The sequence below is a fragment of the Oncorhynchus gorbuscha genome, linkage group LG18 (genome assembly GCF_021184085.1).
Source record: "Oncorhynchus gorbuscha isolate QuinsamMale2020 ecotype Even-year linkage group LG18, OgorEven_v1.0, whole genome shotgun sequence".
Lineage (NCBI taxonomy): Eukaryota > Metazoa > Chordata > Actinopteri > Salmoniformes > Salmonidae > Oncorhynchus > Oncorhynchus gorbuscha.
In genome coordinates this window covers 40,989,104-41,050,125 of record NC_060190.1, presented here as the reverse complement: position 1 = coordinate 41,050,125, position 61,022 = coordinate 40,989,104, and the positions used below count along the sequence as shown (strand labels likewise).

At 43.1% G+C, this 61,022-nt stretch overlaps 1 protein-coding gene across 2 annotated transcripts; it reads left to right on the top strand.

Moving 5' to 3' along the window:
* The first annotated feature begins 1,114 nt into the window (after positions 1-1,114).
* Positions 1,115-50,200, top strand: LOC124003363 (lysyl oxidase homolog 2A-like). Of its 2 annotated transcripts, XM_046311543.1 has the most exons (14): positions 1,115-1,249; positions 5,773-6,112; positions 7,459-7,634; positions 32,962-33,170; positions 34,350-34,566; positions 35,200-35,383; positions 36,113-36,264; positions 38,097-38,264; positions 44,676-44,841; positions 45,059-45,299; positions 45,596-45,711; positions 45,818-45,954; positions 47,439-47,550; positions 49,151-50,200. In XM_046311543.1, exons 2-14 carry the CDS (start codon positions 5,818-5,820, stop codon positions 49,222-49,224), a joined length of 2,247 nt encoding a protein of 748 aa, XP_046167499.1. In that variant the 5' UTR covers positions 1,115-1,249; positions 5,773-5,817; the 3' UTR covers positions 49,225-50,200. The 2 variants fall into 2 exon arrangements, with proteins under 2 accessions (XP_046167499.1, XP_046167500.1); XM_046311544.1 differs by lacking the exons at positions 1,115-1,249; positions 5,773-6,112; positions 7,459-7,634 and adding an exon at positions 21,992-22,160.
* The last annotated feature ends 10,822 nt before the right edge of the window (positions 50,201-61,022 follow it).

The window sequence follows — 61,022 nt, the reverse complement described above, 5'->3', positions numbered from 1 at the left end:
TATCTATATATATATTTTTTTTATGATAATTAATAACTGAAGTAAATATCCTAAATATTGTACCCTTTAAACACCAACCTAATATGCAGGATGACTCCACTTAGATTGCTTGAGAAAATATTTTTCATAGTATTTTATCTATTTTTTTATTAAAAGAAATTCACAGAGCAGGTGTGAAGGCTCCAGCCAACGTGTGTATTGGGTATGATCACACTCCTGCAGGGGCCTACTCTCTGTCGGCCACTTGATGGGGGAATAGCACGACAATATCAACTTCAGGATAGAGTAGGCTCACTCTATGGTCCTGTTTGAATACCATTTGAATATTTTCCTTCCTTGAGGAAATCACAGATCTGGCATGGAAAAATGGTGAAAGCACTGTGGAATACATGATATCACCTGATATTGACACACACACACACACACACACACACACACACACACACACACACACACACACACACACACACACACACACACACACACACACACACACACACACACACACACACACACACACACACACACACACACACACACACACACACACACACACACACACACACACACAGGATCATTGACAGATCAGGCTGAAATTATATATTTTAAAGAGTCAGACACCTGAGAAACTCAACAGAGTTGGCTAGACAGCCAATCTATCTCAAGCATCGGTCTTTATGTTAAAAACTTCCAACACACTTCCCAGATCTACATCCAGGGGTTGTCACTTCAGGAGCTTATTGTTCACAAGATATTGTTTACACTTCTGGAATTGTCTTTGTTTAGCTGTTGGAAAGTATTCTAATTTTAGGCTAATTGAGGTGAGAGAATGTGTTTGCAGCTTATGTAGTAGCCTGTGATGTAGGGCAGTCTTTTATATTGTCTGGTGCGATGTAAAGTCTATTTTATGGGAATCGTTTTAGCAAGCCTTTATGGAAATATAACCTATTTGTTTTGGTGGAAATGTTGTTTTCTTCCCTTAGCAACTGGCAGAACTTCATACTAGTGCTACAACAAGCCAAATTCAGTTGTTTCATAACCGTTCTGTGGACAAGGGGGCGGGAAGGATGCCGAAGACGTCATGACTGCAGGAGTCCACTTCCATAGATATTAAGGGAGGAGAACGTTTCGAGGAACGACCGGAGTGAAGGCTTGACGACATCACTGCTGCAGCCTAGACATTGAGAAGCCCAATTCGATTGAAACGCTGCTCTTTTTTGGCGCGAGGTCATCTTCGGAATTTCTTCAAGTAAGTGGGTCTTTTCTATGCACATTATAGGTGTTCCAGATGCAGAGCATTTTAATTAAATAACGGGAAAATCTTGAAGTTACCCCGGTACTTTTAAAAAACACGTTTTTTCTAAAAACAGCAGTTCATGATATAACAAAAAAAGTGTAAACTGTAGCCATTTATTTCCCTCTATGGTTTATTCGCCTTAGCATTGTTACTTTTTTTGTGTCAGCAATTAGACATTGTTCTTAAGTGGGGCTAGTTACCCCCTAGTACGCTAATAGCTATCCAAGTCAACTTTAGGAAACTGTCTACCCTTGCCATAACTTGCTTTATGTGGTTGAGCAGGGGGACTTGCCATCTGGCATTTCAGGCAAATGCCAGAAGGGCTGGTATACTTTTAGTCTAGTGGTTGGGCCTGTCTACTTTGTTTTTTTCTTCTTATTGAAAGCAACCAACAAATGTAAACGCCTGGAGTTTGCTAAACGATATTGGCAGTTGGGTTGAACTGAGTGCTATGGTCAGATGAGACGAAAATAGATATGATTTTTTATTTCACCTTTATTTAACCAGGTAGGCCAGTTGAGAACAAGTTCTCATTTACAACTGCGACCTGGCCAAGATAAAGAAAAGTTGTGCAAAAAAAAAAACAGAGTTACACATAAACAAGTCAATAACACAATAGACAAATCTATGTACAGTGTGTGCAAATGTAGAAGAGTAGGGACGTAAGGCAATAAATAGAGGTGAAATAATTACAATTTAGCATTAACACTGGAGTGATAGATGTGCAAGTAGAGATACTGAGGTGCAAAAGAGCAAGAGGTTAAATAACAATATGGGGATGAGGTAGTTGGGTGTTGAGTGATCGGTAAGCTGCTCTGACAGCTGATGCTTAAAGTTAGAGAGGGAGAAATCAGACTCAAGCTTCAGTGATTTTTGCAATTCGTTCCAGTCATTGGCAGAAGAGAACTGGAAGGAAGGCGGCCAAAGGATGTGTTGGATTTGGGGATGACCAGTGAAATATACCTGCTGGAGCGTGTGCTACGGGTGGGTGTTGCTATGGTGACCAGTGAGCTGATATAAGGCGGGGCTTTACCTAGCAAAGACTTATAGATGATCTGGAGCCAGATTCTAGATAAGGTAATAGGATTAGAGATGCTTAATGTGAATCTGGAAGGAGAGTTTACAGTCTAAACAGACATCTAGGTATTTGTAGATGTCCACATATTCTATGTCAGAAACGTAGTGATGCTAGTCAGTGTTCAAAGAAGGGCCAGATGTATACAGAATGGTGTCGTCTGCGTAGAGGTGGATCAGAGAATCACCAGCAGCAAGAGCTGCCCGAGAATTGAACCCTGTTGCACCCCCATAGAGACTGCCAGAGTTCCGGACAACAGGCCCTCCGATTTGACACACTGAGCTCTATCTGAGAAGTAGTTGGTGATCCAGGCGAGGCAGTCTTTTGAGAAACCAAGGCTATTGAGTCTGCCGATAAGAATGCAGTGATTGACATAGACGAAAGCCTTGGCCAGGTCGATGAAGATCTCTTTGGCCACGCAAACCAGCGTTGGGTTTGGTGTCAAAAGAATGATGGATGTGCAGAAAATAACCTTATACCTACTGTAAAATGTGGTGATAGTTCTTTGATGTTATGGGGCTGTTTTGTTTCCACTGATACTAGGGCCGTTGTTAAGGTCAACTGCATCATAAACTCAACCAAGTACCAGGACATTTTAGTTTTAAAAAACTGCTTGCCTCTGCCCAGAGGCTGAAACTGTCTACCTGCAAGACAATGACCGCAAACACACATCAAAATCCATAAAGAAATGGTTTATTGACCACAAATTCTACATTTTGCATTGGCCATCTCAGTCTCTGGACTTGAACCCCTTTGAAAAGCTGTGGTTTGAATTGAAGAGGGCAGTCCATAACCGCAGACGAAGGATATCAAGGATCTGGAGAGATTTTGTATGGAGGAATCGTCTAAGATCCCTTTCAATGTGTTGTCCAATCATTAAACATTATAGAAAGGGGAGAGTGCAAAACGTGTTGAAAACAGGGGTACCAATAATTTTTGACCTGTTAAATAAAATCTATTTCTCTGAGCAATTGTATCAGTATAAAATAATTTGGCTGCTCTGCCATGGAAACTCATTTCATGAAGCTCCTGACGTTGCTTCCAGAGGTAGTTTGGAATTAGTTATTGAGCGTTGCAACAGAGGACAGACCATTTTTATGCATTACGTGCTTCAGCACTCAGCGGTCCTGTTCGGTGAGCTTGTGTGGCCTACCAATTTAACTGTTGAGCTGTTGTTGCTCCTAGACGTTTCCACTTCACAATAACAGCACTTACATTTGACCGGGGCAGCCCTAGCAGGGCAGAAATGTGACGATCTGATGTCACATCCCATGACAGTGCCTCATTGAAAGTCACTGAGCTCTTCAGTAAGGACATTCTCCTGCCAATGTTTGTCTATGGAGATTGCATGGCTGTGTGCTTGATTGTATACACCTGTCAGCAACGGGTATGGCTGAAATAGCTGAATCCACTAATTTAAAGGGGTGTCCACATACTTTTGTATTTTATAAATGCCCATCCATGTGGTAGGCCCACCATTTGTGAAACTGGCCTTTTCATTGGCTTTATTAATCCTGATTCCTGTGACTAATCAATGTAGCTATTTAAGCCCTGAATATCAGCTACCCAACTTTATCAGCAGTTATTGTGAGCCTATTTGCAATGTGTTTACACAGTGGGAAATGCAGAAGTATTTTATTTTTCTCTATGATCAGCTGGTCAAAAATGGACCTATACAAACTTGAAACCACTGATCATGACAATGGTGTGAAACTCCTGGACAACAGTTGTGATTGTCCATTCCATATTGTCCCTTTTACTTTGACCCGTCCTGCTTTTAGGATATGTTGTTTGTTAATGTGACAGTGCATTTTTTATTTGATTGGGCGCCATTTAGGTTAGGCTATTTGTGTCCATCTCATTTCATTGTCGTACATTTTACCTCCAGCCCGTAGACTACAGAAAAGGCCACATACTCGTTCTACCATATCCTATATCTGCTACGTGATTTATGTTAGAATATTTTTTTTATGGAACGTTGGTGGAGAACCCCAGCGGCGAGCTGGGAATGGGCAAGCTAAATATCTTGCGCCCCTGCCTTTGACAAAGTGGCCACTGTTTATCACAGGGCGGCATTAGAGCTCACCTAAAAAGCCCATATCCCACTGGTTGAGAGAAATTGTCATTTTTTTGGGGCATAATTATGTGATGTTTAATGTGTTGTTGTTGGAGGTGCGTCTTGGTCAGTTTAACTCAGAAAATGCCACCTCCTCAATCTGCCGTCAGAGACAGCCACCTAATCCTGCCTAATGAGCGGGCCGGTCTGCGTTATATATAATATTAAGGGAAAACAAAGATATTTAAGAGTATTTGATTAATTAAGGCTGATCATTTTGACCATTGCCCCCCCAAGTTTGCTACCTCAGCAGTTTGTTTGTCTTTACCATGACGTTGATAAGGTTAGTTGCCCCTAGGCTGGTGCTTATGTGCAGGGCTGTTTCCCCCCCCCCACTTTCATGGCCTGGCTGAAAAGAAAAGAGAGGTAAAGCAAACATTTCCGTTATCTGGTTCCACAGCCCTGGGGGTAGTAGGATCTCCGGCCCAGGCAGAGATGAAAACATAGGAGCATACAAAACACAACCACATGTGAAACGCATTAGGCCCCCTAAGTTGAGTCCCTGTCTGGGGCATGCCGTTCCCTTCAGCCCAGCAACAGGAGAAAAGCCTGCACTGCTGACAACCCTACACATACCTCTGTCAGTAAATGGTGAAGCAAAGCAGTAACATTGCCATGACATAGGAGCAGCAGTACATTTGTTTTCTCTAAAATGTATTATGGTGTATTGTGGACTTTGAACTGAATGGGGAAATCTTCCCATCCATCCACCCACCCACCGATCTATCTATCAATCAATCCAACATTGCTCACTGAGAGAGATTTGTTTTGCTCCCACCATCCCCAATCCTCCAACATTGCTCAATCTACCGTGGCCTGGAATTGTGGTTAATTCTAGATTGTTGGAGAAGGCTGTGAGGTTGAATGTCTGCCAAATAGTCCATCTCTAATGATTTGATGCTGACGACTGCGTATGATGCTCAAAACACAAGAAGACTTATTTCTGTCCGATAAAATGCAAAACGCATGCTGAGTGCTTGACTCAAACCACTCACCACCCAAACTGTAGCGGTCCTGTCAGTTTTCTGTTGGTATAAAGTAGATGTTCAATCATTTTTGAAATCCCTCAATTGTTAAAAACTGCAAAAAATAATAATTTCTGCAACCCATAGCATATTACAATGGTCTTCAACTGGCGGCCTGTGGTCCAAATCTGGTCCACGAGTTGATTTGATGTGGCCCGCAAAAGTTGCCTAAATTAAGTTGAATACCCATGACATAATACTTATTATTGCTTATTGCAGTCATTCATTGGTCACTCTGATCTGTGTCTCCCTCCTCCAGGTGGCCTCCAGTACAGTGTGGTGAGTTACCTGCCCATTCCTAGCAATGCCGCCTCCTTGCTCTCTCCTGTGCCGCCTGGCCACGCTTCTCTGTGTGTGGGCACTTTGCCAGGCCCAGTTGGATACCAAACTACCCCCTGGCACCCCCATCATCCAGCTGCGTCTGGCAGGGGACAAACACAAGCACTACGAGGGCCGGGTTGAAGTCTACTATAATGGAGAGTGGGGCACGGTGTGCGACGATGACTTCTCCATCCATGCAGCCAACGTCGTGTGCAGGGAGCTGGGCTATGTGGAGGCTGTATCCTGGTCTCCTTCTTCCAAGTATGGCAAGGGAGAAGGTAAGGAACGCAGGGAGAAGAGATGGTTCAGTAACGTGTTGGAATTTGAAATCCACTCTGACCATTAAGACTTTACTTAAAGGGATAGTTCAGAGAAATTCTATATTTTGAAACAAATACATGTTTTTGTCATTTTTTGTCATTTAGAAGACACTCTTATCCAGAGCGACTTACAGGAGCAATTAGGGTTAAGTGCCTTGCTCAAGGGCACATGTTATTTTTCACCTAATTGGCTTGGGGATTCAAACCAGCGACCTTTCGGTTACTGGTCCAACGCTTTTAACCTGTTCTAATACAACTGGAAGAGACATAGGTGAGATACAGTATGTCCCTCTTTGCAGGAACTATGGGAACACGAGTCATTAACAAGGGGCGTCTGTGTTAATAACATTAACCATCTAGTTTTTATAGAGAGCAGCCAGAGCTTCATACAGCTCCATACACACTGTTTAATTAACAACCTTCAATCAGAATTATGGAGTTGGGAAAGTAATTAGACATATGACAGTACTAGAGATCTTCAAGACAAGGGGGTTGATGAGATTATGTCTATGCGTCTGGCTTAGTGTGTTTCCAGTTGTCAGTCATTTTCCCCACGTAGGGTTTGATTGGTGTGATAGACTGATAGACTGTAATTAGTAAAACATAGCTTTTTGAGTGATTAGGGTCCAAGACAGGGGAAACGTGTTGCATCAGTCCCAGGATTTCCATAGGACAAATCACATTCTGTTCTGAGCTGCTGAGATAGAAGTCATATAATGTCTGTGGTGTCTCGTTCACTGCATGTGCCCAGATGATTTCTTGATCTTGAAATATGTAGACTGAAGAGTTGTTCGCTTGGAATGCTAGATTTTTTTTCTCCACAAGTAAAATAGAAAAAAGGTGTGGATATCCACGAGCATAGGCCCAACATCCCAGCAGCAATTCTGCAACATTTAAAATCTCAAAAGGCTGAGTTAATATGCCCTATCAGAATCTGAAGAGAACAGTAGACCATTTAGATTCGTCTAAAGTGCCATAAACATTTGTTTTGACAAGTGATGGCAACTGGAATTCTGTAACACGTATTTCTTGCATTATATGGTCAAATGTGGTCAATCTAACCTAAGCAATAGGTGAGTTGTCATGAACTCAGTAAGCCTAGTCCTTGACTTAAAGTAATGTTCAATAGAGAATATACTGTACATTGAAAGTTGATAACTAGACAGGCCCAAATTGTTACCCAAAGATGTCGTCTGTTGAAGCCTAAAATGGAAATAGGGTGTTGAGAATGAAGAATGGAGAGGGTCCCCTTACCTTCATGTGTGGTCATCAGAGAATATGTCTCTGTCCCCCGTTGTTCGTAGGTCGGATCTGGTTGGACAACGTCCACTGTTCGGGACTAGAGAGAACCCTGGCCCAGTGTGAGTCCAATGGCTTCGGAGTTTCCGACTGCAAACACTCTGAGGACGTGGGAGTGGTGTGTAGCCAGAGACGAATCGCCGGCTTCAAATTCATCAGTACCCTCACCAACAATGTGGAAGTAAGCCTTAAAACATACAGACACACGTGTGAGCACATAGAAATGTGCACACACACACATGGAAATGCACACAAGTATGTACGCATGGCCGCGCACACACGCCATCTACATGATTGCATCTTTGCTTTGATTGGATGCTGTTAACTTCCTGATGCACCCATCCCGTTAGCGGGATTATTTTCGTCAACATCCGCTGAATTACAGAGCGCCAAATTCGAATAAATTACTAAAAATATTTAATTTTCATGAAATCACAAGTGCAATATAGCAATACACAGCTTAGCTTGTTGTTAATCCACCGGCGTGTCAGATTTCAATACAGCTTTTCGGCGAAAGCATACCAAGCGTTTATGTAAGGACATCTCTCTCAGCAGACAAAACATTACAAACAGCTAGCAGCTAAGTAGATTGGTCACGAAAGTCAGAAAAGCAATAAAATGAATCACTTACCTTTGATGATCTTTGGATGTTTCCACTCACGAGATTCCCAGTTACACAATAAATGTTCCTTTTGTTCCATAAAGATGATTTTTTATATCCAAAATACCTCCATTTGGTTGGTGCGTTATGTTCAGAAATCCACAGGCTCGAGCGGTCACGACGGGGCAGACGAAAATTCCAACTAGTATCCGTAAAGTTCATAGAAACATGTCAAATGTTTTTATAATCAATCCTCAGGTTGTTTTTACAATATATAATCAATAATATTTCAACCGGACGATAGCTTCTTCAATAGGAGAGAGAGAGAAAATGTCTGCTTCACTCTGTTGGCGCATGCAAAACGCTGCTGGCACCCAGCCATCCACTGACGCGACGTGATCTTTCTCGCTCATTTTTCAGAATAAAAGCCTGAAACCATGTCTAAAGACTGTTTACACCATGTGGAAGCCATAGGAAACAGAATCTGGTTGATATCCCTTTAAATGGAGGGAAGGCATGCAATGGAACAGAGAGCTTTCAGGAAAAACAGCACTTCCTAGTTGGATTTTCCTCAGGTTTTCGCCTGCAATAACAGTTCTGTTATACTCACAGACAATATTTTGACAGTTTTGGAAACTTTAGAGTGTTTTCTATCCTAATCTGACAATTATATGCATATTCTAGATTCTGGGCCTGAGAAATAGGCAGTTTGATTTGGGTAAGTTTTTCATCCAAACATCAAAATACTGCCCCCTACACTCAACAAGTTAAGGTGCTTGTGCAGCAATTTCACAGCAATGCAGGACAGATGAGAATATGTGTTTGAAGTTTCAATAATAAACAGATTAATACTTACTTGATATCAGAGATCTAGTGTGGAAATGTCTTACAGTTAGCTCGGTTGCGGGAACCGTATTGCGGTCACGAGTCATGACCGCAGTCGAATTCCATGTGACCTTGGAGTCAAGGTAATCTCCTTTTATGCGCTCTGGACATGCGTTGGTAGTACCCAACTTGCTAACGACCGTCTGGTCGCTAATGGCCTGGTACCAAGGGCTCTATTGTCCCTCTAACCACTCTGACATAAATTCAATTGAAAATCACATCATACACATCATTCTTTAAAAATCACCTCACTGTGATGATCAATTTGAAGAAAGAAGTAAAAAAAACAGGTTGGAACTGAGTGGAAAACATAGTTGTTGTGGATGTTGTTTCAAAGCGCTTTCTAAGGTGATGATTAATTCAAAACACCTATACAGCATATTAGCACTCCCCCCCCAAAAAATGAATTCAAATAATGATTGTGACGTTATACAACACGTAGTCTAATAGCCAACCGCATATTACACACAGCAGAAGAAAATTGAGGGCCAACAGTTTAATGAAATATGTTTAGTTGTGAAAACATGTTACTATCGATGTTCCTGAACAGATTTCACTTGTCATCACAAATTAAGCACTGGGTAGTTGCAGGAACAGGGTTGGAGAGCCCATGGCATTCGATTGCATACGGATAACATGTTTTCCCCCCTGCCCCTGTTCCTGCCCATTTGATAATAGGCCATTCTAAATCGAAACTCATTTTATATTTTTAGTAAAGATAAGATTAAATTAAGTATTGTCTGATGAGTGAAATATGATCTCTTGATGAGAGAACAGGGTGTGCAACATTTGCTACTTTCACAAATCATCAATAGCCTTATAGTTGCAACATGCAGCCCATATATGTTTTGATTTCTAAGACATTCTAAGGTTTGTATAATTCACTACTAAAGTTTCAAAATGACTCTGAATCTAGCATAAAGGTCCTGTTTCAAATAATAATTTTTACGCTCAGCATAGCCACTTCATATGCACACTCGTTCCGGAATGGGGAAAAAATCCTTTCTATTTTATTCAGCTAGGTGCAATTATATTCTTCGTACTATAAAGGTATACAATATAACATAATGGCAAGGGACTTATAAGCATACCTTGTCTGCTAAATGAAGATGGCGCCAACAGACATGGCAGCTCTGCTTCTAGCTGCTAAAAGCTCCTAAGCAACTTTGCAGTATTTAATTTTTTTGTGTGTGTTATTTCTTACATTATTAGCCCAGAACATTTTTTGTGTTATTACATACAGCCGGAAATAACTTTTGGATAGCAGAGTGGTGGTAACTCATCAGCATTACGACCAGGAATACGACTTTCCCAAATTGGATCCTTTGTTCATACCCCCCCAGGGTAATTGAACTTAGTCAATCACCACCTTCCGGAGACACCTGAAACCCCACCTCTTTAAGGAATACCTAGGATAGGATAAAGTAATCCTTCTCACCCCCCCTCCCCCCCTTAAAATATTTAGATGCACTATTGTAAAGTGGTTGTTCCACTGGATGTCATAAGGTGAATGCACCAATTTGTAAGTCGCTCTGGATAAGAGCGTCTGCTAAATGACTTAAATGTAAATGTTAAATGTAATCCCAGAAGCTGCTCCAAGCCGCCGTTAGTGGAGAAGAGGTATTCAGAGTGGACTTCTAGTCCGACTCAGGAGGAGCACACACCATCCACCACTTCCTAGTATATTACTTGCTAATGTTCAGTCTCTAGCCAATAAAGTAGACGAGCCCAAGGCGAGGATCTCCTTCCAGAGAGACATCAGGAACTGTAACACTGTGTTTCACGGAATCATGGCTTTCTCCGGATATACTGTCCCTATCCATACAGCCAGCTGGGTTCCCAGTACATCACGCAAAGAGGAATAAAGAACTCTCAGGGAAGAAGAATGGCTACTCATGGTGTGATTGTGATAACGTACAGAAACTCAAGTCCTTTTGTTCACCCGACCTAGAATACCTCACAATTAAATGCAGACCGTATCACCTCCCAAGATAATTATTTTCGGTTATAGTCATAGCCGTGTATATTCTCCATCAAGCCGATACAATGACGCCCCTCATGGAACTACACTGGACTTTGTGCAAACTGGAAACCATGTATCCTGAAGCTGCATTTATTGTAGCTGGGGATTTTAACCTGTTGCGTCGAGCAATCCCGTATCCGGGAGTGTAATTATAGCCTCAAGCTCATTACCATAACGAAACGTTAACTATTCATGAAAATAGCAAATGAAATGAAATAAATATATTGGCTCACAAGCTTAGCCTTTTGTTAACAACACTGTCATCTCAGATTTTCAAAATATGCTTTTCAGCCTACACAAGCATTTGTGTAAATGTATTGATAGCGAGCATAGCATTAAGCCTAGTATTCAGCAGGCAACATTTTCACAAAAACAAGAAAAGCATTCAAATAAAATTATTTACCTTTGAAGAACTTTGGATGTTTTCAATGAGGAGATTCTCAGTTAGATAGCAAATGTTCAGTTTTTCCAAAAAGATTATTTGTGTAGGAGAAATCGCTCCATTTTGTTCATCAAGTTTGTCTAAGAAAAAAAACTGAAAATTCAGTCATTACAACGCCGAACTTTTTTCCAAATTAACTCCATAATATCGACAGAAACATGGCAAACGTTGTTTAGAATCAATCCTCAAGGTGTTTTTCACATATCTATTCGATGATAAGTCATTCGTGGCAGTTTGGTTTCTCCTCTGAAGCAAATGGTAAAATACACGCAGCTGGAGATTGCGCAATAATTGCAACGGAGGACACCAAGCGGGGCTCCTGGTAAATGTAGTCTCTTATGGTCAATCTTCCAATGATATGCCTACAAATACGTCACAATGCTGCAGACACCTTGGGGAAACGACAAAAAGTGTAGGCTCATTCCTTGCGCATACACAGCCATATAAGGAGACATTGGAACAAAGTGCATTCAAAATCTGGGCATTTCCTGTTTGAAATTTCATCTTGGTTTCGCCTGTAAGCATCAGTTCTGTGGCACTCACAGATAATATCTTTGCAGATTTGGAAACGTGTTTTCTTTCCAAAGCTGTCAATTTTATACATAGTCGAGCATCTTTTCGTGACAAAATATCTTGTTTAAAACGGGAACGTTTTTTTTATCCAAAAATTAAAAGAGCGCCCCTAATATCGAAGAAGTTAACAAAGCAAATTTCAGGAAAATGCGACCGAAGTTCTGTCAACATGTAGTACTCGCACTGCTAAAAAACTCGACCATTGCTACTCCAACTTCCGGAATGCCTACATGGACCTCCCTCGCCCGCCCTTCGGCAAATCAGATAATGACTCCTTTTGCTCATCCCATCCTATAGGCAGAAACTCAAACAGGAAGTACCTGTGCTAAGGTCTATTCAACTCTGGTCTGACCAATCAGAATCTATGCTTCAGGATAGTTTTTGATCACATAGACTGGGATATGTTCCAGGTAGACTCGGATTTATTTATTTATTTTATTTTATTTAACCTTTATTTAACCAGGAATAGCTCATTGAGATAAAATAACATTGATGTATACACAGACACAGTGACTGAGTTTATCAGGAAGTGTTTAGGGGATGTTGTTCCCACTGTGATTATTAAAACCTACACAAATCAGAAACTGTGGATAAATGGCAGTATCCGCTCAAAACTGAAAGCACGAACCACTGCATTTAACCATGGCAAGGTGACTGGGAATATGTTTGAATAGAAACAGTGTAGTTATTACCTCCGTAAGGCAATCAAACAGGCAAAACGTCAGTACAGAGACAAAGTAGAGTTGCAATTCAATGGCTTGGACACAGGGTATGTTGCAGGGTCTACAGACAATCACAGATTACAAAGTGAAAACCAGCCACGTTGCGGACACCAACGTCTTGCTTCCGGACAAGCTAAACACCTTCAACGCCCGCATTGAGGATAACACAGTGCCACCGACTGTGGGCTCTCGTTCTCCGTGGCTGAAGTGAGTAAGACATCTAAACGTGTTAACCCTCGCAAGGCTGCCGGCCCAGACGGCATCCCTAGCCGCGTCCTCAGAGCATGCGCAGACCAGCTGGCTGGAGTGTTTACGGACAGATTCAATCTCTTCCTTTCTCAGTCTGCTGTCCCCACTTGTTTCAAGATGTCTACCATTGTTCCTGTACCCAAGAAAGCAAATGTAACTGAACTAAATGACTCTCGTCCTGTAGCACTCACATCTGTCATCGTGAAGTGCTAAGAGAGGCTAGTTAAGGATCATATCACCTCTACCTTAACTGACACCCTAGACCTAATTCAATTTGCATACCGCCCCAATAGATCCACAGACGATGCAATCACCATCGCACTGCACACTGCCCTATCCCGTCTGGACAAGAGGAATACCTATGTAAGAATGCTATTCATTGACTATAGCTCAGCCTTCAACACCATAGTACCCTCCAAGCTCATTATTAAGCTCAAGGCCCTGGGTCTATGGTTCCGTATTTCACTGAAAGAATAAACGTTTTGTTTTCGAAATGATAGTTTCCAGATTTGACCATATTAATGACCTAAGGCTCATATTTCTATGTGTTATTATGTTTTAATTAAGTCTATGATTTGATATTTGATAGAGCAGTCTGACTGAGCGGTGGTAGGCAGCATCAGGCTCGTAAGCATTCATACAAACAGCACTTTTGTGCGTTTGCCAGCAGCTCTTCCCTGTGCTTCAAGCATTGAGCTGTTTATGACTTCCAAGCCTATCAACTCCCGAGATTAGGCTGGTGTAACCAATGTGAAATGGCTTGCTAGTTAGCGGGGTGCGCGCTAATAGCGTTTCAATCGGTGACGTAACTCGCTCTGAGACCTTGAAGTAGTTGTTCCCCTTGCGCTGCAAGGGCTGCTGCTTTTGTGGAGCGATGGGTAACGATGCTTCGAGGGTGGCTGTTGTCGATGTGTTCCTGGTTCGAGCCCAGGTAGGGGTGAGGAGAGGGACGGAAGCTATACTGTTACACTGGCAATACTAAAGTGCCAATAAGAACATCCAATAGTCAAAGGTATATGAAATACAAATGGTATAGAGAGAAATATTAATATAATAACTACAACCTAAACCTAAGGAACCACCAGCTTTCATATGTTCTCATGTTCTGAGCAAGGAACATAAACATTAGCTTTTTTACATGGCACATATTGCACATTTACTTTCTTCTCCAAAACTTTGTTTTTGCAGTATTTAAACCAAATTGAATATGTTTCATTATTTATTTGAGGCTAAATTGATTTTATTAATGTATTATATTAAGTTAAAATAAGTGTTCATTCAGTATTGTTGTAATTGTCATTATTACAAATAAATAAATACATGTTAAAAATCGGCCAATTAATCGGTATTGGCTTTCATTTACATTACATTTACATTTAAGTCATTTAGCAGACGCTCTTATCCAGAGCGACTTACCTTTCTTGGCCCTCCAATAATCGGTATCGATGTTGAAAAATGATAACCGGTCGACCTCTAATCCAGACGATGGTGCGGTCTGCCCAACGCATCATCGGGGGCACACTGCCTAACCTCCAGGACACCTACAGCACCCGATGTCACTGGAAGGCCAAAAAGATCATCAAGGACATCAACCACACAAACCACGGCCTTTTCATCCCGCTACCATCCAGAAGGCGAGATCAGTACAGCAGCAAACTGCTTTTTATACTGTTCAACATACCTTGTGTCAATTGAAGCTTATCCTCAATACTGACAAAACTAAACTAATAATGTTTTCTAAAGCAAGAAATAGACCTCTTTCACCTATTACTACCTGTCAGGGCAAGGAGATTGAGGTTGTAACCTCATATAAATATATTGGAATTTTAATTGATGACGACCTCTCTTTTAAATTGCATATTCAACAACGTACAAAAAAATTGAAGCTGAAATTAGGATTTTATTTTAGGAATAAGGCCTGCTTTTCTTTTGAAGCCAGAAGGAGGCTAGTATCAGCTACATTTATACCTTTACTAGACTATGGGGATATTTTATATATGAATGCTTCCGCTCAGTGTTTGAGATCAATTGACACTCTTTACCATGGAGCATTGAGATGTATTTTAAACTGCAAAACTTTTACGCACCACTGCACTTTGTATACCAGGGATGGCGGGCCTTCTCTAGTCACTCGTAGGCTCAGGGACTGGTATACTTTTATTTACAAAGACATTTTGGGTTTACTACCTTTTTATTTGGGCATTTTTATTGTTCAGAAATGTGGTGGGTACTCTCTTCGTTCGCTGGACTTTATCCTGCTAACTGTTCCAAATGTCCGAACTGAATTTGGTAAAAGGGCTTTTATGTACTCTGCGCCATCGTCTTGGAACTCCTTACACAATACTTTTAAACTGGAAGAACTTGTCCCAATTGGTACTGATTCCCTGACCTGTCAATGTTTTAAATTTTCTGTTTTTGATTTTGTTATACTCTTGTGAATTCTATGGTTTTTACTAGATTACTTGTAGTTTTTCATGTTGTTTGTCTGTAATTTTTGGAATGACTTGGTGCTGCCTATCTTGGCCAGGACGCTCTTGAAAAAGAGATTTTAAATCTCAATGAGCCCTTCCTGGTTAAATAAAGGTTAAATAAATAAATAAAGTACAGGTGCATCAAAGCTGGGACCGAGAGACTGAAAAACAGCTTCTATCTCAAGGCCATCAGACTGTTAAATAGCCATCACTACCCGGCTACCATTACCGTGAGACCGGCAGTAATTTCCATGACAATAACCAGCTGACAAAATGTCATGACCGCCACAGCCCTACTTACAGTAAACCATCGTTAAACCTAGTTTCCATGATATCACATTCCAGACAGACAAGCAGAAGGGGTTCCCTTAAAACAGGGTTTCCCAACTGGTGGCCCGCGCACCGAATTAGGCGGCAGGTGGTTTTATTTGGCCCCCCATGTTTTCTGAGCAAAACAATTAAATATATATGTATTTTTCATTTTCATTTTTTTCATTGTTGGACATAAAACACTAAACACCAGGAAATCAGATTCCAAGTGATTTTAATTAAATAATTCAAGTATTCCCATGCATAATAAAGAGATGTGATCATATACAAGATTTTAAATGATTATGTTTTAGTCAAACATATCTGTTGGGCTTCTTGCAGTTAATTTGCAGTCTACAAATGATTTGTAATTATGTTCTGGCCCCCCGACCATCCACGCAAGAAAAAAACGGCCTGTGGCTGAATCTAGTCCATGATCCCTGCCTTAAAAGGTCTGGACTGTGATTGTAAAGATGAATAAATCAAATTTCAATCAAATGTATTTATTTAGCCCTTTTTACATCAGCCGATGTCACAAAGTGCTGTACAGAAACCCAGCCTAAAACCCCAAACAGCAAGCAAGCAATGCAGATGTAGAAGCACGGTGGCTTGGGAAAAAAACCTAGAAAGGCTAGAATCTAGGAAGAAACCTAGAGAGGAACCAGGCTATGTGGGGTGGCCAGTCCTCTTCTGGCTGTGCAGGGTGGAGATTATAACAGAACATGGCCAAGATGTTCAAACGTTCATCGATGACCAGCAGGGTCAGATAATAATAATTACTGTGGTTGTAGAGGGTGAAACAGGTCAGCGCCTCAGGAGTAAATGTCAGTTGGCTTTTCATAGCCGATCATTCAGAGTTAGAGACAGCAGGTGCGGTAGAGAGAGAGAGTCAAAAACAGCAGGTCTGGGACAAGGTAGCACGTCCGGTGAACAGGTCAGGGTTCCATAGCCTAAGGCAGAACAATTGAAACTGGAGCAGCAGCATGATGCGGTGGACTGGGGACAGCAAGGAGTCATCAGGCCAGGTAGTCCTGAGGCATAGTCCTGAGGCATAGTCCCAGGGCTCAACAGGTCCTCCGAGAGGAGAAAGAGATAGAGGGAGCAGACTTAAATTCACACAATACACCGGATAAGACAGGAGAAATACTCCAGATATATAGACTGACCCTAGCCCCCCGACACATAAACTATTGCAGCATAAATACTGGAGGCTGAGACAGGAGGGGTCGGGAGACACTGTGGCCCTGTCCGACGATACCCCAGGACAGGGCCAACCAGGCAGGATATGACCTCACCCACTTTGCCAAAGCACAGCCCCCACACCACTAGAGGGATATCTTCAACCACCAACCTACTACCCTGAGACAAGGCCGAGTATAGCCCACAAAGGTCTCCCCCACGTCACGAACCCAAGGGGGGTGCCAACCCAGACAGGAAGATCATGAGTTCCTGCAGGGGAAGTTCAGTTCACTTAACACCAACAGAGACACATTTCGTTGGTAATGTTTGTTCATTGAGAGGGTCTGTGTGACTTCAATCAGCATGTCCACAACACTAAAGCTCGAGTTTAGTTTAACTCAAGTTTGACTGTATCTGTATTGATTTTGGCAGTTCGCTGGGAGTTGAAAACAGCCTTAGCTAAGTTTAGGGATCACACTAAGTTTTGACTTGGAATCCCCTGAACTCATAGAGAAGCAGGTTTTGCAGTGGGATGGAAACGTGACATCATAGAATGTCAACAGACGTGACCCAGGTGGGCCACGTGTTAAATCTTCCACTAGTGCTCTCACATTTGCCTACAACAGGAAACCAGAGACATTCTAGCCCACTGAGTTATGGTTGGTCTGTGGCCTGATGACTTTACCACAATACACCCTTCTTTCTGGCGTAACCACAGTAACGACCTCCGCTCTGGCATCTGGGATGCTAACCAGGTGACTCACAGAGAACCAGACTCTGACTGGTGTGGAGGAGATAACCACCGTGTGGATAACACAGACACACACACACACACACACACACACACACACACACACACACACACATACGCACACACAGGGGAAAAACCATCCCATCCCGTCACTTTAATGAAAGCATCTCTGTGCCAGACGGAAAGTATGCGTGGGATTTATATACCTAAAGGGAGGAAGGAGCGAGGAATAGCATGAGTATGGTCATTTATGTGAGCCTAGCTCATCCAGTAGTGTTTGTGTTTGAATTGAAGTAAGAGTTTAAAGCCATCTAAAGCTGAAAGGCCAGTCTGTGGTTTATCTTTTTAACAGTTAATAGTTGAGAGCAGCAGGATAGTCAAATGCCACAAACTGCGCTAGACGAGAGAATTGGCCGTGTTGCCCGGTTTAACATTTCAGTGGATTCTCCCTCAGTGTCTGTGTTTTCACTAGGCTTCATGAGATAACAAAGCTCTGGAGGACGTCTCAGATCCCTGTGTATCTTTCTCATTAATTGACCAACTCCGTGAGAAAGGATGAGGAAGCTGGGGCCAAGCTTCCTGCCATCCAGGACCTCTATACCAGGCGGTGTCAGAGGAAGGCCCTAAAAATGGTCAAAGACTTCAGCCACCCTAGTCATAGATTGTTTTCTCTGTAACGGAGCACCAAGTCGAGGTCCAAAAGGCTTCTTAACAGCTTCTACCCCCCAAGCCATAAGACTCCTGAACAGCTAATCAAAAGGCTACCCAGACCCCTCTTTTACGCCGCCGCTACTCTCTATTTATAATCTATGCATAAGCACTTTAACTCTACCTACATGTACATATTACCTCAAGTGCCTCGGCACATTGACTCTGTGCCGGTACCCCCTGTATATGGCCTCGCTTGTTATTTTACTGCTGCTGTTTAATTATTTGTTACTTTTATTTTGTAATTTTTTTTACTTAACACTTATTTTTTTTATTAACTTCTTAAAGCGTTGTTGGTTAAGGGTTTGTAAGCAAGCATTTCACTGTAAGGTCTACCTACACCTGTATTCGGCGCATGTGACAAATACAATTTGATTTGATTTGAAAATGGAGAGTGGAGGACGAGAGGCCGTGATAGAGGACACGTGGTCATGACATTTACTCCTTTCAAGGCTTAAATAAAGCCTTCATACACCTTTTTGTAAGGCCTATAAAGATGCTTCAGGAATCTTTCATAAGCTTCAGCTTGGAATCGAAATGGGCAAACGCTAGTTCAATAGATGAATCCCCATCATCAAACTTTACCCTGTCCTTTTAATACCTAGATGCCTGCTTTACAAGGATATGGCACTCCCGCTGTTAATTTGTGCCCTATTTATGTTTACCTCTCTATGGGTGTTATTACAGCTACAACTGTCCCCACCCTGTCAATATTTCCCTGGACTGACCAGTCTTTCAACTAGCAGGGGAGTGGAATGGGAGTGGAATGGGAAAAGGTGTCACTTCGACCCTTCACCAGGCCTGACCTTGCGTCAGAAACGGGCACAAGCAGCTCCTGTGACTGACTGTCTTCCATTCATTCATGGGATGAAGTGGTATTCTATTCAGGGTTTCCGACCAGGTCACGCCCTGACCTGACTGTGTCAATATGTCTTTATTTAGCCTAGTTAGACCCAACCAGGCAAACCCGTGTTACATGCTAATTCAGTTATTCATATTTTATCAGAGATATTCCTATCTTGTAATGCTCTAGCCTGTCCTGAAGTTCAAAGCAAAACCAAAAAAGCACTATTTAGAAAGGTCTATGAGTGTTATGGAGGTTCTCTGCTCATCAAAGGCTTGTTTGTTGTGTGTTTGCGTATGTGTTTGTGTGTGTGTCTATGTATGCATGTATCTGTGTGTACTTTACACTAGTTGGCTGTCAGGAAAAGAACAAGACCACACAGATCTGGCAATTAAATTAAGCCTTTACCACAAATGATAGGTTGTCCATATTGAAGACATGAGTACTGCAGGTGACTAAAAGTTGTCTTTCCGTCATTTCAAATAAATCAATGCTCTTTCGGTGTAAAGACACTGAATTATTGTAATCTTCTGATAATCGTTTCACAGACTGGCTGACATATTTTTGGGGTTAATTAAGCAAAACTTAAATGTCATGGTATAGTAGCTTATGACCATTTCGTCCATCTCACTTCACACTGGGACTTTCAGGTGTCTCCTAGCATTTAGTCCTTATAAATCATCTCAGTTGTTCAGTTCTGCTCCAGGCAGATTCTCCTTGTATGTGTTAGTTCTATCCAAGCAGAGCATCCGAGACCATCACAATGCTTTGCTTTGACCCCGGTCATTTAGCTATTTCCTGTCAGTGACGTTAGCCTTTCTTTGGTGCCGCCTCATGTTGACCTTTTTTGGTCAGTGTCAGCCGTGTTTTGAGAATGGTACTAGATGGATGACTCAGCTCCGCTGTGCTATGTCGCTAATGAGAATCGTCTTGTGTTTACGCTAGTGTTGCATATCTTAGGAGGAGTCGTGTGATATTTGGTCTCTGCTTTGTATAATGTAGGTCTGTTTGTCCTCTGTTTGGTTCCTCCAAGAAGCCAAAGAATGAACTGAATGAAGTCATCTAATGGGGGGTTCTCTCTTCAGACCCAAACATTAGGAAGTGGGCAGGAAGCGTTGTTTATCATTAGCTAACTAACGCCATGATTCAACAAGGACAGCTGCCCACGCAATAGTTCACATGCACGTGGGGATAATGGCTTGCTAAACGTGGAACCAATCGCCAAGGTGGCCGAGGGAGTTGGGTCTCAGACGGTTAGCTGGGAGGTGCATCTCGATGTGGAGAGATATTCCATGGGTCTTATTATACGCGATATGGGCAATGTATCGTATGATGCTACAAAGCAAAATCGTCAGTGTTCATATCCTGGTGTAAGCAGTTTTGGTGTTGATGTGGTGTTACTATGAACGAACTGAACGCCAGCTGGTGTTGCTTTTTAAGATGTTAAAAAATACTGTTCTTCCATCAGGGTGTCAAATTGGCCAGTGTTACCTAGTGTAGATTTTTCAGCTGAATATTTCTAGTGTCAATTCCGCTGTTACATTAACTCTGTAAGTGTTAAATGACCACTTATTGGTGTAAAAGAACCACAGTGTTGGTGTTAATAACCAGTTTTAAACCAAAACCATGCCCATCATTATCATATTTCCCAGCATGCTCTATTGCAGTTAGATCTTTTGTATTGTTTGTTTCAATATCTATGTTTTTGCATGTACATGGATTGGTTAATTCATTTCATGCTAATCAAATATAAATATAAATACATTCTTCTCAGCTCATCAAGTCTGTTATATGGATTTATTGCACCCTTTACTGAAATGGTTGTTTGAGTTCAGATGCTTAAGGTAATCTCATGTCTTAGTCTTTCCAACCTGGCAGTCATTCTGAATGCAGGTTGCGGGTGGATGCAAATTCCAAATGTTGGATATCCCCACTCTGGCTGGATTCCAATATGAATTGCACATCACTTTGCAAGCCAGCATAATGTGACTTGCAAGCCTGGTGTTGGAAAGTATCAATGTTCAAAGGACAACACTTTGAAAAGTGTAAATTCAACACGTTCTGGTGATTCTCACATAAACACTTCAAAAGTACCCACAGTGTTCAATTTACAGATATAATTTTGCTGTGTAAGTATATGTTTATCACCTTGTTTTCTTGCTGTTTTTTAAATGAGCCTGCCAACAGTATCTACATCGGATTTGATTACGCTTCATGATCGTGTATGATGAATTTTCAGCAATGATCTTTTCAGAGACACACCAACACCCATGCAACATTAACTATTTGGAAGACTATGGTGTGTCCAAGCCTTAAGGGGGTTGTTTCCTGGAGCCAGATTAAGCCTAGTCCCAGACAACAACAAAAAATTCTCAATGGAGAATCTCAATTAAAAGTGCTTTTTAATCCAGGACTAGGCTTAATCTGTGTTTGGGAAATCGTCCCTAAGAGTGTAAAGTCTTTGCCGGTTTTGATGAGCTCTCTTCCGAGTCATTGCAAGTATTGACTGAGAGGTCTTCCCCCAAGTACTTCTGAGTTATCACAACACATGATGTGAAGTTCTTCCATTAAAAAGAGCGAAGCAGCAGCTGCTAACACTCTCCAGATGTCGATTACGATTTTGTCTGTTGCTCCCGGCCAAACACACTGTCAACAGACCTTTGAGGTCCATATACAGCTACGAGGAGGGGGGGGGTAAAGGTTGCATTTTTCAACCGGACAAACAAAGGTGTTTCCAAAATTCTGTGTGACACGGTGGAGTTGGAGAGTTTGAGACAGGCTTCAGAGGGGCCTCGTGAGCGAATGGGAGAAAGGAATGTTGCGTATTTGGCTGAAGAACAAGGAACGTGTATTAGACGGTTGTTTCCCTGGATGGCAATCGGAACAGAATGTCCTCACTTACTGCCTTCCCTAACGTCTCATGTTCGACAGCTGTACCAAATCATTTAAGGTTTAGTATGTCCTCCAAATGACGATGCGCAGCTAGCAGGCAACGGTGTTGTTTCCCATGTGTTCATCCATGCTTGGCATGTTGCACGCATAAACAACCCTGGCCTTATGTTCTGTTTTTATCATAGGAAAAATTGTAAATGCGATGAGGAAACAACAGGCTGTGGAAGTCATTGTGAAGGTTTTCAGCCTCGGTTTATTTACACTACAGGACTGCCTAGGCCTAAGGGGTAGAGGCTAGGGGTCAAACTGCTGCTAGCTCTGAAGATTCTGTTGCTAACAAGACTCCCCTTGTTAGTTAGATTCCTCCAGGTATTAGCTCAAGGTGTGTGTGTGTGTGTGTGTGTGTGTGTGTGTGTGTGTGTGTGTGTGTGTGTGTGTGTGTGTGTGTGTGTGTGTGTGTGTGTGTGTGTGTGTGTGTGTGTGTGTGTGTGTGTGTGTGTGTGTGTGTGTGTGTGTGTGTGTGTGTACAACATATAAATAATGATGATAAGACTAATAATATATTTGATAACCGATTTCATATACAGTAGGGTCTGAAAATATTGTCACCCTTAAAAATATGAGCAAAAATGACTGTATAAAATAAATAATTCCAATAATGAGCTATATTGTATGCTCAAAAAAATGGGAAAGGATATTATTTTATACTAATACAATGCTCAGAGAAAGAGATTTTGTTTAAAAAGTCATGAAAAAAAATCTCAAACGGTAGATTATTAACTCTCGTGTTTTCAATACCTTTAAAAACCTTGAGAGGATAACGGCGCAGCCTTTTTCTAAAATGTTTTATGAGTTGGAGAACACATTGGGAGGGATCTTAGAGCATTCCTCCATACAGAATCTCTCCAGATCCTTGATGTCCTTCATCTGCGCTTATGGACTGCCCTCATCAATTCAAACCACAGCTTTTCAAAGGGGTTCAAGTCCGGAGACTGAGATGGACATGGCAAAATATAGATTTTGTCATCAATTAACCATTTATTTGTGGATTTTGATGTGTGCTTGGGGTTGCTGGAAGATCCGCTTGCGGCCAAGTCTCAGCCTCTAGGCAGAGGCGATCAGGTTTTTAGTTAAAATGTCCTGGTACTGGGTAAAGTTCATGATGCCGTTGACCGTAACAAGTGCCCCAGGGTAAGTGGAAGCGAAATAGCCCCATAACATCAAAGATCCACCACCAAATTCACCCTGGTCTCATAGACTCCACATAAGATAGTACATATAAATCTGGGACACTCAAATTAGTTAGATATGTTACATTTGTATCCCGTATGGCACAGCGGTCTAAGGCACTGCATCTCAGTGCTAGAGGCGTTACTACAGACCCTGGTTCGATTCCAGGCTGTATCACAACCCGGCTGTGATTGGGAGTCCCATAGGGCGGCGTAGACCATCATTGTAAATAAGAATTTGTTTTTAACTGACTTGCCTTGTTACATAAAGGTTAAATAAATAAATAATAATAAAAATGTGGTATGCTTACATAAGACAGAATGTTACTTGTGCTTGGATGAATAGATGGGTGGGTGTATAACGTAAACATCTAACAACTCAAAGGTCGTGTTTTCGAATCTCATCATGGACAACTTTAGCATTTTAGCTAATAAGCAACTCTGCAAGTACTTACTACTTTTTAGCTACTTTGCAAGTACTCAGTATGTTAGCTAACCCTTCCCCTAACCTTAACCATAACCCTTTAACCTAACTCCTAACCCTAACCTTAACCCCTAGCCTAGCTAAAGTTAGCCACCTATCTAACATTAGCGTTAGTGACCTAGCTAACGTTAGCCACCAGGCTATCATACGAGATGGATGATGGACATCCACAACTGAATACACACCATACGAAAGATAACATATCATACTAAATTGAGTATCACGGATTTACGTACAGAATCATACAAAATGCTCTGAGACGAGGATGCCATATTTTTACAGTAGGTACGGGGTTCTTTTCTGCTTATGCATTCTCATTTCGACACCAGACCCACCACTGGTGTGCGTGGCCAACGAGTTCTATTTTCATGTCATCTGACCAAAGCACCGGTTCAAATCCAAGTGCCAATGCATTTTAGCAAACTCCAGGCATTTACATTAAGTTGACGGGAAAGGGTGAGTTCTTTAGCCACATACACCAGTGATGGGTTTGGCATCGAAATGAGAATGCATGAGCAGAAAAGAACCTCATACCTTCTGTAAAATATGGTGGTATATGTTTTACGTTATCGGGCTATTTTGCTTCCTTCCACATGTCCTGGGGCCCCACAAAACAATCTTTTGGTCTTTGTTTTATTAGTCCATTGTTGATATTGTGTTGCATGTCAGCATTCAAGTTTTCAAGATATACAGTTGAAGTCAGAAGTTTTACATACACGTTAGCCAAATACATTTAAACTCAGTTTTTCCACAATTCTTGACATTTAATCCTAGTAAAAATTCCATGTCTAAGGTCAGTTAGGATCACCACTTTATTTTAAGAATGTGAAATGACAGAATAATAGTAGAGAGAATGATTTATTTCAGATTTTATTTCTTTCATCACAATTAGTATTTGGTAGAATTGCCTTTAAATTGTTTAATTTGGGTCAACTTCAGGTAGCCTTCCACAACCTTCCCACAATAAGTTGGGTGAATTTTGGCCCATTCCTCCTGACAGAACTGGTGTAACTGAGTCAAGTTTGTAGGCCTCCTTGCTCGCACAAGCTTTTTCAGTTCTGCCCACAAATGTTCTATGGGATTGAGGTCTGGCCTTTATGATGGCCATTCTAATACCTTGACTTTGTTGTCCTTAAGCCATTTTTCCACAACTTTGGCAGTATGCTTGGGGTCATTGTCCATTTGGAAGACCCATTTGCGACCAAGCTTTAACTTCCTGACTGATTTCTTGAGATGTTGCTTCAATATACCCTCATTATTTTCTTTCCTCATGATGCCATCTATTTTGTGAAGTGCACCATCCCCTCCTGCAGCAAAGCACCTGCACAACATAATGCTGCCACCCCCGTGCTTCACGGTTGGGATGGTGTTCTTTGGCTTGCAAGCTTCCCCCTTTTTCCTCCAAACATAACGATGGTCATTATGGCCAAACAGTTCTATTTTTGTTTCATCAGACCAGAGGAAATTTCTCCAAAAAGTACGATCTTTGTCCCCGTGTGCAGTTGCAAACCGTAGTCTGGCTTTTTTATGGTGGTTTTGGAGCATTGGCTTCTTCCTTGCTGAGCGGCCTTTCAGGTTATGTCGATATAGATTTTTTTTTTACTGTAGATATAGATACTTTTGTACCTGTTGGCTCTAGCATCTTCACAAGGTCCTTTGCTGTTATTCTGGGATTGATTTGCACTTTTCGCACCAAAGTACGTTCACCTCTAGGAGATAGAACACGTCTCCTTTCTGAGCGGTATGATGGCTGCATGGCACCATGGTGTTTATACTTGCGTACTATTGTTGTACAGATGAACGTGGTACCTTCAGGCATTTGGAAATTGCTCCCAAGGATGAACCAGACTTGTGGAGGTCTACAATTTGTCTTCCGAGGTCTTGGCTGATTTTTGATTTTGATTTAGATTTTCCTATGATGTCAAGCAAAGAGGCACTGAGTTTGAAGGTAGGCCCTGAAATACATCCACAGGTACACCCCCAATTAACTCAAATGATGTCAATTAGCCTGTCAGAAGCTTCTAAAGCCATGACATCATTTTCTGGAATTTTCCAAGTTGTTTAAAGGCACAGTCAACTGAGTGTATGTAAACTTCTGACCCAGTGGAATTGTGATACAGTGAGTTACAAGTGAAATAATCTGTCTGTAAACAATTGTTGGAAAAATGACTTGTGTCATGCACAAAGTAGATGTCCTAACGAACTTGCCAAAACTATAGTTTGTTAACAAGAAATTTGTGGAGTGGTTGAAAAACAAGTTTTAGTGACTCCAACCTCAGTGTATGTAAACTTCTGACTTCAACTGTATAACTTTCAAAATACAGAAATACAGCCGTTATGGTGCATACCGTCTTAATTTCTGTATTTTGAAAGTTATATATCTTGAAAATGTGATTACTGACATGAAAAACATTTTGGGACTATCAACAATGGACTAATGAAACAAATACTAAAAGATAGTTTTTGGGTAGTTGTCCTTTATGAACTTTAACCAGTACAAGGACATGGTTCCCTTTGCCATAGAAGCTCGAATCTTGGCCACATGTCGATCTTCAAGCAAGACAAGACAAAAAATCAGCCCCCCCGTGGAAAAAAATATCGCAGCACCCCCACCCCCAAACTACTTCCCCGTGGCTATGAAGACAATAACCCCAAGCACAACGTCAACATCCACAAAGAAACGGTTAATTGACTGTCTCTGGATGCATTGAAAACCTGTGGTTTGAACTGAAGAGGGCAGCCCATAAGCACATATGAAGGATACCAAGGATCTGGAAATATTCTGTATGGAGGAATGGTCTAAGATCCCTCCCAACATGGTCTCTAATCTCATAAAACATTTTTGAAAAAGGCCCAGTGCTATTATCCTCGCAAGATGAGGTATTAAAAAAAGGGGTGTCAATCACTACCTTTTTGGGGAGAGAAAAAATGACATGTCAAACAAAATCTCTTTCTCTGACCAGTTGTATTCGTATAAAATAATATAATTTCAAATATTTTTGAGCATACAAAATACCTCAGAGTTTGAATTAGTTACTTGATTACAGTCATCTTCATCAAGGGTGTCAATCATTTTGGACCCTATTTAATGTGGCACTACCTTTTTCACGACTAAGTCTCCATTCACTCATCGAGGCTCTAAGGGCTGCCACTGTAAGAGCAGTTTCAGACTGGAATGTGATGACATGCTCTGTGTGTGTTGTGCTGTCCATTGACTGGACACATAATGGTTTAGTCTGCTGGTTGGACTGATGGGACTTGGCTTTGCTGGGCTTGTCCTTGTGTGTGTGGGGGTGATGGAGGGGTTCCTTGTACTTTCTGTCTCGGTGTTACACAATAATAGATATTCCAGATGCGAAACACACAAACGTATGCACGCAAGCAAACACGCACACACACACCGGCAGAGCCAATCCAGTTTCCAGTCATTTATGAGGAAAGGCCTTCGAAACGGCAGGGCTAGCGGCAGATGTGAAAGTAATTTCAAATAATTTATGAGCTTTTTTGCTACTAAACTGCTGCAGCATGATTAACATTAATTTCCCCCCATGTTTAGTAAGAGAAGGCAGGCACGTGTAAGCCCAACGTGAAGCACAGTCGGGCAGTGGGGTGAATGAGAGGAAAGAAATGCACAGTAGTTTCAGGCTAAATTAGTCAGTTACTGGAATGACCGTGGCCTACCTCACTTTCACATAGACACCTACTGATGGATGGGGAACCCAGACAGGAAAACATTCTTCCTTGTTCCAGATGGCTGCTGTGAAAATGGTTGAGTAATCAGTAGGGTATTAAAAGTCTAACTTACATAAGGACATGTCCAGTCCAGTAGAAATTCTATTTCTACTTTGAGAGGTCCATCAAACTGGCAATGACCATTTTTAGACGTATTTACTTAGACGTAAGAGTTGTAAGATTTAAGTTGTTTGTGAATAGTCATAGGATGATTGATACAAACAGGCTTGTCGGGCCCTAGGTCAGTTCAGGTTAGCTTAGCATTAGGTTGCACAGATGAGAACTGAAAGGACTAAACAGAAATAGATTAATAGTTTATTTGAGTATCCGTTTTGCGATACAAGTATGTTGACCAAATCAACTCCCACAAACATATGTTTTTAGTTATGATCTAATTATTTGTATGTTTTATTTATTTAACCTTTATTTAACTAGGCAAGTCGGTTAAGAACAAATTCTTATTTAGAATGACGGCCTACCAAGGGACAGTTTGAAATTTACTGGGGTGGGGTGGGCTTGTCCAACATAGGGGAGGATTGTCAAACTTTTTTTTTGCTTTGGAGAGGTTAGTGTGCTTTTTCCTAATTCACATGAGCCATTTTGCAGGTCTACTATACTATATAAGGTCTTCCATATAGCCACATTTCCTCATCTGCTTGCATGCGCCTCCCCTATGTTTTAGTACTACCCTGATGCAGTACGCTTTTCTGCATGCACTATACCACAGGTCAATATAGTCTATCAGTCAACTGTCAGTCAACTGTCTATGGTGGGTCGTTTGTTCAGATCTGCTGCATTTGACACCGTGAACCCTCTCAGGGCTGGGCGTCTCAGACTTTGCACACTCTTGGATTGCATCCTACCTGGAAGGCCGCTCCTATCAGGTGACGTGGAGAAGATCTGTGTCAGCACCATTTACTACTGGTGTACCCCAGGGCTCGGTTCTAGGTCCTCTCCTCATCTCTCTATACACCAAGTCACTCGGCTCCGTCATATCCTCACATGGTCTCTCCTATCATTGCGGATGACACTCAACTACTTTTCTCCTTCGCCCCTTCTGACACTCAGGTGGCGACACGCATCTCTGTGTGCCTGGCAGATATCTCAACTTGGATGTCGGCCCACCACCTCAAGCTCAACCTCAACAAGACTGAGCTTCTCTTCCTCCCGGGTAAGGCCTGCCTGCTCCAAGACAACTCCATCACGGTTGACAGCTCCACGGTGTCCCCCTCCCAGAGTGCAAAGAACCTTTGGTACTTGTCTACAGAGCAGCAAGAGGACCAACCCCCCCCCCTCCTCTCATACCTTCAGGGCTATGCTCGAAACCTCTCTTGGCCCTCCCACCGCTACGTCAAGGCAGCGCCCACTCAAAGCTATTCTCTGTCCCGGCACCACAATGGTGGAACCAGCTTCTCCCTGAAGCTAGGACAGCAGAGTCCCTGCTGCCAAACCCTACCTATTCAAAGAGTATCTTAAATAATCCAACGGCACACCCCCTTGTACCACCTCCTCACCTCTTCATTCTCGCACTTGACTTTTTTTCCCCCACTTACTAGCACTGACCTTTCTTATAGCTACTTTATTGAGGAAAAATGTATTTACTTCGACTGTGATATGTGGTTGTACCACCTAGCTATCTTAAGATGAATGCACTGTATCTGGTCGTCCCACTTAGCTATCTTAAGATGAATGCACTAACTGTAAGTCACTCTGGATAAGAGCGTCTGCTAAATGACTCAAATGTAAATGTAAAATGACATTTGAATGATGGCGCAAAAGTCTGTTATTTGAATGTTTCATTCCATTTGGATCAGTTGTGGGTCTACTCTCAACAGATTATAGAAAACGCGGTAGCAGCCCAGTCTGGCTGTTGCTGATCATCATTCTCCCAAGTTGTCCTATATAGTATGGCCAGATACAGTGCCTATGGAAATTCTACACCCTATGGAACGGGGGTTGAAATAGCTGTAATTATATGTTCTGGTCATTGATCTACATAAAATTCTCCATAATGTCAAAATGAAAGTTCTATCCATTTTTACAAATGAGTATTCACCCCTTTGTGTGGGCAAGCCTAAATGAGTTCAGAAATACATTTTGGCTTAACAAATCACATAAAAAGTTATATTGACTCACTTTGTGTAAAATAATAGGAGTTGACGTGATTCTTTAATGACTGCCCCTTCCTCTGTGGCCATGTTACAGTTTTGACTTAAATCTGCTTGAAGATCTATGGCAAGACTTGAACCTTTCTGTCTAGCCATGATCCCCAACTCTTTGACAGAGCTTGAGGAATTTTGACAATAATAATGGTTAACTATTGCACAATCTAGTTGTGCAAAAACTCTTGTGAGGCTTACCCAAGAAGACTCACAGCTGTAATCGCTGCCAAAGGTTTTTCTAGCATGTATTGACTCAGGAGGGTGAACAGCATGGAGCATGGAGAGTGAGCTCCTCTTTGGTGGTTGGTGAACCCTCAACCTTCTTGGCCCTGCATTGCATCGACTGTGCCACAAAACCATGCTGAAGTGGTAGAGTTGATATCCACATTCATAAACACAGGGTTTGCTATGGTTCTTGTTATTTATGGTGGTAATAATTATTTTTGAGTACATTTTATGAAGGGGGAGGGTGCGCAAAATATTTTACAGTACAAGGGGAGGGTCATGTGAAAATATTTTTTACGTTGGGGAAGGAGATGCATTTTTTTTTTTAATGACACCTCGAGTTAGACCTTGAGTATGACTACACTCGTCTGACCCCCGAGATGAGTATGAGCTAACCATGGTCCAAAGACAATAAACTTGCTTGGGAGAGGTCATAACACAATCACCAAGGCTAAGGGTGATAACAATATTAGTCATTAATGAAGGTCACTAGTTCTGAGACATTTGTGTCTGAACCTTCCCAAAATAGTGTTTTGATGTTTGTTAAGCACAATTTCCACATTCCTAAACAAGGTGTAGTTTTAGGTGGGCCTTGAGCAAACTGTCTGATGCCGGTGTTATGTCTGGTGGTCTTGTTTCGGGGAAATGAGTGTATATGCACCCCAGCTGCAGGTCTCATGTGTCCCCCCTTGCACATTCTCAGCCCTTTGGTTTCCTTTTGGACCATTCTGCCAAACCAAACACTGAGATGGTTTTAAGAGCCCCCACTTCAAACCGGCTTCCCTTCCGCCCGTCATGTATTTACATTATGGAGAGAAACATCGCCCACTTTGTGTCTAGAACCTCCAAGTCCTTTCAAGGCACTCTCTCCCTTGACCACGTTCACCCTGCCTTGCTCTGCTATGTTAACGGAAACTCACAGTGATAAAGTGACCGTCGGGATTTAAATGTATGAAAGACTTTCTTCTCTCTTGCCACTGTAGTCAGTAGTCGGGTGACTGGGGTCACTGCAAAAACAGTCTCGACTCAATCACGTCTTTCCGTTCACCACTACATTTTTGGCGTCGAGGGAATACGAACATTCCCAGAGGCTGACGCCATATACGGAAAACCACCCCCATTTTCACTAAACGCTAATGTTTCTGGATTCACACAGAAATGTTGGACTGTCTTTCGTAGCAGGCGAGACGACTGGCTGTTGAAGAAAAGGCTGAGCTCAGCATTCATGGCTTATCAAATGAGTTTTTAGAGGGTTGGCACTGAGTACTTCATGTCTCTACATACATTACAGCCAGGAGTTAGTCTATGGGTCTATGGTTCTATGGGCTTATGGGGCTGAACAGAGTCAGAGGGGTTGGGTTAAATGCGGAAGACACATTTCAGTTGAACGCATTCAGTTGTACAACTGACTAGGTATCCCCCTTTCCCTTTTCCTCAAATGTGAAGACGCCTTTAAGGGTTCTCAGGACAGACAGAGGAGGGTAACTGAGGACCATGACCCCTCTACTGGCCGGTTGGGTTTAGGGTTAGCCCCATACTTTAGAATTAGGAGACCACCCTCAGCTTACTTTAGCCCTCAGGCAACAGCTTTTGTCTCGACTGTTATTGTAGCTTGGTGTAGCTTGGGCTCCCGAGTGGCGCAGAGGTCTAAGGCACTGCATCTCAGTGCTAGAGGCATCACTACAGACCCTGGTTAGATTCTAGGCTGAATCACAACCATCCGTGATTGGGAGTCCCATAGGGCGGTACACAATTGGCCGGCATTGTAAATAAGAATTTGTTCTCAACTGGCTTGCTTAGTAAAATAAAGGTTAAATAAAATACACGCAATCCAGATTTTTGTTATGTTGGATCAAGATAGCTTAAAAGCGTGATTTGTGTTTTTGCAGTCCCACTTTGTATTTTAGTGATTGATTATAATTGAGAGAAGATCGATGGGGAAACATAATTGAATGATTGATTATGCAAATGCCATTCTCCTAGTCCCAATCAATTATATTTTCAACATCTCATTTACTTTCTCAAAAGTTGTGTAACATAGACCTACAGGAAGTGAAAAGTCACCAAGTAAAACAAATTGAGGATGCGTGTGGTTCAAAGGTTATCTCCATGTTGAGAAGCGCCATCTGTGCTGCCACTGTGTACCCCAACCTGGCCCTTGATACACCTTACCCTGAACTCACCTCTCTGGTCAAGTTGATGACACAACAAATTCTAGACATTCATAGGGTTAAGTAAGGCATTGCAGTTTAGAAGGATTGGACCCCTTTTTTTAAAAATTTCGCTTAAAATGACATTCTCAAATCGAACTGCCTGGAACTCAGGACCTAAAGCAGGGATATACATATTCCTGATACCATTTGAAAGGAAACACTTTGACGTTTGTGGAAATGTAGGAGAATATAACACATTCGATCTGGTAAAAGATAATACGAACAAATTAACATGCGTTTTCAATTTGTTTGTTTTGTTCCATCATCTTTGAAATGCAAGGGAAAGGCCATAATATAATATTGCAGTTTAGGAACAATTTAGATTTAGGTCACTAGATGGCAGCAGTGTGTGTGTGCAAAGTTTCAGATTGGTCCAGTGAAGCATTGCAATACTGGACAATATTTTGTATCAAGTCTGCCCAAAATGTGCCGAATTGGTCAAGTGATATATTTTCAATATAACTATAGAAAACATAGTAGCTACTGTACAAAATGTAGCTACTGTAAATTTGACAGTGCAGTTAGATTAACAAGAATTTAAGCTTTCTGCCCATATAAGATGTCTATGTCCTGTAAAATCTGCTGTTACTTACAATGTCATGCTAATCACATTAGCGCACGTTAGCTCAACCGTCCCGGTATAGGGACGCCGATCCCGTAGAGGTTGTAAAGGCAAGTATGTCTTCAAAAATGAAGAATAAGGCCTCAGTTGGGCTCCATGCCATGGCTGCACTGTCCTGAATCTTTCATTGATAATCTTTAATCTGAATAACTGTGGCTGATCCAGGGACTCTGTGTCTCTCTCTTTCTGCAGAGTCTGAATGTCCAGGTGGAAGATGTGCGTATCCGGGCCATCTCCTCCCAGCGTAAAAGGGTTCCCATGACGGAGGGCTACCTGGAGGTGAAGGACGGGGGGAAGTGGAGACAGATCTGTGACTTGGGGTGGACTGAGATGAACAGCCGGGTCATCTGTGGGATGTATGGCTTCCCTGGAGAGAAAAGATACAACACTAAAGTCTACAAGTGAGCAGCATAACAGAAAAAGAGGGAAAGATACATGCAGACTTCATGAAGTTCTCCCAAATGTGTCTCTCTCTCTCGTCATATTCCATTTAGTTGGACTCGAGCGATAGCCTGTGCGTGGGCACATGGAAAAGTTTTGCTTGGGTCAAACAAAATTGAATATAACGTTGCGATGAAGTTTGAAATGACACAATTTCACGAATACAGCATCTAAAGACCTGCACACCTGGACACTTCTATAACATGCCATTTACATCCAAAATACAGATTTAAAATAAATAGATAAAAAATGGAATCTCTCCTTTAAATTGGACAGATTGTTTATTCCAGCAGGCAGCCATACCATTCTGGCCTGTATGCAATGTAATGGCCCTCTTCTAGGGGCCCTCTTCTAGGGGAGGGGGTCGGTCCTTGCCCCACCAGATGCTGTTGGTAGTAGTGTGGGGGGCCAGTAGGGGGCACTCATCCCATTTGGTGGCTCTACAAAGGGTCATGTCTCTAATGAAATATTAAACTAAGGCCCTGACTCTCTGTGGTCACTAAAACTCATGTGGGACTTGTGAGAGAAGGGGTGTTAACTGGAGCAGAAGAGAAAGTGGTTGGGCAACAATCACACTTTGTGTGTGTCCACTAATATTCTCACAAAATTATTTTGTTTCACATTTGGACCATGAATGACTTGGGCCATGAATGACTTGGACTGGCAATGGTAATCACAGGAGGTGGGACCTTAATTGGGGAGGAGCTTGTGGTAATGGCTGGAGAGGAATCAGTGGAATGGTATCAACTACATCAAACATATGGTTTCCATGTGTTTGATGCCATTCCATTTGTTCCGTTTCAGCCATTATTATGAGCCGTCCTTCCCTCAGCAGCCTCCACTGATGGGAATTGCATGTTATTTTGACTACAATACTGCCATTGTACTTTGTACTAAAACAGTCAATAACAAAAAAACTTTAAACCTCCCAAGTTCAACTGGGGAAATGTATTAATGAGGGGTAGGGTAGCATTTTATGTATTAAAAAACAAAATTTGGTATAATGTTTCCTCATCAGGTACTGTAGACAAGTTCATGTTTTCACAGCAGGCTAAAAGAGAAAAATTAACTATTTAAATTCAGTGCAATTCAACTAAATTCAACTAGACTCAACTCAATCTCTTTGTTTCCTGTCTCAGGCTGCTGTCCAAGCGCAGGAAGAAGAACTACTGGGGCTTCGGGGTGAACTGCACGGGGAACGAGGCCAGCCTGCATGGCTGTAAGCTGGGCCACAATGTGGAGCTGAGGGGGAATGCCACCTGTGAGAAGGGCTTGCCCGTGGTGGTCAACTGTGTTCCAGGACGGGCCTTTGCTCCCAGCCACGCCCAGGGCTTCAGCAAGGCCTACAGGGTGGAGGTAGGTTGGATCATCTGGAACGAGAGAGAGCATAGAACTGTGATTCATAGGACCTCTGTACAAGAGACTGCTTTTGATGGAGATGTGATGTTACTGTAGTTTGAGCTGTCTCTGGCCTTGTATTGAAATGGAAAGCATTCAGAAGAGGAGAAAATTATGAAAGACAAACCTTAGTTGTTAATGTTAATTAATGTAAGGAAACAGTTACAATTACAGTTTGATTTAGTGATCTTTCCTATAAAATCCACTCTTTGATTTCTGCATTATGTGCTGTGCTGTTTTATATCACGTTGCATGTGATTCAACTTAGAGACTGCAAAACACTGTGTTCAAACACTTCACAGATGACTCATGGGCTCTGGACAAAAGGGAAAACAGATACACTGAGATCTCAAACTCTCTCTCCCTCTCTCTGTCTGTGATTCACAATAAGCTCAGGATGTATGGAACAATACGATACTGTTTATTTTTGTGTGGTTCAACAAACAAAATGCAAATTTGAGTTACTGGACTGTTTCTGTAAAGAATACATACACACATATCAAAGTAATTGGATATTTTAACTATGCCAAGTGATTGTAAACTATTGTTTCTCAGTAACTGTAGGCCTAACACGGTCAATCGTTTCCGCAGCAACCCCTGGTCCGCCTGAGAGGCGGGGCCAACATAGGGGAAGGGCGAGTGGAAGTGCTGAAAAATGGTGAATGGGGCACCGTCTGCGATGACAGCTGGAACCTGGAGTCAGCCACCGTGGTGTGTCGAGAACTGGGCTTCGGTAGTGCCAAGGAGGCCCTCGCTGGAGGCAAACTGGGACAAGGTAGGTCTCCACACTCTCTCTCTCCCATTCAAGTACATGAATCTGCTGTAATGGAATATGCAAGCGCTTATCCATAGTGATCCAAGTCTCAGACCAACCACCTCTGCCATCCACTATTCAGATACTGTATAACCACACAGTAACAGAGGATGGTGTCTTTTCTGTTTTCTTGACCTGCTGTCAGTCTGTCTCGGACTACCTTGGCTCTAGTTACAGAGCAAACACTGCCAGAGAAATGTTCCTGTCCTGTCATATGCTGGAGACAGACACAGCAGGAAGGGAGTGATCATACATTATATTGTGGAAAATCCATTTTTATTCACATGAATTATTTTTACTTGACAAAATTTTAAAAAGAGAGGAGGAGATACAGTTTAATGTTCCCAAGTGCCCCACTTGAATGGGTCAGAGTTGGCTTAAAATTGGCAGAAGAGTTCATATCCACTCTCAGTGGGATTTCTACTCCTGTTAGGCATTATTGCTATTCAATTAAACATAGTGGGCCGGTTTCCCAGACACAGATTTAGCCTAGTCCTGAACTAAAAAGCTTTTTCATTGGAGGACTCTCCGTTGAGAATGCTTTTTAGTCCTGAACTACGTTAAATCTGTGTCCGGGAAACCAGTCCAGTGTCTGTGTCCTGGATTATTGAAAGCATAGAGATACATATTTAATTCTGTGATTGAGAGTGGGGTGGATCTGACTCCCAGTGTGTCTTCTCTGCCCTGTAGGAATGGGCCCGGTCCATATGAATGAGGTGAAGTGTTCTGGCTTTGAGAAATCCCTCACTGAGTGTTACTTCAATAGAGATGCCCTGGGCTGCAGTCACGAGGAGGACGCTGCAGTTCGATGTAATGTTCCTGCCATGGGCTTCCAGAACAGAGTGAGTAGACCTAGCACATGCAGCACGCATGTTGCTGCAAACAGTGCATTTGAAAAGTATTCATACATACCCCTTGACTTTTTCTACATTTTGTTATGTTACAGCCTTATTCTAAAATGGATTCAAGTAATGTTTTCCCTCATAAATCTACATACAATACCCCATAATGACGAAGTGAAAACAGGTTTTTAGAATAGTTAGCAAATTTATAAAGTAAAAAAAATGGAAATACCTTATTTACAAGTATTCAGACCCTTTGCTATGAGGCTTGGAAATTGAGCTCAGGTGCATCCTGTTTCCATTGATCGTCCCCGAGATGTTTCTGAAATGTGATTGGAGTCCACCTGTGTTAAATTCAATTGATTGGACATGATTTGGAAAGGCCCACACCTGTCTATTTAAGGTACCACAGTTGACAGTGCATGTCAGAGAAAAAAACCTAGCTATGAGGTCGAAGGAATTGTCCGTAGAGCTTTGAGACAGGATTGTGTCGAGGCACAGATCTGGGGAAGGGTACCAAAAAATGTCTGCAGTATTGAAGGTCCACAATAACACAGTGGCCTCTATCATTCTTAAATTGAAGAAGTGTAGAACCACCAAGAATCTCCCTAGAGCTGGCCGCTCTGCCAAACTGAGCAATTGGGGTGAAGGGCCTTGGTCAGGGAGGTGACCAAGAAACCGATGGTCACTCTGACAGAGCTCCAGAGTATCTCTGTGGAAATGGGAGAACCTTCCAGAAGGACAACCATCTCTGCAGCACTCCACCAATCAGGCCTTTATGGTAAAGTGGCCAGATGGAAACATGACAGGCTGCTTGGACTTTGCCAAAAGGCACCTAAAGGACTCTCAGACCTGGAGAGACCTGAAAATAGCTGTGCAGCGACGCTTCCCATCCAACCTGACAGAGCTTGAGAGGATCTGCAGAGAAGAATGTGGGAAACTTCCCAAATACAGGTGTGCCAAGCTTGTAGCGTCATATCCAAGAAGACTCGAGGCTGTAATTGCTGCAAAGGTGCTTCAACAAAATTTGGGAGTAATGGGTCTGAATACTTATGTATATGTGATATTTACTTATTTTTTATACTTTTGCAAACATTTCAAAAAACCTGTTTTTGGTTTGTCATTATGGGTATTCTGTGTAGATGGATTAGAGAAAAAAACAATTGAATCATTTTAACAATTGAATCAATTTTAGAACAAGGCTGTAACGTAACAAAATGTGGGAAAAGTGAAGTGGTCAGAATACTTTCCGAATGCACTGTATGGGTTTTACACAATGATTTATATAAACCCTGGATTACTGATGCTATGCATTGACCGTTGAGAGGCTTTGAAGCCACCGGTAGGCATAGCCACGGGAAGTAGGGGTGCCTCCGTGGATTTGCACATTTCTTTTGTTATTCTGATTCCGCTACTAACACCAACCACACATTTTTGCCAAACATTTTCATAGTTTAAGAAATATTTGATGTTTTATTGCCTCTGGAAATACTTTAGGTAAAGCCTAAAGATAGGATTTATGGCAAATATTTGAGTTTTCCATGAAGAACAGAATACTTAACACATATGTGTGGGAATATACTACCTCTTTAAATCAAGTGGATTTTTGGCCTCATAATAAACAGATCATCTGTGGCCTAGCGGGTGATCTAGCAGTCTAAGTTGCGGACACAGAACACATACTGCTGCAGTGTGGGTTTGAATTGGACCCACTGCTATTTCAGCACACTTTCTCCTCCTGTCTTCCCTCTCCATCTCTACCCTGTCCAATAAACACCAAATATATGAGCAGAATGGGACTGCCTTTATAAACATCTAATCTCTGGTTGCAGCTGCGTCTGAGCGGTGGGCGGAACCCATTTGAAGGGCGTGTGGAGGTGCTGGCGGAGAAGAACGGCTCGTTGGTGTGGGGTACGGTGTGCAGTGACAGCTGGGGTACCATAGAGGCTACAGTTGTGTGCAGACAGCTGGGTCTCGGTTTTGCCAACAACGCCTTCCAGGTGAGTTTATACACAACAAAATATCATCACATTGGCTGGTCAGCCAGACAATCAAGAGCCTAACATTATTTGACAAAGGGTAAATATGCTTCTGTGTAAGTATCAACAACATGTAATAATATTAAAAGGGTCAATTATACATTTTTGGGGGGAAATGGTCTTCATAATACTTCGTAAAAGTACATCATAAAGTGGGCCTCAGTTATATATACGCCACCAGCAAACCCCATATATCCATCCATATGGCTCTTATATACGTCATTTAGCTGTAAACAGCTGGAGATGTTCACTGAAGGAAAGTAAAAGGGGCTCTGACCTTAGAGTTTATAGTCTCCACACTGACCTTAGCGCTTATAGTCTCCACACTGACCTTAGCGCTTATAGTCTCCACACTGACCTTAGAGCTTAGTCTCCACACTGACCTTAGCGCTTATAGTCTCCACACTGACCTTAGAGCTTATAGTCTCCACACTGACCTTACAGCTTAGTCTCCACACTGACCTTAGAGCTTAGTCTCCACACTGACCTTAGCGCTTATAGTCTCCACACTGACCTTAGAGCTTATAGTCTCCACACTGACCTTACAGCTTATAGTCTCCACACTGACCTTACAGCTTAGTCTCCACACTGACCTTAGAGCTTATTTACATTTACATTTACATTTAAGTCATTTAGCAGACGCTCTTATCCAGAGCGACTTACAAATTGGTGCATTCACCTTATGACATCCAGTGGAACAACCACTTTACAATAGTGCATCTAAATATTTTAAGGGGGGAGGGGGTGAGAAGGATTACTTTATCCTATCCTAGGTATTCCTTAAAGAGGTGGGGTTTCAGGTGTCTCCGGAAGGTGGTGATTGACTCCGCTGTCCTGGCGTCGTGAGGGAGTTTGTTCCACCATTGGGGAGCCAGAGCAGCGAACAGTTTTGACTGAGCTTAGCGGGAACTGTACTTCCTCAGTGGTAGGGAGGCGAGCAGGCCAGAGGTGGATGAACGCAGTGCCCTTATTTGGGTGTAGGGCCTGATCAGAGCCTGGAGGTACTGAGGTGCCGTTCCCCTCACAGCTCCGTAGGCAAGCACCATGGTCTTGTAGCGGATGCGAGCTTCAACTGGAAGCCAGTGGAGAGAGCGGAGGAGCGGGGTGACGTGAGAGAACTTGGGAAGGTTGAACACTAGACGGGCTGACCGTTCTGGATGAGTTGTAGGGGTTTAATGGCACAGGCAGGGAGCCCAGCCAACAACGAGTTGCAGTAATCCAGACGGGAGATGACAAGTGCCTGGATTAGGACCTGACTTCCTGTGTGAGGCAGCTGCGGATGTTGTAGAGCATGAACCTACAGGAACGGGCCACCGCCTTGATGTTAGTTGAGAACGACAGTTTGTTGTCCAGGATCACGCCAAGGTTCTTAGCTTATAGTCTCCACACTGACCTTAGGGCTTATAGTCTCCACACTGACCTTAGAGCTTATAGTCTCCACACTGACCTTAGAGCTTATAGTCTCCACACTGACCTTAGGGCTTATAGTCTCCACACTGACCTTAGAGCTTATAGTCTCCACACTGACCTTAGAGCTTATAGTCTCCACACTGACCTTACAGCTTAGTCTCCACACTGACCTGAGAGCTTATAGTGTCCACACTGACCTTAGAGCTTATAGTCTCCACACTGACCTTACAGCTTAGTCTCCACACTGACCTTAGAGCTTATAGTCTCCACACTGACCTTAGAGCTTATAGTCTCCACACTGACCTTACAGCTTATAGTCTCCACACTGACCTTACAGCTTATAGTCTCCACACTGACCTTACAGCTTAGTCTCCACACTGACCTTAGAGCTTATAGTCTCCACACTGACCTTAGAGCTTATAGTCTCCACACTGACCTTAGAGCTTATAGTCTCCACACTGACCTTAGAGCTTATAGTCTCCACACTGACCTTAGAGCTTATAGTCTCCACACTGACCTTACAGCTTAGTCTCCACACTGACCTGAGAGCTTATAGTGTCCACACTGACCTTAGAGCTTATAGTCTCCACACTGACCTTAGAGCTTAGTCTCCACACTGACCTTAGAGCTTATAGTCTCCACACTGACCTTAGGGCTTATAGTCTCCACACTGACCTTAGAGCTTATAGTCTCCACACTGACCTGAGAGCTTATAGTCTCCACACTGACCTTACAGCTTAGTCTCCACACTGACCTCAGGGCTTATAGTCTCCATACTGACCTCGGAGCTTATAGTCTCCACACTGACCTTACAGCTTAGTCTCCACACTGACCTTGGAGCTTATAGTCTCCACACTGACCTTGGAGCTTATAGTCTCCACACTGACTTTACAGCTTATAGTATCCACACTGACTTAACACTTATAGTCTCCACACTGACCTTACAGCTTAGTCTCCACACTGACCTTAGAGCTTATATTCTCCACACTGACTTAACACTTATAGTCTCCACACTGACCTTACAGCTTAGTCTCCACACTGACCTTAGAGCTTATAGTCTCCACACTGACTTAACACTTAGTCTCCACACTGACTTAACACTTAGTCTCCACACTGACTTAACACTTATAGTCTCCACACTGACCTTACAGCTTATAGTCTCCACACTGACCTTACAGCTTATAGTCTCCACACTGACCTTACAGCTTATAGTCTCCACACTGACCTTACAGTTTATAGTCTCCACACTGACCTTACAGTTTATAGTCTCCACACTGACCTTAGAGCTTATAGTCTCCACACTGACTTAACACTTATAGCCTCCACACTGACTTAACACTTATAGCCTCCACACTGACCTTACAGCTTATAGTCTCCACACTGACCTTACAGCTTATAGTCTCCACACTGACCTTACAGCTTATAGTCTCCACACTGACCTTACAGCTTAGTCTCCACACTGACCTTAGAGCTTATAGTCTCCACACTGACCTTACAGCTTATAGTCTCCACACTGACCTTACAGCTTATAGTCTCCACACTGACCTTACAGCTTAGTCTCCACACTGACCTGAGAGCTTATAGTGTCCACACTGACCTTAGAGCTTATAGTCTCCACACTGACCTTAGAGCTTATAGTCTCCACACTGACTTTAGAGCTTATAGTCTCCACACTGACCTTAGGGCTTATAGTCTCCACACTGACCTCAGGGCTTATAGTCTCCACACTGACCTTAGGGCTTATAGTCTCCACACTGACCTTACAGCTTATATTCTCCACACTGACTTAACACTTATAGTCTCCACACTGACCTTACAGCTTAGTCTCCACACTGACCTTAGAGCTTATAGTCTCCACACTGACTTAACACTTAGTCTCCACACTGACTTAACACTTAGTCTCCACACTGACTTAACACTTATAGTCTCCACACTGACCTTACAGCTTATAGTCTCCACACTGACCTTACAGCTTATAGTCTCCACACTGACCTTACAGCTTATAGTCTCCACACTGACCTTACAGTTTATAGTCTCCACACTGACCTTACAGTTTATAGTCTCCACACTGACCTTAGAGCTTATAGTCTCCACACTGACTTAACACTTATAGCCTCCACACTGACTTAACACTTATAGCCTCCACACTGACCTTACAGCTTATAGTCTCCACACTGACCTTACAGCTTATAGTCTCCACACTGACCTTACAGCTTATAGTCTCCACACTGACCTTACAGCTTAGTCTCCACACTGACCTTAGAGCTTATAGTCTCCACACTGACCTTACAGCTTATAGTCTCCACACTGACCTTACAGCTTATAGTCTCCACACTGACCTTACAGCTTAGTCTCCACACTGACCTGAGAGCTTATAGTGTCCACACTGACCTTAGAGCTTATAGTCTCCACACTGACCTTAGAGCTTATAGTCTCCACACTGACTTTAGAGCTTATAGTCTCCACACTGACCTTAGGGCTTATAGTCTCCACACTGACCTCAGGGCTTATAGTCTCCACACTGACCTTAGGGCTTATAGTCTCCACACTGACCTTACAGCTTATAGTATCCACACTGACTTAACACTTATAGTCTCCACACTGACCTTACAGCTTAGTCTCCACACTGACCTTAGAGCTTATAGTCTCCACACTGACTTAACACTTAGTCTCCACACTGACTTAACACTTATAGTCTCCACACTGACCTTACAGCTTATAGTCTCCACATTGACCTTACAGCTTATAGTCTCCACACTGACCTTACAGCTTATAGTCTCCACACTGACCTTACAGTTTATAGTCTCCACACTGACCTTACAGCTTAGTCTCCACACTGACCTTAGATCTTATAGTGTCCACACTGACCTTAGATCTTATAGTGTCCACACTGACCTTACAGCTTATAGTCTCCACACTGACCTTACAGCTTATAGTCTCCACACTGACTTAACACTTATAGTCTCCACACTGACTTAACACTTATAGTCTCCACACTAACTGAGGTGATGGAGTGAGGAAAGGCTACAGGCTACATTTGATGGTGGGGAGTTCATTCCTGCTCTTTGAAGTTTAATTGGCCTACAACCATCAGCATCAACTGTATGTAGGGTAGGTACGCTTATCTGCTGATTAGTGCTGCTATTTTGATTATTTGTTGTATTTAAAGGGTGATTCAAGAACTATCTTTAGTCCCACAGTGTGATACACCTCTCTAAGGAAAGCACCTCGATACACACCGAAAGGAAAGCACTATCTGCGTTCTTTATACATTTTTTCTTGTGGTTCTACAGTTTGAGAGACTTTCTCTAATTTGCAGTGTACTAACAACTGGTGAATGCCACTGGCAGTGGTGATATATGTCTGGAAAGTATTTATGAATCATGGAAGAACTGGGTTGATGGGTGGGAGAGTTTAATGACTGGAAATTGGACTGGGCTGATAGAACTATTTTGCACAGTAATTGTGTGATTTTGATGATTGTGTACTAATGCCCCTTTTAATGGCAGTTTACATGAAAATTTCATGATGTGTTTGGGGATCCTTTAAATGTATTTGGACCTAGCATACACACCCACGTGCACGCACAGACAGACAGACAGACAGACAGACAGACAGACAGACAGACAGACAGACAGACAGACAGACAGACAGACAGACAGACAGACAGACAGACAGACAGACAGACAGACAGACAGACAGACAGACAGACAGACAGACAGACAGACAGACACTGAAACTGGAACAGCAGCACGACCAGGTGGCCTGGGGACAGCAAGGAGTAATCAGGCCAGGTACTCCCGAGGCATGGTCCTAGGGCTCAGGTCCAAGAAAAGAGAGAAAGAGAGAGAGAGAATTAGAGGTAGCAGACTTAAATTCACACAGGACACCGGATAAGGCAGGAGAAATACTCCAGATATAACAGACTGGCCCTAGCCCCCCGACACATAAACTATTGCAACATAAATACTGTAGGCTGAGACAGGAGGGGTCGTGAGACACTGTGGCCCCGTCCAACAATACCCCCGGACAGGCCCAACCAGGGCAGGATATAACCCCACCCACTTTGCCAAAGCACAGCCCCCACACCACTAGAGGGATATCGTTAAACCACCAACTTACTACCCTGAGACAAGGCAGAGTAATAGCCCACTAAGATCTCCCCCACGGCTCGAACCCGAGGGGGGCGCCAACCCGGACAGGAAGATCACGTCACTGACTCAATCCACTCTAAGGTTGTGTCCTAATGGTACCAGATTCCCTATATAGTGACTGGTCAAAAGCAGGAGAAAAGGGTTCCATTAGTAACACAGACTAAGTGTTTCTGCAGGCAGAGGGACAGATGGAACATATGATACCAAAGTCTAAAAACTCTGTTCCGTAGATCTCCCTAGCCCCCCTCCTTCCCTCCTTCCCTCCAACCCACCCATACTTACTCCTTCTGTGGGAGACCCTGGAAATAACGACTTTTACAGGAGTATTCCCTTGGCTTTGGGCGTTGTCAGAGACATACAGATGATACTAGAAAGAGGCTGAATCAGATCCACGAGGACAGATGTAATACATTATCTCTCTCTCTCTCTCTCTCTCTCTCTCGACATAGCAACATTTGACTTCAGACGGAGAGACTTTGTTTGCTTAAGGATCTTGCTACTTGCTTTATAAAGTTTCATCAGATACATGAAGTCTAGTAAACATCCTCCAAGGAAAGACTGGCCGAACCAATATTCATCTATGTCTATCTTGTGAAAGGGTTTTGGACAATCACAATCAACTACATCTAGGCAGATGTTCCCGTATCGCAACAACAGCTGTGCAGTCTCATGACTTGCAAGAATGGAAATGTGGATAGGGAAACCTCTTGTGGTAGGATGATGAAATGACAGTTTTCCATTTTGAGTTGGAAGAATTGAAGCTCGGCCTATGTTTGATCGGTTTGTCTGTGTTATTTCTCACTACCAGGAGACGTGGTACTGGCAAGGAGACGTGAGTGCTGATGACGTGGTGATGAGCGGGGTCAGGTGCTCGGGGACAGAGATGACTCTGGCCCAGTGCCTCCATCATGGGAAACACCTCGACTGCCCCCGAGGGGGTGGACGTTTCGCTGCTGGAGTCTCCTGCTCTGAGAGTAAGTCACTTACAGTAGCTGGGTCGCATCCATTATGGCCACACCGTTGCAAAACTTTTTTTTTTAAATAATGTTGTTTTTGAACAAGTCCATGTTACCTTCAAAAAGTGTTGGGCGGCCATTTTGCTGTTGTTTGAATCCTTGATTGGGTCTCTATTCAAAGTGCAGCCTCTGATCTCCATATAAACAACAACCTATCCTCTGCCTCGGCATACAGCGGCCCCAGACTTGGTTCTAAACGCCCAGGTGGTGGAACACACCACGTACCTGGAGGACCGGCCCATGTACATACTGCAGTGTGCCAACGAGGAGCACTGTCTGTCCAGCAGCGCCGCCGCCGCCACATCGTCCTCCTACCGCCGCCTGCTGCGCTTCTCCTCCCAGATACACAACAACGGACTGACAGACTTTCGCCCCAGGGCCGCACACAACTCCTGGATCTGGCACGAGTGCCACAGGTATAGAAACATGGCGTCGGACGGGAGGATGAATTCCTGGGTCCTTCAGTTTTAGTCATTGAGTTAAGTAGTGGAAGGTATGATGAAGGAGGGGTTGGACAATGGCATGCAAGCGAGCATCGTTGTGTTGAGAACAATCACTGTGCTGCGATAAAAGTCCTCTGGAGAGGGTGGTCATTGTCGCAGTCTTGTGAGATCATAGATTTGTGGTCTGATTTGTAGTCATGTGGAGGCAGTGCCTGCTGTGGGTGTACAGGCTGGTTATGATGATGGACTGTCTCCGTCTCCCTGTCCAGGCACTACCACAGCATGGAGGTGTTCACCCACTATGACCTACTGAGCCTCAACGGCACCAAGGTGGCAGAGGGACACAAGGCCAGCTTCTGTCTGGAGGACACCCAATGTGAAGAGGGTAAAGAGGATTTAATGTGAAAAACAAATGATGAAAATGATCCCAACAAACCTCGTCTATGTTCCTGATTCTGTACTTTATCACTGTTGTCTCTCTGGCCGGCCAGGTATTGAGAAGAGGTACGAGTGTGCTAACTTCGGGCAGCAGGGCATCACTGTTGGGTGCTGGGATACGTACAGACACGACATTGACTGTCAGTGGATAGACGTGACAGACGTTGTGCCAGGAGACTACATCTTCCAGGTGAGAATCATATTTAATTTGTCTTATTTCAAAACATTTTTGTCTTCTTCCATCATTTAAAATAACAATTATGTTAGGATAGGCATGCAAATCTCTACATCCAAATATGATATGGGAGCAAGGTCCTTGTATAACATGTGAATCTTATACTCTGATCAAAAATATAAACGCAACATGTAAAGTCTTGGTCCCATGTTTCATGAGCTGAAATAAAAGACCATATAAATGTTCCAGATGCACAAAAAGCTTATTTCTCTCAAATGCACAAATGTGTTGACATGCCTGTTGATGAGCATTTCTCCTTTGCCAAGATAATCCATCCACCTGACAGGTTTGATATATCAAGAAGCTGATTAAACCGCATGATCATTACACAGGTGCACCTTGCCTTGTAATGGGGACAATAAAAGGCCACTAAAATGTGCAGTTTTGTTACACAAGGCCACAGAAGTTGAGGGAGTGTACAATTTGCATGCTGACTGCAGGAATGTCCACCAGAGCTGTTGCCAGATAATTTAATGTTAATTTCTCAACAATTAGACCCCTTCAACGTCGTTTTAGAGAATTTGACAGTACGTCCAACGTCCTCACAACCGCAGACCACGTGTAACCACGCCAAGCAACAGGACCACACCCGGATTCTTCACCTGCGGGATCGTCTGAGCCCAGCCACCCAAACAGCTGATGAAACTGTGGATTGGCACGCTGGAGAAGTGTGCTCTTCACGGATGAATCCCGGTTTAAACTGAGCGGCTTGCTGATGTCAATGTTGTGGACAGAGTGCCCCATAAGCTACGGCCAACGAACACAATTGCATTTTATCAATGGCAATTTGAATCCACAGAAATACTGTGACGAGATCCTGAGGCCCATTGTCGTGCCATTCATCAGCCACCATCACCTCATGTTTGAGCATGTTAATGCACAGCACCATGTCGCAAGATTCCATACAAAATTCAGTTCTTACATGGCCTGCATACTTACCAGACATGTTACCCATTGAGCATGTTTGGAACACTCTGGATCGACGTGTACGACAGCGTGTTTCAGTTAGAAAACCAGATACGAACTAGTTTTCTAATCCACGCCCCTACCCTTTATTTTTAAAAGGTATTTTGTATTCCCAGTCATGTGAAACCCATAGATTAGGGCCTAATGAATTTATTTAAATTCACTGATTTCCTTATGACTATAACTATAACTCAAAAGAATTGTTGCATGTTGCGTTTATACTTTTTTTCAGTGTAATAAGCTTGGAGTAGAGACTGTTCTTCTTTCCACTTCTTACTCCATGGGGTTAACAGGAGTCGATTCATTTCAATGGAATCCACTTTTAGTCATTTTGCTGGTCACTTTCCCAGCATTTTATAAATGTTAGAATTTCACAAATATTTGCTGCCAACACAGATCGATCAGTCTTTTAGTCATAACAAGAGTATGTGGGTGCTCTGATAACATCATCAAAACGTTGTTTCTCTCCCTAGGTTGTGATCAACCCTAACTTTGAGGTAGCCGAGTCCGACTACACCAACAACGTTATGAAGTGCAGGTGTCGATACGACGGCCACAGGATATGGATGTACAACTGTTATATAGGTGAGAGACCGGAGATTACTGGCTACAACATTATTGAATGTGATGGACACTTGTCTTGTTCAAAGCCATTTTGTCTATGGATGACCACATTCCAAAGAGGTTTAAATTCAGAGAAAATAAATGCGTGAAAAGGCAATTGCAAAATGTAAATAAATGTTTTAATAGTACGGCATCCCGGTCTTGGACACAGACTTTTCACCTTGACAGCTCGGTTATTCGGACCAGCGACTTTCGATCACTGGTCCAACACTCTTAACCGCTAGGCTACCTACCTCATCTAGTGTATTGCTCAACTTGAATGATTTAGATGTTTGTGTGTGGCCATTTTTAGCATTGAAAAAATATATATATACACCACTCTATTCTGTCTGGAATTTAATGTCTTTCGAGAAAATAACAGTGCTTATGAAAATACATTTCACCCCTCAACACGTTTTTAGTTTATTTTGTCTTCACAGTTCATTGAACATTTCACATGATGCATGCCTAATTTATACCCTAGGCACGACGTACACAACGTAAGAGTGCAAATGGCGATCCCGAAACGTTGCGTCAGGTTACAAGTGAAGTCGCTGCAGTTTATCAAATGAAACTTTATTTACATAGATCTTTTTACAAAAAGTACATTGATCACCTATATATTTATCTGAAACCTACAACATAAATGATAGAGTTGCTTTGCTTTCCTAACAAAATTGTCCACATCGTGCCTTTTTATTCCCATCTCCAGACAGAGGATCTCTGTGTGTTAATTTAATGTCACCTTTACTTTTTATTTAAGTCACTGCAACCTTTACATATTTTTTTTCTATACATGTTTGCAATTGGGGAGGGCGGGCTCGTGGTCATGGCTGGAGCGGAATAGTATCAACTACATCAAACATATGGTTTCCATGCTTTTGATGCCATACCATTTGCTCCGTTTCAGCCATCATTATGAGCAGACCTCCCCTCAACAGTCTCCACTGATAGGAATTATACAACTGGTGCCTGTTTGCGATGCATCACCAACTCTGAGTATTACCTTATCCATCTATATATGGACTCATTCAGAGTGTTAAACTGACATGTAAGTGGTTGGCATAGAACAAATTACAAAGTAAAACACATAACTGTTGCCCCCCCCCCCCCCCCCAAAAGGAGCCAGTCCAAGCTTTACCAAGTTGGCCTGGTTATACATCCGCCATAGTTGTTGCTAGAAAAGACCACATGGAAATAAAATATCCAAGCCAGCATAGTGTGGTTTAGGTTGGCCCTATACTGTAAATCAGGCACTCGAGTGCTACAGTGGCATTAACAATAGGAACCTGAAAACAGGAACAAGACATAGGCTGGCACTGGTTTGACAGTTATTTATTAGCAAGGACATCAGTAGGTGTGTCGTCCAGTTGTAGCCTGGCATTCCTGTAGAAGATCATGAAAACTATCAGTTCAGTTAAAAGAGAAGGCTTGTGAAGACTTCAGGGATTGAAGTATTTCTACCATTGTAACTATATAGATTCGTTTATATTGACAACCAGTGTACCCTGTGCTTTTCAAACTGTGCCCACGATTGCATGAGTGCAGTTCCTCATGTGTCCCGTTTGTCTCTCCTCTTCAGGTGGCTCAGTGAGCTCCGAGTCAGAGGAATCCTCTTTCAGTGGCCTCATGAATAACCAGCTGGGACACAGGTAGTGTGGACGGACTCGATGGAAAGACCAGGAGGAACATTTTATTTTGCGAAACTGATGAATGACCGACCAGCAAGACTGTTGTGAAATGACCAACCGCTAGAGGGAGCGTTGTTCCATCTGTTCCCTCCCTAACGGTGCTGAATGAAAATAGAAAAGCAAAGCTCACCTCAGTGCCAATGTTTTATATAAGGACGTTGCAGACGAAAAAACCCTGTTTTAAATATCCAGCTTGAAGAAGCAACTCTGTCTTTACTGTTCTCACAAATTTCTGTCACATGTACAGCAGAGTGCTGGTGCTATCAAATCCGAGCTATTTAGTTTCCTGTACCCAACCTTTGTGGTCCACCGTAAGGAAAGTGATATTTTTCGACACCTGCTGCACTTTGAGACAGTGTCCTGTATTGTTTATTATTATTTTTTTAGGACAATGTGTTGAGCAGGCAATTAACTATGCACCTATGAACACTAGCGTAACGCTAGTCCCATGCTGTCCCCAGAGTAGTGCTGAGCGATTAACTGAAGTGTTATTTTTCGGTTTTTAAACAACAACAACTGACGTTGAATCAATTATTTGTATTTCATTTACGTTATTTTTCCTGTAAGATCAATGCACACAGTTTCTCTAAAGATAAATCAGATCTGTTCTGTGTTTCTGTTATGACTGCGACACAAGAGAGAAGAATGCGCGATCATTAAGGGATATAGAGAGCAGCTGTTGTTCCGTGAGGTAAACACATGATCTAAGTGGTTGATAGTTGGTATTCAGCCGTCATAAAAGTGTGCCTCATTTCATTTGAAGAACTGCAAAATAGTGATTTCTTTTCAGACAGCATTAGGCAGCAGCTCTTTAGAGATGAGATGACTTGGAATTAAATAATATATTCATTAAAAAAATATAAAAAATGTAATATACACCACAACTGAAATATTTTATTAAAGTAATGTGAATAAATGATGGTTAGTAATTGATAAGCAGTAATGGGCAGTCAACCATCATGGGACTTTTATTCATTGTTTTATTCTGTGTAACAGCATTCAACCCACAATGCATATTGCATTGAATGTTTTTTTAAATGAGTAAAACTGTGATTATTTTTTAAATTAATTTAAACGAAACCGAACAGACCTCCAAAATCAGTAATCGCTCAGCACTATCCCAGAGCTTCCTATACAGTTAGTCTCTTTCCTTAAAGTGTTGAGGCCGGCAATTAAGGAGAATGAGAGGCTCAATTAAAGATGTGCTTCAAATACAGCTGTTCTGTAAACAACTTTCTTCTGCCCAGTTTCCCCTGATGTCGCCACGACAATCAAGATCTCTTTTTACCATCCCTGTAACTGTCGCTTCTGCGGAGATTGTTTACTAAACTAAAACTCATAGAACTACCTAAGAAGCATTAGACTTGTTGGAGGGTTACTGTCAAAACTATTTATTCAATAAATAAATAGACATGGATGACAGACACATGGGCCACCAGTGCACGTGCCTATGAAGTGGGGGTGGGGAAAGTAGCGGAATAGTCTTACATCCACGGAGAATATTATTTGCAAGTCTGTGGCGTGATAATGTGGTAGAAGCCATTGTGAATATAAAATAAGGAAGAACTGATTGTTTTCTTGCTGTACGGTAATCACTAAGGATATGGTAGTATTATTACAACCATACAGCTACCACTAAGGAGAAACTTTCCCCCCCTCTCATCAAACCTGCATTTTTACGTCTCTAAAGGGGCAATGAGCATTTAAGGCAGAATCCCCAAGTTAAAATGTACACAAACTTCTGTCCACATTGGCGACAAACAGCATGATTTAGGTGAAAGGGAGTAAGTTATTCATAATTTGTGTTGGGATTCTGCCTCAAGTTAACAGTGTATCTTGCTTCACCTAATATCAACTCTGGCAATATATTTAATACCTTTCATCTTAGGATTCTAAGATACATATGCATTTTAGTCTTATCACCATATTCTGCTCAGCTTAGTTCATTTTTCAAACATCCATTAAATTAAATTATTACCGTCAGGGACTCTTATGTTTGTTTTCTCAATTGTACAAGTCACAAATTACATGTGAAAATGCATCTTTGCATTCTATTTTTGTGACACTGCAACTACAGGGCCCTTTATTTTACAAGGGTGCTCTTTACTAGATGGGTGATTCTATACTGTATACACAGTTGAATGTTTTAAAGCATTTTGTGCTTGCTTCATATTTTCTCTAATAAAAATAAACAAGCAAACCATGACATGTTCTTGATTTCCTAAACAGAGACTCAGCAATATGATGTGATGATGAGAAACAATGTGAACAAAATATCTTGCCGAAACCCGATAACGCAGTTTAGTCGTCCCGATTCTGTGGTTTACTTTGCATCGCTGTGCCTACGTTGAAATGTCATCTCACCTGCTGTAGCGGTCAGAAATGTTGTGAGAGCGCTCCACCTCTCCGCAGCCCCAGGGCTGTGGTCACCATTCTCCGGGCCACCGCAGAGTCTGTCCATGGCCTCTCCTTTACCGGCTGGATAAACTCTGGGAAATACAGAAGGACTTTACATTAGAGCAAGGAAAGAGGTAATAACATGGTATTAACATGGTAATAAGTTAGCTATTCACAACGAAAGCACGACAGACCACATACTTTCTGTTACAGTATAGATGGATCAAAAAACAAGAACAATACCCGCGCATCTCATGGCTTTCCCTTTGGCCTTCTTGCTCCCGTCAGACAGAGTGCGTGTCTTCAGGAGAGGGTGCCGAATGGAAAGTGCATGGAGGTCTAAACAAACACAGGAACCGATTCAAAGATTTTAATCTCTTTTGTCATAAGTAAGAACACCAACTTCCCTTCACCGACCGTCAGAAGGTCACACAACTAACTCCAATGTGCCAAAGGGGACTCGTGACTCATATTGGAGTAAAATATAACTTAAAGTAACTGTCTAGTGTTTCCAGATTTCTATGAAATATAACTACTTACAAAATGAGAGTGAAATAGCTTCCCTTCCAATATTGTTTATTTAACTATGTTAAAAATCAGCTATTCTGTGTGGGTGTACACTGGTCATTAAAATATTCACACAAGTAGACCGTTGACTGGCCAGCTCGTCCTCCCCAAGGAGATGACATGTTCAATGAGGAAACCGCAAGCATTTATTAAACAGTCTGAGATAGAAGTTTGAGGTGGGATTTTTGAAGTGTTTTTTCTTCTTAAATGTATGCTTTAGCCACACAAAATAAATGTCAACATTATTTGGATGTGAGTTCATAGAATATGAACTTTAAATGAAGTTAGATTTACACTGGGCAGTTACTTCAAATACGACTCAAAAGATGAAAAAAAAGATATACTCAAAAACCATACCTGCAGATTGACTGGAGAACACGCCTAGGGCGCGAGTGTTGTCCATCCACATAATCTTCATGCCCCAGTCACTGAAAGACAGACCAAGATAAGACTGGGAGAGAGACAGACAGCCCTTGTGAGTGTGCTGTCGGCTTTAGTGAGGGGCATGGGGAGGCTTTCACCTGTGCTGCGGGGTGAGGTTTCCCTTAGGTACAGATCCAGGATAAGCTTCCCTTCCCCCAATCCTAACCATCAGTGAGGAAAAGGTAAAAGTGATCCAAGATCAGCATCTAGGGGCAACGTCACCCTACTCCAAGGCTTTTATCTGTAGTCTGAAAAGGCATCCAGCAGGTCGTCTGTTTTGAACATGGCAGATCTCGATAACGTGGGCATACTCGTCCTGGTTGATCCACACGTTCCCAAAACACGAGTAGTCATTGTGGGCGTGTTCGATGGCCACGTGTGTCTCTGTCAAGTGGGCTGTGATCTGACAAGAAATTCAACCAGTTGTTGACAGATATATCTATCCCAATGAAGTGTTTCTCAGTAATCCCTTTAAATATAATACATGTGAAATATAGCCTATATCTGAGACAATATTGTATATAGTCTATGCCTCCAAAGTTGATGTATTTAACTTGAGGACAATCTAAAATGTCATGGTAATTTGTGTTCCATTTTCATACAGATTTAGAAAAAACAACATTTTAGTCATTTGAAGAACAGAAATGATACACTCCCCATAGATCACCCCTCCCCCACTCTATTGTCATGGAATTTGTCAGAAGCTCACGACACTAAACAGGTTTCCATCCAACCTTTTTATGTGAGTAAACTACAGACATAACCATAAGTGAGTAAACGTTTCAGACATAACCATAAGTACAGTTGAAAATGTGATGTAAACCCATTTAACTGGTCTTTTTTAATATTCTGTACATGGTCATTTACCCACAAAAGTTATTTTTATGTGCACTACGTCATCATGCACAGCTTTTTATCCGCAACAAGTCAATTTGATAGAAACTCTGGTGAGAAAATTATTTTAATGGCGATTTTAGAATATTACAATGAAAATCAGTCGCTAATTGGATGGAAACCTAGTTACTGTACCTTTTGGCTAAAATCAGCAGTGTCACGAGCAGCACCCTTGGCTGGTGTTGTATGCGAGGCATGGTGTTGGTGGGGGGCCACGTTGCTACTGCACACAGACTCCACCTCCGTCAGTACTTCTTCTGCTATTTCTTTCTCCTCTTTCTCAGTCTGGTCCTCCAGGGTTACAGCCAGACACAGTCTGGTCCCATGCAGGGTGCCAGGGGCAGGGCTCTTCTGCTGAGAAGCGAATAAAGTCGTCCTCCTGCCCAGCGCTAGAGGTAATAGAGGGCACACTGTCCTGGTTGGAGTTGGAAGGTGTTTCTGATGGCGTTCCCTTTGTGGTGTCTGAGGAGCAGGGTCAAGAGCAGCAGGACTCTGAGGGCGAGGTGCAGCCCGAGGAGGTGCAGCTGAGAGTGGGCAGGGGCAGGTCGAGGTCCACCCCTGCTGGTGGTACGTGGAGGGAACCCCCAAATCAAATTTTATTTGTCACATACACATGGTTAGCAGATGTTAATGCGAGTGCCTAATGCGAGTGTAGCGAAATGCTTGTGCTTCTAGTTCTAGTTCGGACAATGCAGTAATAACCAACAAGTAATCTAACTAACTAACAATTCCAAAACTACTGTCTTATACACAGTGTAAGGGGATAAAGAATATGTACATAAGGATATATGAATGAGTGATGGTACAGGGCAGCATAGGCAAGATACAGTAGATGGTATCGAGTACAGTATATACATATGAGATGAGTATGTAGACAAAGTAAACAGCTGTCCTGCTGCCTGTCCCTGGCCGCCTTGGGGATGTAGATGGCCTTATCGGGGCGTTTGGTGTTACCTTCGCTCTTCCGGGCCGGGGGGTTGGATCTGGGCTGGGGGGGCATTTTGCTGCTCTGCATCACCATATCTCTATGGGAGCCTCCTCATATAAGCTGTCGTCCCCCACACACCATACTCAAGTCATCATGTAACGTTGTGAAAATAATGGGCAATAATTCACATTAAGATGCCCATGGGGTTACGCTAGAACTACTTTGGGAGCCAGGCTTGGATCATTTTAATTTACAGTGTGACCTGATAATACATCATATGAATTTGTATTTGACAGTTGTTTATCCAGGAAGTCCCATTGAAGGTCAGAAGACTTATTTTACAAGGGAGACATGAATGTAAGACCTTGTTGTGTGTGCTGCTACCTGTGGCAAGAGTAGCAATGACCACCCTGCAGCTCCAGCCCTCACCCACCCACACAGAAGGTAGCGAGGTTAGGGTGCACCTGTGTATTGATCATGCTGTTTAATCAGCTTCTTGATATGCCACACCTGTCAAATGGATGGATTATCTTGGCAAAAGAGGAATGTTCACTAACAGGGATGTAAACAAATGTGTGCACTAAATTGGATAGAAAATAAGCTTTTTTGTGCATATGGACAATTTCGGGATATTTTATTTCAGCTCATGAAACATGAGTCCAACACTTTACATGTTGCGGTTATGTTTTTGTTCAGTATAAATTAGCTATATCACACAGGAGGCTTTGTCCAGTACAGTACAGTGCCTAATTGCTTAGTTAGCTAGCTACATTCTAATGCCAGTTGCAAACGTTAGCTAGCAAATGCTGAACACAAGTTGTTCAATTAAGCCGCTGCAATTATGCAATGCTGATCTATGGATTCTAATCAAATATTTTATTCTGACCTTAGTTTGTCAGTTGAAAATATGGCTAAGTAATAGTGATGTTACATTTGATACCGGAGCCCCGAGGAATGCGTCAAAATCGCTAAACAGTTTACTTCGGAGTAGTGTGCCAATGCATGTATCAGTTTATCAGAAGATCAATGATGTCCAAAGCTTTGTTTTGTCAAATAACCACCTGATCCCTTTAGCTATCAATTTAGTTAATCTCTTCTCAGGTTTGAGGCAAAATATGAATACATGTTTATGGCCATGCATGACCATCCAGTCATTTAATTAGTGGTCCTTCTGAATAGAGCATGGCGTTTAGTGGGGATCCCGGGATGCGTAGAATGTATGCACCATGACCAGTCATTTTAATTACATAATATCTTGAAAACAATTTATTGAAAGCCAAAGTTATTAACATTTGGCTTCAAAGAGTATCTATATTTGTCATGTTTTGTCTTATATTGTCTTGTCATTGTGCTTTCCCTTCTGTTCGTTTCCCCCTGCTGGTCTTATTAGGTTCGTTCCCTTTTTCTATCCCTCTCTCTCCCCCTCCCTCTCTCTCTTCTCTCTATCGTTCCGTTCCTGCTCCCAGCTGTTCCTCATTCTCCTAACTCACTCGTTTAGTCTTTTCACACCTGTCCCCTATTTTGTCCTCTGATTAGAGTCCCTATTTCTCCCCTTGTTTTCCGCTTCTGTCCTTGTCGGATCCTTGTATGATGTTCGCTGTGCTGTGTCATTGTCTCGCCCTGTCGTGTCTTGTCTCCTTCAGATGCTGCGTGTGAGCAGGTGTCTTAGTCTGCTACGGTCGGTGCCTTCCCGAGGCAACCTGCAGTCAATGGTCGAGTCTCCAGTCTGTCCTCGTCACTACGAGTGGATTTAAGTTTTTTCATGTTTTGTTTTCTTCTTTAATTGTCCAGGAGTATTACTTTTGCCATTTACTGGAATAAAGACTCTGTTTTCGCTAAGTCGCTTTTGGGTCCTCATTCACCTGCATTACAGAAGGATCCGACCAAGAATGGACCCAGCGACTACGGATTCTCGTAACACTGCCGTCGAGATCCAGGGAGCTATGCTCGGCAGACACGAGCAGGAATTGTCTGCTGCTCGTCATGCCGTTGAGACCCTGGCCGCTCAGGTTTCCGACCTCTCTGGACAATTCCAGAGTCTTCGTCTAGTGCCACCAGCTACTTCCTGGTCTGCCGAGTCTCCGGAACCTAGGGTTAATAACCCACCTTGTTACTCCGGGCAGCCCACTGAGTGCCGCTCCTTTCTCACCCAGTGTGATATTGTGTTCTCTCTCCAACCCAACACATACTCAAGAGAGAGAGCTCGGGTTGCTTACGTCATATCACTCCTTACTGGCCGGGCTCGAGAGTGGGGCACAGCTATCTGGGAGGCAAGGGCTGATTGTTCTAACAATTACCTGAACTTTAAAGAGGAGATGATACGGGTTTTTGATCATTCAGTTTTTGGTAGGGAGGCTTCTAGGGCCCTGGCTTCCCTATGTCAAGGTGATCGATCCATAACGGATTACTCTATAGAGTTTCGCACTCTTGCTGCCTCTAGTGACTGGAACGAGCCGGCGCTGCTCGCTCGTTTTCTGGAGGGACTCCACGCAGAGGTTAAGGATGAGATTCTCTCCCGGGAGGTTCCTTCCAGTGTGGACTCTTTGATTGCACTCGCCATCCGCATAGAACGACGGGTAGATCTTCGTCACCGAGCTTGTGGAAGAGAGCTCGCGTTAACGGTGTTTCCCCTCTCCGCATCGCAACCATCTCCTTCCTCCGGCTCAGAGACTGAGCCCATGCAGCTGGGAGGTATTCGCATCTTGACTAAGGAGAGGGAACGGAGGATCACCAACCGCCTGTGCCTCTATTGCGGTTTTGCTGGACATTTTGTCAATTCATGTCCAGTAAAAGCCAGAGCTCATCAGTAAGCGGAGGGCTACTGGTGAGCACTACTACTCAGGTCTCTCCATCAAGATCCTGTACTACTATGTCGGTCCATCTACGCTGGACCGGTTCGGCTGCTTCATGCAGTGCCTTGATAGACTCTGGGGCTGAGGGTTGTTTTATGGACGAAGCATGGGCTCGGAAACATGACATTCCTCTCAGACAGTTAGGGAAGCCCACGCCCATGTTCGCCTTAGATGGTAGTCATCTCCCCAGTATCAGATATGAGACACTACCTTTAACCCTCACAGTATCTGGTAACCACAGTGAGACTATTTCCTTTTTGATTTTTCGTTCACCTTTTACACCTGTTGTTTTGGGTCATCCCTGGCTAGTATGTCATAATCCTTCTATTAATTGGTCTAGTAATTCTATCCTATCCTGGAACGTTTCTTGTCATGTGAAGTGTTTAATGTCTGCTATCCCTCCTGTTTCTTCTGTCCCCTCTTCTCAGGAGGAACCTGGTGATTTGACAGGAGTGCCGGAGGAATATCATGATCTGCGCACGGTCTTCAGTCGGTCCAGAGCAAACTCCCTTCCTCCTCACCGGTCGTATGATTGTAGTATTGATCTCCTTCCGGGGACCACTCCCCCTCGGGGTAGACTATACTCTCTGTCGGCTCCCGAACGTAAGGCTCTCGAGGATTATTTGTCTGTTTCTCTTGACGCCGGCACCGTTGTGCCTTCTTCCTCTCCTGCCGGGGCGGGGTTTTTTTTTGTTAAGAAGAAAGACGGTACTCTGCGCCCCTGCGTGGATTATCGAGGGCTGAATGACATAACGGTTAAGAATCGTTATCCGCTTCCCCTTATGTCATCAGCCTTCGAGATTCTGCAGGGAGCCAGGTTCTTTACTAAGTTGGACCTTCGTAATGCTTACCATCTCGTGCGCATCAGAGAGGGGGACGAGTGGAAAACGGCGTTTAACACTCTGTTAGGGCATTTTGAGTACCGGGTTCTGCCGTTTGGTCTCGCTAATGCTCCAGCTGTTTTTCAGGCATTAGTTAATGATGTACTGAGAGACATGCTGAACATCTTTGTTTTTGTCTACCTTGACGATATCCTGATTTTTTCACCGTCACTCGAGATTCATGTTCAGCACGTTCGACGTGTACTCCAGCGCCTTTTAGAGAATTGTCTCTACGTGAAGGCTGAGAAGTGCGCCTTTCATGTCTCCTCTGAAGGCATTCAGATGGATCCCGCTAAGGTCCAGGCTGTCAGTGATTGGCCCGTTCCAAGGTCACGTGTCGAGTTGCAGCGCTTTCTAGGTTTCGCTAATTTCTATCGGCGTTTCATTCGTAATTTCGGTCAAGTTGCTGCCCCTCTCACAGCTCTTACTTCTGTCAAGACGTGCTTTAAGTGGTCCGTTCCGCCCAGGGAGCTTTTGATCTCCTCAAGAAGCGTTTTACGTCCGCTCCTATCCTCGTTACTCCTGACGTCACTAAACAATTCATTGTCGAGGTTGACGCTTCAGAGGTGGGCGTGGGAGCCATTCTATCCCAGCGCTTCCAGTCTGACGATAAGGTCCATCCTTGCGCTTATTTTTCTCATCGCCTGTTGCCATCGGAACGCAACTATGATGTGGGTAACCGCGAACTGCTCGCCATCCGCTTAGCCCTAGGCGAATGGCGACAGTGGTTGGAGGGGGCGACCGTTCCTTTTGTCGTTTGGACTGACCATAAGAACCTTGAGTACATCCGTTCTGCCAAACGACTTAATGCACGTCAAGCTCGTTGGGCGTTGTTTTTCGCTCGTTTCGAGTTTGTGATTTCTTATCGCCCGGGTAATAAGAACACCAAGCCTGATGCCTTATCCCGTCTCTTTAGTTCTTCTGTGGCTTCTACTGATCCCGAGGGGATTCTTCCTTATGGGCGTGTTGTCGGGTTGACAGTCTGGGGAATTGAGAGACAGGTTAAGCAAGCACTCACTCACACTGCGTCGCCGCGCACTTGTCCTAGTAACCTTCTTTTCGTTCCTGTTTCTACTCGTCTGGCTGTTCTTCAGTGGGCTCACTCTGCCAAGTTAGCTGGCCATCCCGGCGTTCGAGGTACACTTGCTTCTATTCGCCAGCGCTTTTGGTGGCCTACTCAGGAGCGTGACACGCGCCGTTTCGTGGCTGCTTGTTCGGACTGCGCGCAGACTAAGTCAGGTAACTCTCCTCCTGCCGGTCGTCTCAGACCGCTTCCCATTCCTTCTCGACCATGGTCTCACATCGCCTTAGACTTCATTACCGGTCTGCCTTCGTCTGCGGGGAAGACTGTGATTCTTACGGTTGTCGATAGGTTCTCTAAGGCGGCACATTTCATTCCCCTCGCTAAGCTTCCTTCCGCTAAGGAGACGGCACAAATCATCATCGAGAATGTGTTCAGAATTCATGGCCTCCCGTTAGACACCGTTTCAGACAGAGGTCCGCAATTCACGTCACAGTTTTGGAGGGAGTTCTGTCGTTTGATTGGTGCTTCCGTCAGTCTCTCTTCCGGTTTTCATCCCCAGTCTAACGGTCAAGCAGAAAGGGCCAATCAGATGATTGGTCGCATACTACGCAGCCTTTCTTTTAGAAACCCTGCGTCTTGGGCAGAACAGCTCCCCTGGGCAGAATACGCTCACATCTCGCTTCCTTCGTCTGCTACCGGGCTATCTCCGTTTCAGAGTAGTCTGGGTTACCAGCCTCCTCTGTTCTCGTCCCAGCTCGCCGAGTCCAGCGTTCCCTCCGCTCAGGCGTTTGTCCAACGTTGTGAGCGCACCTGGAGGAGGGTGAGGTCTGCACTTTGCCGTTACAGGGCGCAGACTGTGAGAGCCGCCAATAAACGTAGGATTAAGAGTCCTAGGTATTGTCGCGGCCAGAGTGTGGCTTTCCACTCGTAACCTTCCCCTTACGACAGCTTCTCGTAAGTTGACTCCGCGGTTCATTGGTCCGTTCCGTGTCTCCCAGGTCGTCAATCCTGTCGCTGTGCGACTGCTTCTTCCGCGACATCTTCGTCGCGTCCATCCTGTCTTCCATGTCTCCTGTGTCAAGCCCTTTCTTCGCACCCCCGTTCGTCTCCCCCCCCGTCCTTGTCGAGGGCGCACCTATTTACAAGGTACGTAGGATCATGGACATGCGTTCTCGGGGACGTGGTCACCAGTACTTAGTGGATTGGGAGGGTTACGGTCCTGAGGAGAGGAGTTGGGTTCCATCTCGCTTTTGGGTCCTCATTCACCTGCATTACAATATTTGGAAGAATTTTACAGACAAAAATGTAAAGTTTGTCTAGGATATTTTACCCAGCTTTATCACTAGCTGTCCGCTCAGTTTATAAAAATGATAAACCATTGACTTTGCCCAATCATGTTTGTACCATGTTGTTGTCATGTGCTGCTACCATGCTGTGTTGTCATGTGTTGCTACCATGCTGTGTTGTCATGTGTTGCTATCATGCTGTGTTGTCATGTGTTGCTACCTTGCTATGTTGTTGTCTTATGTCTCTCTTTATGTAGTGTCATCTCTTTTTGTGATGTGTGTTTTGTCCTATATTTATAATAGAGTTTTTATTTTTAATCCCAGCCCCCGTCCCCACTGGAGGCCTTTTGGTAGTCTGTATAGTTAAATAAAAGGTTAAATCAATCAATAAATACATTTCCTCTGTGATATGGATGGCTTGTGTCCCTGCTTTCATCTTGAAAAAGATTGGAATAGATTTCTTGCTTAGACTTTAATATTAACAAATTACCTGTGAAACTTTCTGCACTTC

Coding starts and splice junctions, on each gene's coding strand:
- LOC124003363 (XM_046311543.1), top strand. CDS start 5,818: ATGCCGCCTCCTTGCTCTCTCCTGTGCCGCCTGGCCACGCTTCTCTGT. Junction 44,842..45,058: donor TGGAGTCTCCTGCTCTGAGA/GTAAGTCACTTA, acceptor CTCGGCATACAG/CGGCCCCAGACTTGGTTCTA. Junction 45,712..45,817: donor GGACACCCAATGTGAAGAGG/GTAAAGAGGATT, acceptor CTGGCCGGCCAG/GTATTGAGAAGAGGTACGAG.